The 72,089-nt window shown below is 31.6% G+C and overlaps 2 protein-coding genes and 1 pseudogene across 2 annotated transcripts; 2 read left to right on the top strand and 1 right to left on the bottom strand.

The window, feature by feature from the left end:
• Window positions 1-19,354: 19,354 nt before the first annotated feature.
• LOC134692035 (uncharacterized) lies at window positions 19,355-24,518 on the top strand (annotated as a pseudogene).
• Window positions 21,507-28,813, bottom strand: LOC134692034 (uncharacterized). Its single transcript, XM_063552388.1, has 3 exons — window positions 28,719-28,813; window positions 26,968-27,799; window positions 21,507-25,789 (listed from the first exon to the last, which is right to left on the bottom strand). The coding sequence occupies exons 1-3, from the start codon at window positions 28,791-28,793 to the stop codon at window positions 25,053-25,055; spliced, it is 1,644 nt and encodes a 547-aa protein (XP_063408458.1). The 5' UTR covers window positions 28,794-28,813; the 3' UTR covers window positions 21,507-25,052.
• Window positions 28,814-32,011: 3,198 nt separating this feature from the next.
• LOC134693484 (uncharacterized) lies at window positions 32,012-36,760 on the top strand. The gene is made up of 2 exons (XM_063554319.1): window positions 32,012-32,054; window positions 32,390-36,760. The coding sequence occupies exon 2, from the start codon at window positions 32,405-32,407 to the stop codon at window positions 36,758-36,760; it is 4,356 nt and encodes a 1,451-aa protein (XP_063410389.1). The 5' UTR covers window positions 32,012-32,054; window positions 32,390-32,404.
• The last annotated feature ends 35,329 nt before the right edge of the window (window positions 36,761-72,089 follow it).

Here is a 72,089-nt window from a genome sequence, read left to right as displayed (position 1 = left end):
ACAATAAATGAAAGTCTTTAAAACACTTTCATTTTTTGTCAGTTATTACTGAAAGTCAAGCAAGTTGTCGTAAAACTTGCATCACAATTTTATACATTTGACATAATAATTTAAATGCGCTTCTTGTATGACAACATTTTATTCCGATTCAAATCTTGGGTCACTTGGAGTGTATGCAGCAAAACACACACAAGTGTAAATACGTCAGTAACATAATGCTATATTAAATATATCGGTGCTTTGCTTTTGCTCCAATTAGAATTTCATTTGCGCCAACATAATCTTTGATTTGTTTCAACTTTAACCAATTCATTACAGATAACTACGCGTAAATAGCATTAACAATGTAAAAGTAAGATGTTTATCTATAAATCATACCTTGTATAAACATGGCTCCAATGAAGGTTTTCATTTTTTGTCATCGGCACTGAATATACAAGTACCTGGCATCGTTATTTAACAAATTACTCTTATAAAATAGTCATCAATATTAAGTAAAACGTTTGCATCCCTTCTCATATCAACCTCGGATTTGTTTCTTCAATTCCAGTTACTTTAAATGAATGCACAAAATAATACATTGCAAATGTTTCCTTTGGGAAGTGATATAACATTATATTCTAATTGAATGGTGATACAAATATATGCGTTCTATAGATGTCGATGATGAATCTAAATGAAAAGTGTTTATTTCCTGATGATTTTTTAGGGACAGGATAAAGGAAATATTTTTAATAATTCTCTATTCAATAATTATAAAGTTCATTATCGACGTACATATATCAGTTCTAATCGAAATCACAAATCGGGCCAGTTGAGCTTTTATCAGAACTTGAGTCTGTTGTCGTCGTTGTCGTTAATGTTTTGCTATAAATCCTCTCTTCTTTGACCACTGAACGAAGTCAAATAGGATTTGACATAATTATAAATTTTGTATTTTGTCTCATCCAACTGTCCATGACAAATGTGACTAAAGTTTTGTAAAACTTTAAATACAACTAGTATATATACACCCAGAGAAAATCTTGCAGCAGCAGAAGTCCTCATAATATCAAGGTCTTCCCATTTTGTGTCTCCTAAAGATGAGTACTTGCCATCAAATTAAGATCACTGTCAAGTTTTAAGCAATTGTTCTTTTAAACTTCAAAACTTTAATAGAAGAAAAAAAACAGATCGTGTAGGCACAAGTGTACAGAAAATCTTTACCTACAAGTAAAAATAATAAATCCACATATAGTTTTTTTTAAGTTATAGCCGTATAAGTACCGATGTATCCCAATTTGGTACATATTTCGTTAATCATCTACGAAATAACAGGCACTGGGGTGCGTTGAGCTCTTAATAAAAACAACATGTGTACTTGATGATTGTTTAGTTTTCTGAATATCAGTTTGAAACATATTGTCCAGTTATACCGATATTCTTAACATTTTAAAAGGTCCAAGCGACAGGAGCCTACATAACAAACACAATATTGCTATAATCTTTTTTCGGTAAAAGGGTGTTTTTGTGACTGGTGGATTTTGTTACAGATACATCTGATAAAAACAAAAAATTCACAATTGATTTTCTAAACCTATTGGTATTACAAGTTCACTCATATCTGAAAAAAACATTATTCACTAAACAAGTTCCACGAGTACAACAACCAAACAATCGACTTAGACTACATCTGGAGCATAAATAACAAATCAGTGAAAAGTTCTAATTTACGTGGTATGTCATTTTTATGAATTTCCTGTTTACAAAACTTAGAATTATTCGAAAAACTAAGGATTTTCTTATCCCAGGCATCGATTACCTTAGCCGTATTTGGCACATTTACACTACTGGGTCGATGCCACTGCTGGTGGATGTTTCGTCCCCGATGCTCTTCAAATTTTTACTTGTTTGGCTTTATAAATATTTTGATATGAGCGTCACGGATGAGTCTTATGTAGACGAAACGCGCGTTTGGCGTCCTAAATTATTATCCTGGTACTTTTGATAACTATTATGTGCATACTATATACATTTGTTGTACATAGTTCTACGATCATATGCAACTAAGCATACATTTCTAATGTAAAGGACTAAATGATTGAAAGTGTCGGATATATAGCTTAGTACAATTCGACATTTACAGCTTAACATAAAATGTAACATCAAATAGAAATTTATCACATCTGTACATGTTTTAAAGTAATCCAAATTATTCTGGCCACGAGATTCACTGAAGAGACATGTATTGTCGAAATGCGCACCTGGTGCAGGAAAATTGGTACCGTTTATGTTATTAGTATACTAGTAGTCATAATCAATTCCATATAAAATGAGAAATTTATTGTGATTCATGTAAATGTGCGTACATCTTTGTTGAATTTAGGAAACATATATATATATATGTATTAATGATGTCACTGAAGAGACATGTATTGTCGAAATGCGCACCTGGTGCAGGAAAATTGGTACCGTTAATGTTATTAGTATACTAGTAGTCATAATCAATTCCATATAAATGAGAAATTTATTGTGATTCATGTAAATGTGCGTACATCCTTGTTGAATTTAGGAAACATATATATATGTATTAATGATGTCACTGTCGTCATTCGTATGGTATTTTCTACACAATGTTTGAAAAAATAACCAGAAATGTTTTGATAAGACAGCTGTTTACACAATAAGCAATAAATTATACTGTAATCTCCTATGCATGAAACGCCACAGCTTTCTTATATGAAACTTAAGTATAACTGTATGTTGTTTTATTATGACTAAACGATATTTTGTGTTCACATAGTATGGTTTTGACATTACGTAATGATGTTTTTACATAACTCAATAGGTGAATAATGACTATTCCATATTAATAAAGAAATAATTTATGGCAGCTGTAGATATGTTTTTATCCATGGGATGGGCTTTTATATTCGATTATTTTACCCTGATCGTTAGCGAGGGGTAAACTATGAACATAAATGCCCAACACAGCGTTAAATGTAAACAATTCTACAACTGCCCCGAATTATTTCGATTCTAATTCGGCAAATTTGTTTATCGTAAAAGCCCTATACATATGATACTGTTTTAGCTGTTCCGTTTTACCCAATTTTTATAATATTAGTTTTATGATTTGATTCATTTTTTTTTTTAAATCGCATAATTCACTTATATATTTTCTTCAATTGTAACTTGATGTACATGTACCATAAACACAACCAATGATAGATAATTTTAAACAAGCATTTAGAAGAAACATCACTTTAAATATCAAATTATTTGTGTCAGTCTGTTTCCTATGATGAATTAAAGTAAAGCATATATCATCAATAGCATTTAGCACATTACATTCCCTTTTTTTTTTTTTTTTTAAATCTAACCAGTGATAACTGTGCAATCATTGTACAATCTAACAACATACCGAAAAATGGTTGAGATATTTTAGTTTACATAATAAATAGATTTTATGTGCGTACACATTTGCATTCGTATTAAAAAAATATCCGATTCCTTTATTAAAAAACAATATTGAAACTCACTGACCTAATGATAAACTACAATGTGGGAGATTTGATCTGGAACAAAATGTAAAAAATATATATGTTTTGTTGTAAACTTACTTTATAAAACGATCATGACGATAACGAAAAATAATATTCTCACACCAATCATCGACATACATGCTTTTATTTTGTATGACAGAATATATTCTTATTAAATAAGTAATCGTATAAGTAATCGTATGTAAACATGTACTATTTTCTCACGTTTTCTTGCAGAACTTGTGACACAGGCTAGGGCTAGTTCTCATGCCAATTCACACTTTTAAAAGTCAAGTCTTACTAAGAGCAAAACATATGTAGATGATGTACACTTCTTTTTTGATAATCTGATTATAAAAATTTATTTAGTCTAAATAAAAATGTTTGTATATAGCTCTATAGAAAACCGTGAATACTTTGCGCGACTCTTAATTGTTTTATTTTTAGAAGACACACTTTGTTCACCTTACATTTTGAACTTTACGTATACCATATTTAATTCGCAAAGACAAGAAGTGGGCGTGATATCGTTGATCGGTTTTGAAGACCTCAGAAACATTTTGAAGGTAAATTAGATGCTTAGGTATTTATTATGTGTTGCTTGTTTTTGAATAATATTTTAGTTAAATTACATTCCGTACGTTTCACGTCGACTTAAATTCATTATATGACACATTTGACACATTTGACAAGGTAAATATAGATTGAAGTTGAACTAATTGTTTTTACTTCCTGGATGAAAAACATACAAATTTTGGGCCAAAGATAGAAAATTGTTTATACTACAGGTCATGAAATCACTATATGGCATTAATTTTAAAAAAGTATTTGTGAATAAACGACTGTTTGAAGATTTTATTTCAGTAAGAGTCAAAATTGGTTAAATTTAGTAATGACTCCCTCAAACACAATTTACCGGTATGATATATCAAATAAAGTATTGAAATCGATTTAACAAGACCCATTCAATTACCCCTCTGTATTGAGGCGGATGGGTCTCATTCATATCTTCATAGGATCTATCATGACCCATAGAATCACAATCACACTTCGACTGTCACACAGGCGAGTCTCGTGTCATTTATTTTTAGTTTTATTACGTCATATCACATTCTTCACTACCGGAATTAACTGGGACTGTTAAGCCAAAGACCGAAAACCTGAGTCTGCGTTTAATACTTCTTAAACTTCAGAATTTGCAACTGCGGACACAAATACAGAATCTGTAAACACCCCCTTGTCCAAATAAAATAAAGAATGTCTATTATTTGTCATTTCTGCTTTGTCATGAATATCCTAAATATGAATGTCCGTGTCGTTGCTGAGCATATACCGGGAACACCATATATCTTGGTTTTTATGTCAATACAATTCCTTATTACCTAGTTACTACTACTATTAGATATCAACTTTTGGTCCTCGGCGATCTTCAACTTTGTAGTTGTTATGGCTTTCAAACTTTTTACATCTGAGCATAGTTGTGAGTGGGCGTAGCGCGCGTTTGGCGTATAAAAGTATTTTTTTACCTGTTACTTTTGACAGCTATTATTTGTTTGTGTCTCTGTCCTATATTTTCTCCCATTTATCTGTAACCCTAGGCCTGTCGTGTTATCTTGTCATTTTAATGTCATGATTAACACTACCATTTAAACGGGATGTTTGGCATACCAAAAAACCAGGTTGAACCCACCATTTATTCATAAAATGCCATGTACCATGTCAGGAATTTGGCCATTGTATAGTATAGTTCGTTTCTGTGTGTGTTACATTTCGCTATTATGTTTCAGTTGTGTCGTAGTACTCTTATATTTGATACGTTTCCCTCAGTTTTAGTTTGTAACCCAGCGGTATACTACTGTTGCCCTTATTCAGAGCTATGCAAAACTGTTTTAACCCATCTTGCATCTTTAAAAACATCATTACGTGGCTGCACAAAACTGATTAATAAACTCGAATTGTTCTGACTAAAACGTTTTGTTCTCTACATATATCATGTATATATAATTTTATTTTAACACAAGAAATATTTGTACATTTTATTTTTACCTATAATTATATTGAATATTATAATAAATGTAAAGACACTTTAAACAATCAACATGATCATCAAGACAAAGTCTACACATAGCTGTCATGGCTACCTATTCACCAACATTCCAACTGACTCCATTTTCAGAAAACGACATCTGTAAGAAACATAATTTTATACTTTTAGCTTCCGCTTTACAAGCAAATCCAAATACAACGAAAGTCCCAACTATGTATTGGCTTCTGAAGCTCCACAAAACACCTTACAAATAAAGATTTATTTCGTCTTCAAGCCATTGTTCCACAACTAAATTGTCTATTCTTCTTATCTGTACACTTGGTACAATAAAAAAACTGTTAATAAATTGATCAAATAAGGCTTTCGAAAATAGTGGAATTAATTACTTTTGTAGTGTCAAGAACTCGTTGGAAGTACTTGATAAATTACATTTGTACATGCTTATATTGGTGATTTTGAATCTGTTTTTTGATTTTTCTACCCTGTATACCACATTGCCTCACATTCTCATTGAGAAAAAATGCACCCACCTAATTAAATCATTCATGTCCAGTGCAGGGTGTTAATTCAATATTGTCGCGGTGTTTATATATCTCAACTTGAACGAGTCGCTTGTGTATTTGAAAAGGTTTTAGATTTTAACGAGAGAAATTTATGTATTACTGAAAAATTAGAACACCAGGGTTTTCGATATCACAAACTAGTCAAACATTTACTAAATTTTATCATCGGTATAAGGACATCCTTCGTAAATATAGCTCAACATGCAGACTTCTTATACGTTTAGGTATTTCAGATCCTATTTTTTAATATTTAATATTCTTTATAAAGCACAACAATGTCAGTATACACCGCAGAAACTAACAAAACCTTTAAATAGACTTATTAAGGAGGGATATAGTTACGATACTGTTGTCATGTCATTTAAAAATGCATATTCTGGCGTTAATATTGATTATTTCACATCCAATTGTTTATGGAAATACTCTTTATAAAGCACAAAAATGTCAGTATTCACCACAGAAACTAACAAAACCTTTAAATAGACTGATTAAGAAGGGGTATAGTTACGATACTGTTGTCATGTCATTAAAAAATGCATATTCTGGCGTTAATATTGATTCACTTATAGGTTCTTTGCATTGGAACTAAACACATTTATTCAAAAACCAGTTGTTGGCATGACACGGGTTATGTTCTTCTGATATATGCTATGATGGTATGATACTTAACCCCTAACGGTAAGGATTGTGCCTGATCACAATCATGTTTTGGTATCAAAAATATAAGTGACAAAACTGTTCTTTTTGACGCGAATCTCCCAAAAATACTTAATCAGCAAATATGTTTCGTATTTCTTTCCGTATAATTAACATTTCGTGTGTATTAAATTAGCACTGACTCAATGTTCAAACAATAATTCTTCGTTTTCGAGTTCCACATGTCAATTTTCTACAATGTTTAACAAACAAACACCAGACAATTTTTTTTCAATCTGCCTCCTTTTTAAACTCACTATTGGTGTTGATTGATCAGTTATTAGGAATACTCAAGTTTTATCCATATTGTACTGTACTAATCAAAGTTTTGCCAGCTTTACCCTACATTTATTTGCAATTTGTAATTCATATAGTTATAAAAGGACCTTTTTCAAATCTTATTAAGTACCTGATATTTCATCATAGTGTTTCAAAGGGCATTATCTGTTAAACTCATGTTCATAGAAATTTTCTCGGATTCACATTTTAGATCTTTAACATACTAAAATGTGTTTCCAAATAATGATAAAAAAGTATAAAATAAAAAAAAAAGATGTGATGCATGTATTCAATAATGTATATGGCCATTTCTAATGAAACTTAGTCTAGGTGCGATATAATTAACCATCGAGTTGATCTCATATAGCCCGATAGAACAAACACATTGTAACAGATATCAAGCAAACACGTTAAACTGGATTTTCTAGGTCTGTTCGATTTCAAGTTAAAGATTATAGAAATAAGTTGATCATCGCTAAACCTGTATGAAAATAAGTTTTAAAGATCAGTAAACAAAATTGAATACCCTTGTTTAGATTCAATGTTGACACTTGCATCCTGTTAATAACTGAACACGCCTAGTTAACTGCAGTTCATACGAAAACAGGATCTATGAATTTCTTTTCTAAATTAAAGTTGGTTTGTTGTCCTTTTTTCAGCTTTCGCAACTTCATTCACTGTATTATAAAGCATTGATAAGCAATACTGCATCTTTCACTACTGATCTTTTTATCCTTTGCATTTTTTATCATATGTCTGATCAAAATAAAAGATCGAATAAAATAACGAACATATTTATTTTATAGGATAAATGCTTTAGGTAGTTAAAAAGACTAAGCTTTTACATAGAAATATAGCAACATTTTTCAATCGAGTGACCGTCTTAAATAATTTTTTCGACAGTGTCTTAGATCAGACCATACAAATGTTCGTGTATTTGATTTTGTTAAGTTTGAAAGAATATCTTATTTTATGATGGGAAATAGTTGATCCTCCATATCATGTACTTATCATTTTAAAAGTTGTTCTGAACCAGTGGCATAATATTTACCTTGGTTAAGAAAATTCGACGAAGAGAGTAAATATCTATAGAATATAAAACGATAAGGAGATATGGTATGATTGTCAATGGAATTAGCATCCACCACCAGAGACCCGAGAACGTGGCATGCTATATATTCGTGCAGATAAGATAAATATCTTTTTACAATAGTCAGTATTATCTTTTCCTACAATAATATTATCATAGAAAGATGAACTACTAAAAATCATTATTTTGTTTTTTAAACAGTCACTGTAGCAGTTTTACTGATGTCGACATTCCTACTTGTATCGATTGTCACAATGACATTGACGATAAGTCCACGTTCCAGCACAGGTATGCCCTTTAAAAAAAATAGTTTGTCAAAGTATCAGCACTGGCATTTGCCTGATTTAATGAAGGACCAAACATATCGACTGTGTTTAAAACAAAAAGAAGGTTATGATGGTTATGTGCAGTATTTTTGTTTTGAAACAGGCATAGGATACGTCCGGAGCAACAAAATCGTACAATCAGTTTTGTTTCAATGCTATTAGCTGTCAAATTCATGATCAACAATTTGACCTCAATTACCATATTTGATCGATAACATACTAAGACGTACATCATTGTAAGAAAGAGAGAAAACAACAACAGTGCATTACATAAACTCGTTATAAAATAGTGAGCATCGCACGATACTGGTGTTATTTTGGTGAACTCCTGGACAAGACACATTTATGTCATTAATTTATAAACAATACAATTAATGTTCCCAAATATTATATATCATTTTAAAGCTTTTAAATTGTACTTTCAGAATTTTTCAATTTTGTATATGTTACAGAACTTTTTCATAAAGTAAAAATAAATAATACCTTCCTTTTTTAATATTATTTCGTTGTCCCGCGTTACACTTTAAGTTTAGTGAAATTCTTAATATCGTAAAAAAACATATAAAAAAATTCACCAAAAGATATAAAATTTTGTCTAGAACAAACACATCATAACTGGTGGATGATGTAATGTCGGTTGCTTTCATCGAAAAGTATGAGTTTTAAGAAAAGGGATGAAGATGAAACAAATTAAGTGTCCCACGCACGAAAAATTGCCGTCATTTTTCTAAATTGTCCCCAAAAAGCGGAATCACAGAGCAACCACCATGTCGTAAGTTGATAATTTTTATACTAGTAGTTTGTACAAAGCTCACACTTTCGTCTCATGCAACTATCGTGTTTTTTTAATATTTTCTTTTATTTCAGTTGAATAACAATGTCCGACATTTTGTCCTCTTCAAACCCAATTGACATAGGGTTACGTTTTTCTGTTTTTTTCATATTTATTTGATACAGTCTTATTCCCTACCAAAAAAATGTATAAGAGATGAAAGGTCAATTTAGACAAATAATTCTCTCTATTTTTATATTAAAATCTCACTAATTTAATCTAAAATACAAGATATAAGATAAACCTATAATGTCCAATGTATTTTTTTGTAATTAAAATTTATATTATTCAAATGATTTCAATTTAATTCTAAAACTTAATTTTTAATTGGCTAATGAAAAGCTTAGTATATATTATCTAAGAAAAACACGAATCTAAAGTTCTTTAGAAATTTCAGTAAAAAAATCCGTTAAAAATTATTTTAGAACTTGAGCCTCCTTAAAAACGTGCATCCAATAACGTTTTTGTTTTGATTGTGTAACGTTAGGTGACACCAGTATCGTGCGACGTTTCATAGCATATATTTCGGACATACTTCGGACTAGACATCATCTTTTTAATTGTCGAGATGACACCCAAAGACAATCGATGATCATACTACCATATACAAATTATTGAAAACGGACATACAAGCACGTTCACTTTTTTAGTGCCTTATAAATTATCAAAGGAACTAGACCGTTGGTTTTCCCGTTTGAATGGTTTTACACTAGTAATTTTGGGGCCCTTTATAGCTTGTTGTTCGGTGTGAGCCAAGGCTCCGTGTTGAAGGCCGTACTTTAACCTATAATGGTTTAATTTTTAAATTGTTATTTGGATGGAGAGTTGTCTCATTGGCACTCACACCACATCTTCCTATATCTATAGATCATAATTTAGTTGTTTTTTTTTTTTGTTTTTTTTTTTGTTTTTTTTTTTTGTAATTATTTTATTTTTCAAGATGAAACATGTGAAATTACATAATACAGTATTAGACACAAGGTATAAAAAGTTAATTACTACTTATCAGATCGATTAAATCATAATGGTATAACAAGATATAAATATTACAATTGATTTTGTTAATTAAATGCTGCTTCTAACAATTGCCACTTCTGAATTATTTTTATTTCTTGTGTAGGGGTAACGAAACCTACAGAGTATTTTTCTATTGTAATCCAATACTTTAAATATTCTATTCCACCATATTTTGTGGGCAATACACTCTTTCATCTACATTTGTATATATAGTATTTAAATAACAACAAGATATTATTAACTGTTTTACTGTTGACAGAATCCTCAGACACACCTAAAATGACCTCTTTTGCACTAAAAGGCAAGAAGATTTCATAATTTCTAATCCAATCTATAATGGATAACCAGAAGTTTTGTGTTACATTACATTCCCAAAAAATGTGAAAAATATTTTCTTTAACTTCTGAACAAAATGTACATAGTTCAGTTTCTTTTAATTTACATTTATATAAAAAGGAATTACATGGTAAAATCCTATGAACAATCTTAAATTGAAAATTTTGTAAAAACGAATTTTTTGGTTATAATGAAGGGCATGTAATAAATAGCATTCCAATCTTCAATCTGTAAATTTAAGTCTATTTCCCATTTGTTACGGGAAGAAAGAGATAATATTTTATTATCCTCCAGAAATAAATTATAGAAAAATTTACAAGACTTAGGTTCTTTTTTAACTTTATCTACTAATTTATTTTCAATATTATCAAGTTTAGAACTACCTACTATCCTACTTTTCCATATATTTGGAATAGCACTTAAAATACCATAAAACTCTACAAAATTAGTATTGAAATTATACTTTTCCGCAAATTCTTCATATGAGAATAATGTATTATTATCTGACACCAGATCATTGATGAAAAATCTGCAATTTTCAATATATTTACCCTTCAAAATCATCTTGCCATCCATTTTGATGTTTGGATTTAGCCATATGGACTGGGACAGAATATCGGTGTTGTTTTCAACTTTCAGTTTATTTTTCAATTTTGAAAAATTAACCAGGATATCATGCCAAAAGGGATTGACTTTTTTTGCTAAATAAAGCAATCCTTCCTTACTTAAATGTAAAATTTTGTCCCCCCCCAAATTTCTGTATATAACTAAGCAGCAACACTTTCCAAGAAGAGTAATTTTGGGGGTCTAGTAATTTATACAGCCAAGACATTTTAACGCTATAACAAAAATAGTAAATATTAGGCATCTTAAGACCGCCATCACAGTGTTCGGACATAACCACTGTTCCTTTCACTTTATCTGGTTTTCCTTTCCATAAAAAATTGAAAAAATATATTTTGAATCTCCTTCAAAATCCCATCTGGGGGGTTAGGGAGGACAGTCAGAATTTGAACCAGAATGGGAAGTGCTAAAGTTTTAATCACCACCACCCTCCCAATATATGTTAGTTCTCTATAAGCCCAAGTATTAAGAAGTGACTTGATACTGTTTATCTTGGCTGTAAAATTACATAGAGTCTTATCCCTTTTAGCAATGCAAGCTCAAACCATATTCCTAATAGTTTGAACCTCACAGAAAGGTTCCAAACAAGATTTTTTTCTGGTAAAAGTTTTTCCATACTACCCTTTTTTGACCCAATCCATATGGCCTCAGTTTTGTCAACATTACACCTGAGTCCAGCACATTCTGAAAATTTATCAAACAAATTTAGACATTGATTTAGAGACTTTTGGTCACCATCCAGGACAAGGGAAGAATCATCAGCATATTGACTCAATAAAAATTCTGAGTCATTAATAGTTACTCCAGCAACATCAGGGTCATTTTTAATAGCTGCACTGAGTAGTTCCAAAACTAAAATAAATAGATAAGGAGACAGAGATCCCCTTGACGAACCCCTCTTTTCAATGAAAAAAAATCTAAAATATATCCGTTGTTTAACACTGCACTAGAGGCATCACAGTAGCATGCCTTAATCCAACTTATAAATGTTTGGTCAAAGCCATAAAACTGCAACGCCTCTAGTATAAAAGACCATTCGACCGTGTCGAAAGCTTTTTCAAAATCGACTAAAAGTAAAAGTCCAGGAATGTCGTCTTCCTCCATCTTTTCCATTAGATCATAAATAAATCTAGTACATTCACCTATGTACCTACCTTTAAGAAATCCTTTTTGTGTTTGACTTATTATATTTACCAGCACCTTTTTTAGTCTATTTGCTAAACTAGCTATCTTATAGTCTACACACAAAAGTGTGATAGGTCGCCAGTTCTTTAAATAAAATTTTGACTTACCCTCCTTTGGTATACAAGTAATGAGTCCCTGTCTTTGTGTGATTGAGAACTTTCCATATTCTAAAGCCTCATTTAAACATCTTACCAGTGGTATCTTAATATCATTCCAAAAGAATTTATAGAATTCAACAGTAAATCCATCTATACCAGGTGATTTGGAATTCTTCATAAGTTTAAGAGAGGACAGACATTCCTGCATTGTTAAAAGTCCCTCACAGGAACCCACCTCTTTCTCATTCGGTTTTGTAATAAAAGGATTATCATGTTGAAGAAATGTGTCCCTGTGAGTTTCAAGTAACAATGGTTTACAACTAGTATATAATTTTTTATAAAACTGTTTTTGCTCATTTCTAATAGAACTATGATCTGTTATCTCAGTCTCGTCCTCCAAAATAAGTTTGGGAATAATTTTTTCTGTGTAATGTTTTTTTTCCAAATTACAAAAATAGTTATTTCCCTTTTCCCCCTCTACTTGCCATCTTGCCTTAGCTCTTGTAATTATCCCTTTTACATTTTTTTCCCTCAATATTTTTAATTCTAGTTCCATCCCTTCCCTTTCTTGGTATACTGATGGCAAGTTATTCTCCAAAAGTTTTTCATCTAATAATGATATCTTATATAGTAAATCTTTTTCTTTTTTATTTTCTTCTTTTTTCTGGAAAGACGAAAAAGAGATAGCAGACCCACGGACTTTCATCTTAATCATATCCCATAAAAGCTGATAGCTTATATTAAACTGTTTATCCTCTATCTCAATATCAATAGATGGATCAGACTCATATTCTTCAATGACAGTTTTGATGTCCCCTTTTACTTTCTCAATAAATTCAGTTTCCCTTAAAAGACTGTTATTAAATTTCCATGTACCCTTCCCTCTTATCTGACTAGAAAACTTTAAATTAATCGATACAGGAGAATGATCCGATCTATAACTTATTCCTATATCTGATGAAACTACAAATGCTTCTATATCTGATGTAATCATGAAGTAGTCCAAACGACTCATCACGAGATCATAATTTAGTTAGCCAGACGCGCGTTTTGGTCTACATAAAACTCACCAGTGACGCTCATATCAAAATATTTATAAAGCCAAACTAGTACAAAGTTGAAGAGCATCGACGATTCAAAATTCCCCAAAATTGTGCCAAAACAAGATAAGAAAATCCTAAGTTTTTCGATAACTTCAAAGTTTTGTAAACATGATAAAAATGACCAGATATGCCTTCCATATTTCACTTTTTAATGTTTACATTTTCTTTTTACATGTAACTGATCATATCTTCTGGAGAGGGTTAAATCCAAACTTATTAAGAATATGGATTTAAACAAGGATACATTTGTTACTTGCATTCCAATTATACATCAGTTATGTATTTAAGCTGAATAGTTTATTGAATCATTTGAGACAAAAGAAGACATATTTATTTTTTCTTGATTTAATCGTGGACAATGTCCCTTTACCGTGTCCGACTAGACTTGGCTGTGTATTATATATATCCTGCATAGTCAACAACATTGTTACTGTCGGTATTCATCGTACGGATGTGTATTGCTAGTAAAAGGCACTTACTCCGTATGCGAACTCGGTTTCGATTCTATTGATGTAATTCCTCGTTGTTCTTTTAACTTGATTTTTCGCATTCTAATGTTTTGAAGAGATTCGAACATTGGCTAAATAATGTCGACTTTATAGCTGTTATTGGATCAGCATTTTTAGGGGGATAAGTAGAAAAAGGGACGGAAATATTTTTGTATACTGGGATTGCACGACTTCCATTGTTCTTTATATGTACAGTCTTCTTTTAAATGTTTTAGGCATACAATGGAAAGTTGATCAAAAAGTGTATTCTTACGGGCAGAATCTAACATTATTTTGTAACATTGATAATTGTTGCCAGTATCAAGCTGGTTGGGAAAAAGGGAACTATGATGACTTTACAACAATATATATTGATGTTAGGAATCTAACATATGACGTTGACGGTAATATTAAATATGGAGCAAGTACTAACAAAAGCGGGATTTTCTTAACAATAAACGATTTAAAGGAAGATGATCTGAAGATTAAATATAGCTGTTCGTACGATTTTACATTAAGCGAGAGAAAATTCATGCAGAAAACCGAGGCATTTAAAGGTAATTATAATATTAAAATTGTGTTATCAAAAATAATTTGATTGCATTGCACATCTTAAGATAACGAATTCCTGCGTCCTACATGCATAACATACCATGTTATGTTGCCTGTCTATATTTTTTTTAAATCATTTTAATTATTTGATTACACTATAAAAAAAATGATAACAATAACATGTAAACGGCAACTAAATTAATATTAAAACTCTAATATCATGAATATTAATGACCAAAAACAAATTTTGCTTATGAAAAAAACCAGACACAGTAATATTTGTATTTGTATAAAATTAAATTAACGGTACCAATGTTCTTGTACCAGATGCGCTTTTAGACAATACATGTCTCTTCAGTGATGATCGTGGCCAAAATATATTAACATAACCAATGACCGTAAAGTACTGGATGTGATACAAATGACTGTTGAAAATATCGAATTTAGTTGTGCACACTACGAGAAACGCTTGGCAAGCCTTGCTTTTCGTTCTGTTGTCAAAGCACGTACAAATACATTTTATATTTTCTACAATGCACATTTATTGTATATATAGAAATCACAAGTCTGCTATATCAATGTGTAAATGGACGATGCAACACAGCCTTTGTTTTTTTTTAAATTCTAGTTCATATATAGGTTTTGAGTTTAGTGTTAGGTCCATAGTATATGAATTAGTACACAATTTTGATAAGGGGCCGGCTGAGGATCACCACATTTGTGTAAGACTCAGATTGACGTCCGATCTCTGATCGACGTCAGTTCCTCAAATTTACGTCCAAATCTGACGTCACAATAAAATATCAAATCGACGGCCAATGTTATGCCTATTTAATCGATCTCCAAGTTTTGACTTCTCTATTCGAGGTCCAACTTTTAGCTTCATTAATCGTCGTTCGTTTTAGACACACAAACAAATTGTGAATGCGTAAAAAAAAGATATAGTTCCTTACATGTTTTTCATTAATTTCTTTTAAGGTGGTACCTAACACTACAGGGAGATAACTCTGTAAAGTCAGCTAAACGTTTTAATTAAGTTGTGTTGTAAAAGGAATATTGAGCTTCTCAATGATCAAAATTAGTGTTTGTCAAATTGCTATATAACCAGTGTAATTTTTCTGACAAAACGGTTGGTTCAAATTTTTGTATATATTAATTTTTTTGTTAAAGGGTCATAGTAAATACTTTGGCAAAATTTTATGAAAATTAAACGAGCCAAATTAATTTTAGTGAAAGTGTTGGGTACCACCTTAAAAAAGCAAATTGCCAATGTAATTAAAAGAATAACTAAATAAAGAATTCAAATATCGAAAGTATTTAACTCGTGACCAAACATTACTTAATATTAACTCACGAGCATTCGTACATTTATGTGCTGTTCAATCACTTGTTGAATATTTTTATCTATTTGAATTCTTCCAGTAGTTAATCTACAAATATGTATCCAAACGGTTTCCTCAGAATGGTGGTGCTACGAGTAAATCGATCAAAACTGTCACACAACAGCGATAAAAAATGTCAAAAAACATTGAAACCCCATTCGTTGCTACCCTACCAGATATTTCATGGGTACCTTTTCTATATGCAGTAGTACCGTTCTGAAAGTTATATAGTCAAGTTTCCTTGTTAAAATCCAAATACTAGTACACTTATCTCAATGCATGTCGAATATTCAATTGATTGAAGAAGCGCTTGCAAGTTAACTGTACAATCCCCTGGACCTATCCTGTACAATCGCTTGGACGATTTCTACACTTTCAATGCCGACACAATTTGAAAGGGCGTACAATTTAGCTTAGTTGACTAGATTTGTTTGACTCTAAATTTTATGATTAGAAATAATCTAAAGAAAACTTCCTTATCACTGATATTTTGTATTGCGGGTTCATGTTTATGACAGCACATTCATTTAACATTATTTTTAATCTCCTTATTTTTGTGATAATAGCTCTCATGCCCAGTTTTAACATATTTTATTTGAAAGACTTGAAAAACAAAATACGGTTGCAGTTATTCAAAAAGGGATTCAGATATAATATTGCTCATATATTAACCCGTCTTCTTGTCAACAGAAAGAAAAGGGAAAACAACCCAGCTATTCAAATGGTAAAAAAAGGTCATTCGGATTTGTGTATCAGACTGTATTCCACAAATCCAAGATAAAGAAGTAGCCACTATCATGACTATATGCAAAACGTTATTTGATACTTTTTTAGTAACAACACAGTTTCTAGTGTTAACGTTATCGCAAACATGTATATACACGTAGACGTGTAGGGAAATGTTAACTGCTATCTATTCTGCCACATATACATGATTCAAAAAGATGTTCATTAAAACTATTGTAACATGCAATATATCTCGCATGAGGGTTTTTTTTTCGATTAGAAAATACGAAATTCAATAAAGGGTCCCTTTGGCCTTTTATAAAGTCACATTGTACGTCGATTATTATCAGATTATTACATGGCATTTTTCATATCGCATCGATTATCAGCCCTAGGTTCAATATCAGCCCAAGAGTCGCATGGCTCGAGGGCTGATATTGACCGAGGGCTGATAATACATGCGATATGAAAAATGACATGTTATGATCTTTTTATCATATGCTTCAACAATAGAGAAAAATAACAGATTCATGTATTGATTCTTTAACGTGGTTCTAAAATAGAACTTCAAAAAGTGAAAAGTTTACGGATGTCGGAACCCAAATTTAGTACATTCGATATGAAATCTTTCTATCGTATACATTGTACCCAAACAGAAGAGAAAAATATCTAAATATGAACAAAACGACAAAAAAAAGTTATTAAAAAATATTCATAAAGAACACTAGCTGTTTCCAAAAGTCAATTTTTTAAAGTAATTTTCTTAATTTGTGTTTGAAATTTTTAAAAAAGCATTCATTTATTAATTTGTTTGTTTGGTTTTTTTAATTATTTTACACAATATACTTTCCAGTATCTGAATAATTGTTTTGTACATTTCCACTGAAAACGTAGCATTAAGGTGTATTTTCCGGAATTTGCCGAGTATCACCGGAATGCCATGCGATAACGTTACGGAAAGGCATGTGATAACAATCGAAGCATGTGATAAACTTTCCATATCAGCCCGCTAAGCACCAATTCGAAAAATATGGAATTTACGTTTAATTTAATGCTATTATCATACAGTAAGAATCATATGTTATTTAGTCTAAGTATATGATAAAGTATTTTATTATAAATTTAGTAGTAAATACAGATAAATTGTATGTGTAATACAGGCAATAGAAAGCGTGCTGTATCAGCCACTCGTGATGATATCGATATCAGCACGGTTGCAAAAGCTTTATCACACCTTTAATCTGTATGACGTCACGTCATCGATTGCAGTCACTGTTGCAAGGCTTTATCAAATCCCTTATATGTATGACGTCATGTCAAACCTATAATCTGTATGACGTCATGTCAAACCTATAATCTGTATGACGTCCATTAAACCTCCTTATTTGTATGACGTCATATTACTAAAAAAACATCCACTTGAAGTATATGTATATAATAAAGTGTATATAATATGTTTTTTTTAAATACCATATCAACCCTCAACCAATATAATCCCTCGAGCAGAGCTCTTGGGATTGTAATGGTGTCTCGGGTTGATTCGGACGCGATATTAAATAAGCCATATGATATTCTCTATTTATCATATGTTTAGTAGTAAATACAGTAGTTTTGAATATGTGATAAATAGCCTGCTGTTTAATCCATATCGCGCAACTTTGATGCGCAAGTTTTCATATTTCTGGCACACCAAATAGAACTATAAAAAAGTACAAAACACACAAAAAATACAATAATAAACAAAATGTTTTTAAAACAACCGCACGCAAATAGTAAGGTAACCCAGGTGCTTCTGATAAGTAATTGAGCAGTTCTTTTAATGCCTTTGAAACAAGAGAGAAAGGTAGAACTGAAGGTAACCAAGTGCTATGGATCAGAAAACAGTTCATATAATATATTCTAATAGTCCAGGCAATCTATGAAAAACGTTAAACTAATTGCAACAGAATATATTATTGCTTTAATGTTGTCAGATGACTGCCATATAAAACATATAAAAAGTCTTTGAAAATCAAAAATGTATAAAGGGGTCAATTCGGGGGGTGCAATTTATGGATTTTGGCTTGCAGATATTGACACCAAAAGATCGCCATACACACAAAGGGAGACAACTACAACAACAAGAGTTTTAGTGTCAGTACAAACGATATAGTTGATTTATTCTGCAAAACTCATAATGCAATGTGAACAAAGACTTCAATTGATGGTAAGTATCTCTATATAAATTATTATACGAGTTACAACCTGTACAACAACGGTAGAAGCAAGAATCAGCAAAAGTAAACAATCCCGAGTGACGTCACAACGCAGGTTTTTTACATGTTATTTTCGGTCTTTTTCAATGAACTAATCATATTTTTTTTTTATATGAAATACACATATTTATAGAAATAAATGTATGTTTTATTATATTGAACCCATTTATACGTTATATTTCCAAAAAAAGTAACAATTCTACATATAAGCTGGTTCTCGACTGACTACTACACTTTGTTTATAGACAGCCGGTGATATCCGATGAACTGTTGGTTTTGATTAGTGAAAACAACATGTTTCCAATCAGCCAATCAAATTGCGCGTACTATATATTGCACTTCCCGCTGTAAACATGGAAAAATTCAATTTTATGCTACAATCCAAGAAAGTCTTATCGCAAATCAACATCTACAGATTGAAAGAGTATTCTTTTTTTAAACCATCTCAGGTTAAATGTCTGAAAAGTGCTTTAGTTGGAGATACTGTGTGTGTGTTGCCGACTGGATATGGTAAATCGTTGATTTTTTAAGCTTTGCCTTTCTTCAGTAACGGAGTTGTAATTGTAGTGTCGCCCCTGAATTCGATTCTGTATGAACAGTTAGACCGATATGGAGACCTTGCCATACATTTTAATGAACTTTTGTATAAGAACAGTGGAGCTAAGATTCCTTCAAACGTTAAATATGTGATTGGACACCCAGAACAATTTATTAACAAAGAAGCTTTTCAACTTCTTAAGTGTGAATTAAGAGATAGAATCACTCATATTGTGGTTGATGAGGCACATTGTGTTGTACAATGGGGAAATGGTTTCCGAGAACAGTTTTATGAACTAATCAAGCTCCGGTCATTGTTTCCTAGTGCCAAAATTTTGGCATTGACTGCTACAGCAACCACAGAAATGCAAGCAGAAATAGTGAAAAGATTAGGAATGAAAGGAGTCGGAACTATTGTTGGAAACATGGATAGACCTAATATTAAGTTGGTGGTTTCAACAAGACCAGCAGGGTGTGGTGGAAAAACACCTGTTGAAGACTCTTATGACTATATTTACAGTCCATTGTGTGCTGAACTTGGCAATATGAAGGAGTTATTTCCGAAGACAGTGGTGTACACAAAACTCAAGTGGTGTGGATATGGCCAGGAATTATTTATCCGATTGGATCCTGACCTGAAGGACTATGTAGCTCAGTACCATAGCCCGTGTACTCCACAGGTTTGTGCAATTGTTTATTATAGTACAAAATGTATATAGAATATTGCAAGTTTGAATTTACAACATGTGATATGCAAATATGAAACTCTCCACAAGACCAAATGATAAAGAATTTTAAATAACAAATATAGGTCTGAAACTGTATGACCTTTAACAATGAGCAAAGCTCATACTAAAATAGTATTGTGAAAAAAGTCCTTCTACATTAACACTTCTTATTTGAAGTCAATTATGCATGTGCCATTCTGTAACCATATTTTATGAAAAACATTGTTTATTACCATAACCATGTGTTGAAAGTTAGACAATCATATGAACAATGTAAGGACCAGTGGTGGATCCAGAAATTTTCATAAGACTGACTGACTGCCTATGAGGGAGCCGCTCCATTCAGGCTTCAGTGATTCCCTATATAAGCAACCAATTTTTTCCCAAAATCTAAATTTGAAAAATAATGTTTATTCTATTCGTTCACCAATGCATCATGTGCATGTATATTGTACTTACATAAACCTAAGTTTCTCTACACGATTTTGCACGGTCACTGTACTGCCTTCAACAATGAGCAAAGCACATACATTGTACCGCATAGTCAGCTATAAACAGCTGACTATAAAAGGCTCCAAAAAGACAATATAAAACAATTCAAAGGAGAAAACTGTATAATGTGTTATAATGTACATGTATAATGTAACTTTTTAAAAAGAATCTTATATTTTTTTTTATTGAAATGGAAATATATTTGTATCTTTAAGATGAAATCCAAGGTACTGAACAGTATGGCACAGATGGACAGCAGTATTCGTTTGTTGTTTGCAACAGAGGCCTACAGCATGGGTACAGATGCACCAGACATTAGACGTGTTATTCATGCTGGGGTACCATCAACAATGGAAAGTATGTTATTGTTAATTTAAATTGTACAATTGTGTGTAGATCAACAATGTATACTACATATAAAAAAGAAGGTATTATTGCCAATGAGACAACTATCCACAAAAGACCAAAATGACAAAAAACATTAACTAATTTAGTTAACCCTACAGCCTTCAACAATGAGCAAAAACCCATACCACATAGTCAGCTATAAAAGGCCCATTTTTAAGGCCAAACTAATCAGTTCTTGTGTTTCTTGTATTAAAATAAGGAATAGCACATACATGTGAAACAGTTGAAAATATAGTTTATTGTAATTTTTTAACAAAAAACATTAATAACATAGCCATGACAAATGCATGATAACAGTACATGTTTAACAACATGTAAAAATGTTATACAGGTATTTCCTACTATAAATCACTTTTACATAAAAATTTGAAATTCAATGAAATATCAAATAACAGCAATTCTCGTCTATGACGTACATGTATATATTATTTAACAATGAGGAATCAAAAACACCTGACTAACTATTTTTATATATCATGTATACTGGTACATGTACATGGATAAACCTATTTCTTCAGTTAAAGTTGTAGTAAATGGTGTATGTCACAGATTATTGTAAAATTTTGCATACAACTCTGGCTCTTAGAGCTTCAACTGAAAATCGAAAAAAATAATGCATAATTTATCTCATTTGCATTGTATCATTTGAAATGTAACTGGTTGAATTCTTGCAAAATCGTTGACAAACATAGCCCATTTACTACTATTTGAATTCCTTGACCTTAATCAGATAAACACCTTTGTGCATGTTCCTCAGTTTCTTGAAGAACAGTGTCAATATCTATATCAAACTGTTAACATAACAGATACTACATGACTTAATACTTTTATCATATCAATGAGATAATAATGCATCACATGCTTTTTTTAAATAAAAAAAAATTGTGGCTTTATAACAGTAAATTAAATCTCATATTTTGACTGACACAGGTACAATTATTCATGAATGCCAATATTATTACAGTAATTATGGTTGAATAATACATTGTAACAGTCAATACACATAATGCAATACATAAATACATTGACATGTACCCTGTATTGTACATATCAAAACCAATCTTCTTCAAAAGAATATTGCAGTGTTTGATTGAGTTAATACATGTATAAATATTCAAAGAACTTGTCACAGAAAACAAAAAGATACGGGTAAAATGTGTAAGCTGAGGTCTTTAATAATAATAGTCCTTACCTCCCTTGGACTGTTCATGAGTGGAAAGATAATTGTTTTTACATGGCCCTAATTAAGTTTAAAATAGATAACTTTTACTTATACTTCACTTGTTTTTAAGGTTTGTTTGAGTTTAAACATCTTGTTATATTCATTTAAGAATGATATTGATGCACTAATTTTTTAAATGTTCAAATCATATTTCTTATATAAATTTTAATATTTCTTGTCAGAAAGCCACGATACAGCTTAGAAAAGAATGGGACCAGAGATAATATAATTACACAAATCAAATATTCATTGCTGTGTAAACTTTCTAAATATTAAGTTTGTGACATTCTGTCAGTAAGGGATACTTCTTGTACAAATACTTTTAATTTTTTTTGAAAAAGTAAAAAATATACACATATATTAAGTAAAAAATAATATTTGAGTAATCTCCCCTTAATTTTCTTTAAAATTTAATCAAATAAGTAAATCTTTCTTACAATCCTACAAAAATTCTCAAGTTTATCTTACCCACTATCTTAACATGTGAATTTAAGACAAGAGACCTATCAAAATGAGCAAGTCCTCAATACTGTTAGCATCAGGTTAGCATTAACAAACTACTTCCATTGATCCTACAAAAACAGATACCAACAGTAACAACTTGCAATTATTAGGTTTAAATGTGTTATATGAATTTATTTACATCTTAATTATCAACTTTGTCAGTTGAAACCGGTAAGATTTTTTCTCAGTACTGTTTTTTTTATAAAGGGACACAACACCACTACTATCTGTGTATGAAATAAGCCCAGCCTCCCTTCTTATACTTCATATAATATCTAATATTTAAATAAGGAATATAAAGGGACTTAACACCACTACTAACTGTTTATGAAATAAGCCCTGTCTCCCTACTAACCTAATATGAAATACACAGTCTACAGACACTTTTACTCAATCATATTCCTAGAAATGTGTAGGAGGTAAGATAAAACTGATTATTGATTTTGTGTGGCATGAATAATTAATACTAAATGTATATGCATATAATATACACACAATTGGGAATTTTACAGCAAAAACACATCTCCATATTTTCATTGCAGCATACATACAGGAAATTGGAAGAGCAGGTCGTGATGGAAACCCAGCAATTGCCAAATTGTTCTTTAACAAAATGGACATTTCTTCAGCTGCTAAGGGTATGACTGATGGCATGAGAAACTATTGCCAAAGTAAAGAATGCCGAAGAGACTACATTTGCACTCACTTCGGATTCAACAATTGTTTTGATAAAGAGAAACATGATTGTTGTGACATATGTGAACTTAAATGTACATGTGATAGTTGTTTTGCTCAACTTACAGAGAACATAGAGGAACATTCAGTATGTGAAACCAAAAAAGTAACAGTTAAAAGGAAAACTGTCACAGAAATAAATCAGTTACTTTGTGAATATTTTGAAGCTGAAAACACTTCAGTGGAAATGCCGTCAGCAAGTTTATATACAGGACTTGATTCTTTGTTAGCTGCCAAAATAGCAAAGAATTACAATATTTATGACAACACTGATGTCATTAAATCAGATTTTCCTTTCATTGCTGAAGAAGTTTCACTTAACATTTCTCTTATTGTAAAAGCTATTGTGGAAAATGAAAAGAAATAGCTATATTTTGCAGCAGTGTATATTGAACTCTAAGAACTTCAGTATTCAGTGATATTGTTGGCTTTTTTCAAATCTACCTCTACCCTTTTTTATGATAGATAATAAAATTATGCCTTCCCAAATCACATACATACTAACTTAGGAATTCTGTTTTTAAATTTTCATTTTGGCTTTATCAAATATGTGTATTAAATTATAGCAGAACATGATATGCAGAACAGGATGCAACCCTCTGGCGCACCTTGAAAAGTCGTAAGGTTGTAAGTCCCTGGCGTAGATGGAATATGCTCGTAAACTTGACCTGCTGCAAATCAGAGTGTGGGGGAGAATGGGGGATTTTATTTTAAATTATGCTGGTTGATAAGTATGTATGTTGTTTGGGTGTTTGGTGATATATCATTAATATATTCAGTTGTGTTTTTTAAAATTTTCTCTTTAAACACAAACACTGTTTAAAGGATTAAATATATAGTGTGCTTCTCATTTTTTCCTGTTTCAGTTATTAAGAAAAGTCCATGAAAAAATTTATTGATATCATATCTTATATTATACTTTGCAGTTTAATCAGAAATCCCCAAAACTAAATATACTGGGTCGCAACTACTAAAAGGCATTTTTAGACACTGTGTATGCTGTTATTGCACCCTGCTTGAACAGTGCTTTCAAGTTTAACCCTGTATGGACAAAACCATAGCTTCTTAAAAAATAAAGACTGTCAAAGTGGACCATGGTTTGCACCTGTGTACTATCATCACATTCTTGTTACTTGATGAATTTGTGTTTTAATGGTATAAATTATCATGTCGAGGGCAACTACTTAACCTTAAGCAATAACATATTACAATATACATGTAGTCTTATGAAAGTCAAAACCACAGGAATTGAACATGTATTCTATCTTTAAGACAGAAATTATAGTGATAAAATAAAGTTTACTTATTTTCCAAGTTCAGTAGCAAACTTTATTTTCTGCTGCAAGATCCAGTTTCTAAATAGGTTCATGTCAAGCTGATTTTCCATTTTTCTTGAAATACCTGGGAAAGTGTCATGTTGGCGTCCTGGGTCAGTTTCAAAAGGTCGTAACTGTCGAAGATCGCTGATCATGTCTAATTCATCATGAATTGAGCTCAAGTCAGAATGCCTTTTACTCCTGATAACAACATTGGAAACCCTATCAAACTGTTCGGAAATATCAGATATTGCTGAAATTGCACTTGTCCTTTTGGATATGAAATCATCTGTTTTGTTGGAAAACATGTGTTTTAAATGTTTTTTTACACATTTGACAATATATTCCATTTGAAGGTCACAAGGTATGTGACTGTCTGTTTTCCCTTTTGTATTTACAAAGAGTGCATAAAATTCCTCTGATGCTTCTTGTTCTGACAAAATACAATACTGGTGTACGAGCAACCTCATTATTTCATATGCATATTTTGACATCCAATTGTTGGCTTTAAAATGCAGCATGGTCACTTTTAATAGACGCAAACCACGTTCTCTGTCTGGTGTTTTACAAAGGCTTAACAGCGCTTTAAAATGAACTCCTAGTTCAAGAACTAGATGTCCATAGGATTGGACTTTGTCCTCCTTTGGTGGTGTTTTCTTCTTCTTTATAACAAAGGATTTGAAGTTACCATTGGCCAATTTCAGACGTAAAACTTCTCCATCTTCTGTAAAACAAGAATTTTTATACATGTATGAAAAAAAATGCGAGTCACATATTAAACCAAATCGGTTAAATAATTCATAAACTATCGGGGTTAAAGGGTAAAGAGCCTGTAGTTTAGTGGTTATTGATAGTTAATGTCTTTTATATTTGGTACTTATCTTATTATTCTATATTTGGTGCTTATCTGCCTATGTTATGAAATTTTCACATATCACATGAACATAGTCCTTGATCACATTCATACAGTTCAATGATTGCATGAAAAGAAGATAAAAGACATTTTGTAATATTAATTTCTCTATATTAAAAGTACACAAAATGTAATAGATATATAGAAAGACTATATTTTCATGGATCAGTGAACAAGTTAATTTATTAGGGTTAAGTCCACATCTCAGATGCTAAAAGAATTAGAGGGCTAAGTACTATATTTGGTGTACAGAATTATTTCAAGGTGTTAATGTTCAAAGTTGAGTTTTGGTATTTCCCCCCCTACCCCTGGTAATACAATGTATTATTAACATTTTCCTAGAATTGTTTTACAATGTACATGTGAATTTGATAGGTTTTATTTGACCCTGACCTCATCTCCATTGTTCTTTGCTAAATGTAATTTTGTTGTGTGTGGTTAGTATTTCATATACAATTATAAGCATAACATGTAAGTCAACTAAATTTGGTGTATAAAATGATTGTACAGTGTACATGTACAATGTATTTTGGGTTTGGTTTACCTTACCTTGACATTCTTTTCTTGGATCATGTTCAGATAAGTTGAAGCTTGCAATCAAGCTTTATATTTAGTACTATCAACATAAAATCAATTGTCAGTTAAATAGAGGACAGAGGTCGATTTAGGTAGGGGGCAGCCCCCCCCCCCCCCCTTTTGGGAAAAAAATTGGTTGCTTATATAGGGAATCACTGGAGCGGGCCCCCTCTTAGGGCAGTCAGTGGGCCCAATCTTATGAAAATCACGGGATGATATTTCACAGTATTGCTCTTTAAGTTTGTAAAATTTTTGACATAATAATATTTTAGTGTCAGGAACATATATTAAGGCAAAACTTTTATCACAATCCAAATTTGCCCAAATGTTCGAGGTTTATCCACTTCTGTGGCTATATATAGTATCAGGCTGCACTCAGTGAAGCATTTTATTATTTAGTATTGTAAACCTACCATGAACTTCTTCCTCAGAGTTAGACCTGGAAGTATCACCTTCATTGCACCATACCATTTTGTCAACTAGATCACCAAATATTGATAATATCCATTCCTTCTTCTCACTATCATTTGTAAACTGACTAGGTGGTTCATGTCTATTTATTGTTGGGGCAGAAGTAGGGTTTTCCATTTCAAAAAAAGTCATAACAGCTTCTGTTATGTATGCATCTGTGAAGGATATTATGAAGTCTTTGTCGGCATCATAGTGTTCATTTACATTGACATTTACAGTGGTTCTTAATAGACGATTTGCCTCACATTTCATAGTGCCCATTTCATTTACACTTTGATCTTTGAAAAGTTGTTTCATTATCAACTTGACATAGTTCATGCAGAGATGAAATAGTTCAAAGGTAATTGGAGACAAGTGATCAAAACGTTCATCTGCTGTTATGCCACCAGCTCTTAAGCACTTGCTCCCAGAAAATCTTTCTCTTGTTAACTGGTCACCTCCTATCAAAACTTTAACTGTGTCATTATAGTCTATGTTAGCTTTACCAAAGCTCTCTCTTAAAAATGACTCATAGAAATCTAAAATTTTTACAACCTCATCATATTTTTGTTCATTATAGTGAAGAACAGGTAATGGAATCACCTTGTTTTTTGTTTTCAATTCCTCAGTCAAGGTTCCGTGAAAAAAGTTTTCAAATGGCTTACAAAATTCCTTGAAGAATGGTATGTGTTTAGAAGCCACTTTTAAAATGTGGACACTATAGTCTTCTCTTAGTAGATGCCAATCATTTCTGGAAGGTAAGAAAGTTTCCACTGATGCATATCTGTAGTCCAACTGAAATAAATTAATAATCCAAAATGAAGGTAAAAATAGGGTAAAACTTTTATTTTATTGTCACTATTATATTTATACTAGTACTGACCATGCCTGTGGTATATACCAGAACATAATGGTCAATTGAAATTTTTGATTGGTCATTAGAGCAAATTTCCTAATGCATGTAGAGCAAGACTTTGGTTAACTTACTTGCTTTGTTTGTTTGTTTATTGTACAGTTGTAGTTAGATACAATTTAAATATAATTTATATAGGTTCAGCTATGCCTTTATATATATATAGTTTTGGTATGTCAATGTTAAACACAAAGCATATGTAAACGTTTATACAGAAACAAACAAGTCAACCAAAGTTTTATACTACAAACATTAGGAAATGAGCTGTACAATGAAAACTGCTACCTGTTCAATAACTGTCAGTAATGAAATAATGAAAGTGTTCTAGTCTTATTTTATGCATAAATTTCTATTTTTATTTTATTAAAAATCATATTAGACTATATATTTACAAAAAAAGAAGATTGCAAATTTATCAGAAGGAGATATCAGGAATTTATGTTAAAAGCAGAAGTTGACTTTTACTCAGTCAATACGTTATAGGACCTGTTATATGATACTGATTCTCGTCAAAAGTCTATAATTGATAAAATAATATTCAAGTGAAAGATAAAAACTGTTTCGTCCCTGCCAAGGGAACTCATCAGGTGGCTTTTAAATGGCTACCACGACAGTTATTTAATTTTAATTTACTTTCTTTTTTTTCTTTTTATATACAAATATCTAAATATTTGTATATCCATATTTCATACATGTAGTGTTACTAAAGATGAAGAGCAACATTTACCAGAAATTTTTCTTACAGCTAAACACTTTAAAATATGTATAAAAAAACTCAATCAAAGGTAATTTGTAACATACCTGAGGCTTAATGCTGGAAAGCAAATCAAATGATGTGTTCTGAATGATGCATGCAGATCCAAATGCATGATGCATATGTGCATGGTTGTCTTTTCTTTCATTGTGCACATTTGTCATCCAGTTAATATTATCCCCTACAAGTCTAATTCTTTTTCCTGATTTTAAGGCATCTATTACTGCAGAATTAAAGTGACCTCCATACTTGTCTAATATGGTAAGACTATGTCCATAACTCATGCATGCCCCAATTGAGTGTAGACGATCAAATACCTGTAAAAATTGAAATTTCAATAATTTTAGTCTCTTCAAGAAAATGAATAAATTGCTTAAAAGTTACTTTTCAATTCACAAGATGTCTGCTTATACATGTATAACCACGTCCATTGTCATTTTTCGAATAGTCACATAGGGAAATGTACCTTTTCTTGATATTTTAACATCAAGAATTGGTATAGTTAGACAATAAGGTCAATAGTAAACCTGAAGTTGCTTCACTGTAATTACATGTGTGTGTTTGATTACATTTAAAGATGCTTAGAATCATTTGTGGCTTTATTATGGAAGTTAGTTGTTGTTTATCATTTTTTTTAACATAAATCATGATATGATGGTATTCTTATTTAGATTTTTCTGCAATTGTTATTTGGTTTTTATGTCTATGAATGCCTTATGGTATGAATTTTCTCATAGTTGTAAATAAATAAGCTTTATTTAGAGTCGGCATGGTATATAAAACATAGACAAACATAAGCTCTAATGAGCTTTTAACCAACATTGTAGAATGAATTGAAGTGCGTTTTTATGGATGCTTATATCAACATAGTATGTTTGATTGGTCATTATACCACTGTTATTTTAGTTATCAATGATTCATTAAATTTGGAGGAAAAATAAGCTAGGTAGTGATTTTGCATCTTTAATTTTTTTATATTGAATGGGAGATAACTCTTATACAAATTTGAGTAAAATATTTAAAGAAAACAAATTAGTTGGTTTAAAAAGAGACTCAAAGCAGGTACATTTAATTTTATATACAGTGTTCTCCCCAGATATTTCATTTAGCATCCTGGTAAACAGGAAAAATTAAAATACCATCTTTCTTCTAGAAATTAAAGCATCACATCTATAACACAATCTATAAGAAATTCACTTCAGATAGCATCACATTTAGAAATATAGCATCACCATGATGCTAACAGGCCCTAGGGAGAACACTGATATATATGTTAACTTCAATTTACCTTTTGATCACACAAGTTGTCAAACAAAATTGTATTGATCATGTGCTGAACCTTGCTCAATTCTTGGTTGCGACTCTGTGCTAGCAAAGAATAAATAAACCCTATCCTCGGGACCATTGATGTAATGCGATCAGACTTTGTTTTTTCTGTCAAGTTATCTGGTAGCATAAAACTCAATATTGTGCGACATAAAACTGGGAATTCATCACATAGTTCTTCTACATTTGGACTCCAATTAAAATTTATCATATCCTCAAATGATTTCCCATTCAATACACTAAGCTTGCCTTTTTTTCTGTTTTTTAAAATATCATGCTGATTGGATAATATTTTCATCAGTTCATCAGTTATAAGATGTTTGAAGGAATCATACTTTAAAAGAGTTTGAATAAGTGCAGATCTGGATCCCAGCGGCAGAACTGACACGATTTCAGCTAATTCTACTGGTGATAAATTATCATATTGTTGTTGTTTGACTATTATTTTTTTCAAACTTTTCACTGCTAATGTCTCTTCTTCTTTGGGTAAAGTTTCTTTTGTAGTCTTAATTTTTGATCTCTTCCTGGGTGTACTAACAGCACTATAGATGTGATCATGACATTCAACATTTATAGGTGTATCCTTAAATAATTCTTTACTACATGTAACTGTACTATTTGATTTGTTTTTCCTATTAAGAGCAAGACTATTTGTTTCAATTTCAGGTGTAGACAGTGATATCCCAGAATCGTTAAGTGTATCATGATGCTTAGGTCTGATTGGCGTGCATGTAATATTTGATATGTCCCCGAGCTGTTTTCTCACAGTGTTAAAATTTTGTGGTGTTGAAATATTACTGGAAGTTGACATGTGTGTTGATTTGGGTGATGAAGGTGTAGGATTTTCAACATTTTCTCCATTGTTACTAAGTTTTTTGGCAGGGTTTGTATTTTCATCTGTAAAACAACGTTTGGGTGATATCAAATGAAAATTTTGATTACATTTAAATTTGAATTCTCTGACACTATTGTCAAGACTTGACAACTTTCGCTCACATGGTCTGCATATGGCACCGTCAACCACATCAATTTCTCCATATTTTAATAAAAGTTGAGCAATTCTTTTCTTTTGTCCATGACTTGAGTCTATCAATCTCCATTCAATTTTTTTCTCTTTTTGTATTTTACAAACCACGCATATGTTCAGGTTTGTTTTTCGTGGTGACGGCATTTACATTGTATTGAAGACAAAGTACGTTTATGATATTTCATGACATAATTAGAGTTAAACATAGTATGCATCAGTAATTTCTACTGTTTCAGTGTCAGTTCATTATTTTTCTGTGGTCTGAATTTCTTTATTTGCAATATTAGCAGTATTTATCGAAAAAATCGTGTCGTCTGTTTACATTTTCTCCATTGCCCGGCATTACTAAATGTTGCGTGTATATATATTAAAGTTGATTTATAAGGTTTACATGTAATAATGTCTTCTGCTTCTATCTTTACAATGTATATTACTGATTTTCTCTTCTTGTCTGATTCTTAATTTCTTACAATTCTTGTTATTTCTTAAAAAATACTATCGTCTGTTTTGTTTACATTTTCGCTAATATTCCGGATGTTGTACAGTGACGTTGCTATGTAACATAGTAACGTGAAATCTCGTTAAAATCTCCAGGGCAAAATTTTGCCCTAAAATCGGGCCATACCGGTTGTTTAAGTGAAGCGTAATACAAGCGGATTCCAGTTTATTCTACATATTACGTCCTTGTCAAAATTTAAAAACTATGGAACGCCATTCGGGACAAAAAACTAACAGTTATAAAATATATACGGATTGGTGAAGTTGCATGAATTTGATCAAATTTGAGTTACTGCAACAAATAATAAGAAATTTTAGAAAAATACAAATGCATTTGTGTAATCCTGATGCCAAAAAAATAATAAAAAACAAATAAAAATAAAAATATTTCAAAATAAAAAAGCAAATTGACCGTTACAAAATTATTTTTCTTTTGCAGATTATATTGATGAATTGACATATAAGCAAAATTAATGCAGTATTATGTATGCCACGATGAGAGATAATCCAACAGTGATTTAATAGTTTTAAGGTAATTTATAACGAATCGTAGAGTTACATGTACACTGCACAAATAGTTGATTTACAGTAAATATACGTATATGAGTATTGAAAATCAATAACCAGTCTCATTTTTGAAAAGATAATCTGATAGCCACGAGAGCCGGTCGTTTTAAATAACTGCCAGGTAAAACAAAGACTCATAGAGTATACAAGTTATTTTTCTAGTTTCATAAATCACAAATCGTAAAGATTAATTCTAATACACAGTAATCTAGTGATGGCCGTATACATACTAAACATTATTATTAAGAAATATGATTTGTACTTTCTACTGTTTAAGGGTTTATATTTTTATACTTGCAGGTATCAGTGGCTGTTATGGAAAAATGCATCATATGCCTTAAAGATGACGATACATCATCATTAGTCAAGTTACGTGAAAAAGGAAGCCAAGGAATAAATAAAGCGAGTAGAGAAAGAGAGGGTCAGATACTAGCTTCTGCAGGACAGTTTGTCCACCAGGAATGTAGAAAATCATATACAAACCCAACAGAAATCACAAAAACCAAAAGGCAGCAAAATATACTACAGGAATCTAATATACCGACTCTACGATCAAAATCAAATTTCAGTCATAAAGATCATTGCTTATTCTGTGGGAAAGAGGCACAGCTAAAAAGCAAATTAAAGGGAAACGATGTTTTTCCTGTCCGAACGGATGATTTCCAAAAGAGGATTGAACAAGTATGCAATGACAGAGACGATGAGTGGGCAGTTGAAGTACGGGGAAGATTAGAATGTGTTGGCGATCTTCATGCTGCAGATGCATTATACCATCAAACCTGCAGTGTTAACTTCAGAACCAGTAAGAAGATTCCAAAAGCATTTTCACCAGACAGCAAAGGAAAGGAAAATAACTACCAGGGAAGACCAGCAGCTTATGGTGAACAATTCCTAAAAATTGTAGATTATCTCAAACAGCACGAGGATGAACAGATAACTATTGCAGAGCTGGTTAATAAAATGAACGAGTTATGTGGAGAACAGGCATACAGCTCAGTTTATATGAAGAAAAAACTGAGAAACCATTTTGGAGAAAATATTATCATAACAGATATTTGTGGGAAAATAAGCGTTGTTACGTTGAGAGATACAGCATCCTGTGTTTTGCAAGAGTTTTACCACAGACCAACATATCAAAATCCAGACGATGAAAAAAAAGCCATAATAGATGCTGCTGCAAAACTAATCAAAAGTGACATCAGATCTTTGAAAGGGGACAAGGAAAATTATCCATTGGCATCAGATGTATCATCACTAAAATCAAATTTGCAATATGTACCCGAGAGCTTAAGCTATCTACTAGAAACAATGTTTGCTGAAAAGGACTCCAAAATGAAAATTGCTTCTATTGGACAGGCAATAGTTCAGGCATCAAGACCCCGTGTGCTTATTGCTCCTTTGCAAATTGGTCTTGGCATTCAACTTCATCACAACTTTGCATCCCGTTTTCTGGTTTCTACTTTAAACAGTTTAGGATTTTGCTCATCTTATCAAGAAATTCAAAAATTTGAATCAAGTGCCGCTTTAACACAAGGAGTTGACATCCCTGGCGAAATATGTAATAGTTTTATTCAATTTGTAGCTGACAACGTAGACCATAATGTGAGAACACTCGATGGCAATAACACATTTCATGGAATGGGAATCATAGCCGGCATTACACCAGGCACTAAGCGAACAGCCCCTATACCTAGAATATCTGTTTCATCTGATGATATTAACTCAATAGCAAAGGTTAATATTCAGTATTACAAACCTCAAAACGACTTTATGACAAAGCTAAATTTTTCAGAGCTTCGGGAATTAAGGGGAATGGACAAGACTGCATGTCTGGATTTACTGTCACTGGTGGTATGGCCCTTAAAGAATCCAACACCAGGTTGGTCAGGTATAATGCAGATGATACATAAGGGAGAATACCCAGGCAAGTCAACAGTTGTATTTCTACCTATGATAGATATGAATTCAAGCGATATGTCGTGCATATACTCAACTCTACTCTTTGTTTCAAATCAAGCACATCGTTACAACAGAACACCAGTATTGACATTCGATCAGCCCTTGTATTGGAAAGCCTTGACAATAATTCAAAATGAACATCCAAATAGTCAGTTGAAGTCTGTAGTATTGCGTTTAGGAGCATTTCATACAGAAATGAGTTTCTTAGGTTGCATTGGTCACATAATGAGGAGTTCCGGGCTTCAGGAAATTCTGGAACTTATATATGCACCAAATGCAGTTACACACATGCTAAGTGGTAAAGCTGTAGCTCGTGCCATTAGAGGACATATGCTAGTTGACACTGCCATACACAGCCTTCTTGTATCTAAAATTTTCAACTTTGATTTCCCAGCAGACGAAAATGAAGAAGGAAACATAAATGTTAGTGTTGACGACATCTTATCTAAGGCAGCCGACGTATATACAGAATTGTTGGAAGGAACACTGTCCATATCTTCTGCGTGTGATAGTGCTGTACTTCAGAGCATCAAAGAAACAATTCACAGACCACTTGAAGAAATGAAGAAAAATCGAACCTCTAAATTATGGCTTCAGTATACAGAAATGATGCAGATCCTTAGACAGTTTATCAAAGCAGAACGGACTGGCGATTGGGAATTGCATTTAAAAAGTGTTAAAGATATGCTGCCTTATTTGGCTGCCTCTGGCCACAACTTGTATACTAAATCTGCGTATGTGTATCTAATGATGATGCAACAACTTGAAATAGATCATCCGGAAGTTTTTGCTGCTTTCAAAGATGGCCATCATGTTATGAGACGTAGCGACAGATATTGGGCAGGATTGTCATCAGATCTAATGATTGAGCAAGTGCTCATGAGGAGTGTTAAAACAGCAGGAGGACTGACACGTGGCCGTGGAATGGGTGAAAGTCAGAGATCACAGTGGCTTTTGTCCATGCCCGCTTGTGCAGACATGAATCAAGCTATTCAAGAGCTCACAGGAGTAGGTTACTACACAAGTGATCAGCACAAGGAAGAATCAATTGCACGTCAAAAACGAGACAGAGAAGACATTATGTCAATTCTAACATTTATGAAAGAACGCAGTCCATTCACTGGAGACAGTCCACTGCGAAATATTGAAACTGGAGTAACAGCTGATAGCACTGTTAATGTAGACAACTCAAAAGATGTGGGGACAGCGATAATAGAATCTCTCGTTGGGCAAAATGTCATTGACTATACTTTCAAGAAAAAAAATCAAGTAATAACTTTAAATAGCAAAACTAGTATCAAAGTAGACGGGGAATTAATACAAGTCGACCCACAGCTTCTGTTTCAAAGATGCACCACCATAGCTAATGGACTATTTGAAGACATATCAGAAATATTCAAATATGAACTATGTAGTGTTCCATCTTCGTTATTTGACAATAATGGCTTACCAAGACAGGCAAATAAATCGATTCTAGCAGACTCAATTTGGGACTTTGATGGATGCGGATGTTTGGAAACTGGCATAAATGTTCACCATGTATTAGATGGTGGGTCTCTCATACATCGCATACCTTGGACAAAGGGAAACTCATTCAATAGTATTTGTCAAGCATATATTGATTACGTTAAAAGCCACTACTCTGAAGCAACTATTGTATTTGATGGTTATCCAGATGTTCCTACTGTCAAAGATATTACTCACATACGACGATCAAAAGGATGTATTTCTCCCAAAATAAATTTCTCGGCTGAAATGCCCTGTAAAACAAAAAAGGATGCATTCTTGTCAAATGAAGAGAACAAACAACGATTTATCAACCTGCTAAGTGCAAAATTTGAGGCAAGTAATTATGCAGTAGTCCATGCCTTTGACGATGCCGACTTGAATATCGTTCAGACAGCAGTCTCAATTTCGGAAGAACAACATGTTGTAGTTATAGGTGAAGACACAGATTTGCTTGTTTTACTTTGCTATCATGCCATGATGCACAACAAAAACATTTATTTCAAGTCAGAACCGAAGCAAAGTATTCAAAAGATCCGAATATGGGATATCAAAAAGACAAAGAAACATTTGGGTGAACCTATATGTCGGTTGTTGCCGTTTATACATGCATTTAGTGGGTGCGACACGACATCACGAGTGTTTGGGTTAGGAAAAGGAGCACTATTGAAAAAAGTTAAATCATCTGCATACTTACAAGATCAATCACAGCTTTTCCTTCAGAAATCAAGTAAAGATCAGGTTGTCAAAGCTGGAGAAGAGGTTTTAGTTGATTTGTACGGCGGTGTTCAGTCAGTAGAAGGCTTAGATTTACTTCGATACAGGAAATTTGCGTCAAAGGTCGTTGTAGGGAACGTTTTTGTTCAAGTTCACACTCTGCCGCCAACATCGGATGCAGCTAAACTACATAGCATGAGAACTTTCTATCAGACACAAATTTGGATTGGAGAAGGACATGATTTAGATCCTAACCAATGGGGTTGGTATACATCAGAGAATAAACTTATGCCTGTTAGATGTTTATTACCACCGGCACCCCAAAAACTGCTGAAAGTAATACGATGTAACTGCAAACAGAACTGTGATTCAAGAAGATGTTCGTGTCGAAAACATGGAATCGACTGTTCTGCTAGTTGCGGCGAGTGTCGTGGCATTAACTGTTCAAATTCCAGCATAGTAACACAAAGTGATTTGGATGATGTTTAGAATTTCTTTTGTTGCGTATGGGAAATGGCTATGACTAAGATTTTAAACAACAAAAAAAGTGTTATATAAATAGGTTAAAGAACTAGACATGTCACTTTTAATATGAACTATAGTATGGACATTGTCTCATGAATGTGTGGCTGATATGTTTTTTTTTCTCTCCAACTTCTTTTCAATATATCTATAAAGTTAGAATAACTGGCTGTTTAAAAAATATAATTGCAAATGTTTTGGGTTTTTTTGCAACTAGAATTAAAAGTAATAATTTAACATTTTTTCATGATTTTTTTTTTATGAACTTCTAATTTTGACATGTGTTATATTTTTATGTCATCTATTCACTATTTAAAATTTTTGTTATAGGCAGGCAATTCAATTAACAGATAACAAATAGCAGCATTATTTTTATTGACTAGTAATTAATTTAAGCATTCCAGTGAATTATAGTTTTCATTGAAAAAAATTGTTATTTTCGATGAAAAATTTGTAATGTTCAATGAAATTTGCATTTTGAACTCAAATTATGGACCATAATTTTATAGTTTATCATATAATGCCTTTTATATTTATAACTCAATTAAAAAGGAACAATACAAATCCAAAACAAAAAAAGTTTCATTGATGTACTGCCAAAATAATTATTTAAAGCATATTTCCAGTTTTCCTGGATTTTTCCGTAAAAACTCCTATTTTTACCCCAAAATAACGTTTTTGACATATATATGTCCTTTCTTGCTATAACTTATTTCTTTTTGTATCATTGTCAATTGAATCACACATGTTTTGAATGATTTTACTGCAAAATAAACTTGTTCTTGTCTATTTCCAGTTTTCGGCGATTTTTCTCTAAAAACCTGTATTTTACCCCAAAAATATCGTTTTTCCGCACTTCAGATTTTGCAAGACTTTTGATATGTGATAGAGGCCATATTAACCTTTAAAATGAGACCAAATTTCTTTCTGTTGCAATTTGTTTAAGGTTGAGCTATTTTTGGGGTAGAATGACTGGACTATAATGCAACTTGGATGTGAAAAAAAAATTCATTGGCTTAAAGTTGCCGTCAAATCCACAGTTGACCAGGCGTAACTGAGGAGGAACCCGCCATTTTGAATTGATGAATCGACAAATGTTCGAATACTACTATATAATCGAAAATAAAACAACACGTACCTCGCATTCGCCGTTTTAATGTTACTTTATCCGAATCGTACAGGTAACGTGAATGATATCCTCCAGTTTGTAAGTTTTCATTTGTATGACGTCACGTTTAGCCATGACGTCTTTGTGCCAAAATCATTCATGAAGTTTTGCGGATTTTTTTATTAGACAAATTTAGACATTTTTCAAGTTTTATCGAATTTTTCTTGTTGTAATGCATTAGCATCGGAATAACAGCACTGTAGTTGAAGAGTTACCACCGTCAATTTTGATTTCACGGTCGAAAATCTCCGTTTTACTGTCTCCGCTACGCGTCGCCAGTAAAACTGCATTTGCGACCGTCAAATCTACAATTGACGGTGGCAACTCTTCAACTACAGTACTGTTATTCCTTAAATACTCTTCTGTTGAAATGTATGATAAAGCGTATAATTACATGGCAAAATCCGTATCACATGCCGTATCACCCTCGGCTCATATCATCCCTCGGGCCTAAATGCCCTTGGGCTGATATTGGTGTCTCGGGATGATTCGACATATAATACGGATTTTGCCATGTATTATTCTCTTTCAAATATTTGACGTCGATTTGAGAATGTGACGTCAGATTAGGACATCAATAAGACTCCGGACGCCGATCTGAGTCTAACCTTGATACGTAAATTCACACGTTTTATAATTTTTCATATTGTATTTTTAAGAGATAGAATGGGTAATAGATCAGAAAGTATCGAGTTATGGGCAGGATTTAACTCTCTTTTGCAATGTTGGAAAATGTTGTAAATATAAGCATAAGTGGGCTAAAAGGAATTCTGGTGCACAGTTCAAGGAACAGTATTTAAACGAAAATAATGATGTATATAGCAGATATAATAAAAAAATAAATAACAGTGGATTTTTCCTAACTATTCGTCAACTTTCTGAAGCTGATTTGGATATTGAATACTCTTGTTTCTACAATAATCGTCGAGGAAAAATAAAACATTTGCGGAAATCGGATGCATTCTACGGTAAGAATTTAATTTTATGAAAAATATATAACATATAACATAGTTAAGGTTCATGTGGACCCTATGGCTAAAATGGCCGTATTTTCACCTCAAAATTTTCTCTGAGTACAGGCAAACCTGTGCATCTGGAAAAGTTTTAAGGCATAGCATGCCCTAGATAAATATAATTCAAATGTATTGTATGATTTAGAAAATTTATAACTTAACTGGATTTTGCCGTACACTTTTTTTCGTCTCTGCAGAAGATGATAAAATTAACAAACAGTTGAGTTGATCTTGATATGGTCCACTCAGGTACACAGTTTAAATAACCAATTATTGTCAACTATCTATTGTCCATCTAATGTCCATGTCAATTAAAAAATAACTTTAATTTTTACCTGTGGGGAAGTTCTCAAACCTGTTTCCCAACTTAGTTTATTTTGGCACCTTCTGGAGGAATGAAAAAAAGTAAACCACAAAATCCTGATAAGTTTTTATTTTTCTAAAACGTAAAACATACTTAAAATTCATTTATCTAGGACATGCTATGCCTGAAATGTTTTACAGATGCGTAGGTTTGTCTGTACTCACAGTAAATTTTTAGGTGAAAATACAGTCATTTTAGCCATAGGGTCCACGTACATGAACCTTAAGATGGTTAATGACAATAATTGTATCCGAATTAAAGTTAATGTATGTATTCTTTTAAGTTCATGAAAATTGTACGTTTTATGGTGATAAAACAGTACCCGTTATATTATTCATGCCATTTTATAAGTAATATGCCTATGTCTAATATATTCAATATATATGAAATGTTACACGTCAAAAACGTGCATCACCTTTTTCAAAACATTTGACATTTATATCTTCGCTATCATTTGTAACACACTATTTATAGTTTAATAGGGATAAAAGTAATTTGAGAAACTACGTCGTTTTTTTGTGTGACTTAACACTTTAAATGCCAACTTGACTTCGACAAGCACTTGACAAGAGAAATACCACAAAAGACTTATGCGTTTGTGGTTATTGGACATATGCATCTGGAGTTATTAATTAACGTGAAATCAATGGTGAAAAATTTGGATTATCCTGTTTTTTTCCAAATCCTTTTTGAAATACATCGATATCATGTGTAGATAAATTTTATCGAACAGTCACTATCTTGGTTCTGTAACAGTCAGGATTCTACTTCGTCAAAATTTTCTCCCTATTACGCCAGTTCATTTTCACGATCGTAGAAATGGAAGCCATTGTAGGGATGACGCGCTACCAATTTTGCTCTTTGAAACCGATATATTTATCCACATTGCACCATTACGATCCTTATATTTCAGTTGTATTTTAAAAGACAAATGTATCAACTAGCTAATGAGCATCATTTAATGATCTTCTCTGCATTGATTCAACTTAAAACTATTGTCTGATCGGTTGTCAGGTGGAATTTTCGAAAAATTTATAAACATTTAAAACACTTCTAATTAAATATTTTGTGGAAGGGCAGACTAGATTTTTTTAGTGCATGGAGACTATAAACACTAGAATTAAATATAATTTTCCGAAGATATACATTTTCATCTTCCAACTGAAAGACTGTCGTCAAGTACTTTCAATAAAAAAATAACTATTCGAACACACCTTCTCTGATTTTGTGACTCATAAAGTAGGTATTTCACTCGACCCATATATTTCATCTTTTAGTTCTGTGATTGTTTTTGTGTTATAAAGGCAACATGTAGCCTTGATATATAAAAATGATAGAATCTGAAGCGGGACTATGTATGAAATATTCTTACTTTGTACGATATCAAGACAAAATGTTCAACTCAAGCACGCTCTTACATAAAAACGTGCACTTTATTTTCCCTTTTCGATGCAATTGTTACCCATTTTTTGGAATTTTTCTTGAGTCACATAATGGAAGGGCAGACACGAAAATTACTGAACTAGTAGATTGTTTTTTTCCGTCCGTGGAAAATCAGAGGTTATGCATTTTCTTCATCCAACTTGAAAGATACCCATGTCGTCGACTTGATATCGAATTGTTCTGCTGAACTATGTACTAGATAAATTGAGAACTTAATATGCAAATGGTGTTTTTAAAATAAAACATCTCGTTATTGAGAAGAATATTGTAATTTTGTTTAAATCTATTAACTTTTAAAACTTTTGTCACTATAGTAAACAATACAGTAAAAACTTATCGCCTTCTCTAACAAAGAGCTTCAATACTTTTGTTCTATTTCAAATTCGTTTCTGACTGATAAGTCTTACTCTTTTTACACATTTTCAAAATGTAATGTTTAATGATGCATATGTGTTTTTTCGAACAGTCATTACCTTTTAATAATTTCAGAAGAAACACTGTTGATGAAGCACGAACAGAACCATGTCATGTCGTTAGAATTCACGCTGTTAATTGCAATATTGTAAGTTGTCACAACATCGATTAGGTTTCATTTTTGTATTCTATAGCAATGCAATCTGCAATGATATTTTATGTTACACCGACGTTAGTTCTAAAAACAAAAAGACAATAATATTTCTTTATTATTTCATATGTTACAGTAAAAATGCACGCACTTGTGCTGAAGAACATCATACATACACGTAATAGATATAAGAAAATGTGGTATGAGTTCCAATGAGACAACTCTCTATCCAAGTCACCATTTGTAAAAGTAAACCATAATATATCAACGTACGGTCTTCAACACGGAGCCTTGGCTAACACCGAACATATTTTATAATCAAAACAAAAAACATGTGAATGGTTGGGTTGTAATATAAGACAAAACCAAACAGCTCCTTTATACGTTGTTTGGATTTCAGCAATCGCTGGTAGTTAAATATGTTTTTTATTTACTTGTACGACTTTATTAAAGTTCCAACTTTCTATTATTACGTTTTGCCATACGAAACGTTGTCTGGTCTCTTCTTTATATATATTACCATTTAAAATAGAATGAAAAAACTCATCCAAATAGAGAAAAAAATATTTACCGAATAATACATAACCGTCGGGTATTTTTTTATTGATTTATCAATTTTATAGCTACATGTACTCATAGTAATAAGTAAAAATGCTTTGAGCAGTTGTTATAAAAATTGTGTTTGATGGTCATGCTCATATGCTATTTTTTTTAAATGTTTGACATAACTTGCCTTAAGTAATATTGTTTGATAATATTTCTGATATCGCATTGAGGGATTATGTATGAACTTAAAAAAAGTGGCGGGAGTGGCATGCGCTCAGGCATATCTGTTTATTTTTTTTTTTATTTTTTTTAAATATTTCAATATAATCATAAACATAAGAGTAAAAAGATGCATTTGACCTTAAAAAAAATAATCACAAAACTACTGAACAACGAGGACAATTAGAAATGGAAGTCTCTAATCAAATGTTAAATTCAAAAGCTCAAACACATCAAGCGAAAGGATAATAACTGTCACGTTTCTGACTTGGTACAGGCATTTTCTTATATAGAAATGTTAGATTAAATCTGGTTTTATAGCTTCATTAGCTTAACATTTCAGTCGCATCAATTTCCATTATATTGACAACGTTGTGTGAACAAAACAACAGACATAATAGGTAGGAATATAAAAAACGGGGTACATAATTTTAATCTCAATCACTATAAAAACACATTCTATGAAGTTGTGTTTGTCCCAAGTGAGTGGTTGTCGTTTGTTGATGTGTTACTTATCTTTTTTTTCTTTATTTTTTTGTGGAAACACCTGGTCGTTAGTTTTCTGGTTTGAGTGGTTTTACATTTGTCAGTTCGGGGCCATATTATAGATGACTATGCGGTATGGTCTTTGTTCATTGTTGAAGGCCATACGGTGACCTCTAGTTGTTAATTTCTGTGTCATTTGGTTTCCTGTGGAGATTTGCTTTTTAGAAATCATACCACATCTTCGTTTTTATAATTATGTAAAAAAGAAGCACAAAAGGCATATAGACAAAGCACATTAGCTTAAAATAAAGAATACAGAAATATACCATATCCACAATAACACAATAAAGGATTGTTAAAGTACAGAGCCCCGTCATATGTATAAAGAAACACAAAAAGACATAAAGACAAAGCCCGTTAGAAACTAGAGGCTCTAAAGATCTTGTGTCGCTCACCTTGGTCTTTGTATGAGCAACAAAGTACACAGATGGATTCATGACAAACTTGTGTTTTGGTGATGGTGATGTGTTTGTAGATCTTACTTTACTAAACATTTTTGCTACTTACAGTTATCTCTATCTATATTGAACTTTGTCCAGTAGTTACTGTGTAAAGTATTTTGTACAAATTAACAAAATTTATGAAAATTGTTAAAAATTGATTATAAAAGTCAACTACTCTTTCGGGCCAGGTGAGCTAAATATGAAAAACAGGAATACAAAAATATCATAGTTCAATAAAACATTGAAGGGATGGATAAGTACAGATTGACGTCAAATGGATAGCACCAAAAACAGATTAAACAGTCAAAGCAATATACAGCGAGACAATATAAGAATAATATAACACGTTTTTTAAGATGATACCAAATATCTATACTTCAAGACCATCGTGTATTTGTGAAGTTGATACGGAATATTTATCAACAATGTATTGGCCGGTACCTTTCGATTAAATTGTTTGGGAAAAAAGACAAGACAGACATACCCCTGCTTCATTAACTTTCTGCTCAAACACTGGGGACATATTACAAAGACTGAGTAGGAGCTGCAAGCTCAATATACTTAATGTGTTAAGAAATCTTTATCCCATATGCTGGTGAAATAGGTTTATGGCTACTCAGGTGGTAAACATTGATAATTTCCAAATAAAAATCGTCTCATTTTTTCAAATATTCTAGTACTGAGCTGACTGTGTGTCGAATACGAGGTAAAAGTTTGAAAATTAGGTTGAGGTAGAAGTTTATTTCTAGTTCAGGAGGATATATTAGTGGAACCCATATAGAAACGTTTGGATTGTTAATGGACAGATATATAATTAAATGACATGGCCTATTTGTTTGTATATAAAACAATGTAACGACAAGTTAATAAATTAAAAGCACAAGTAATGACCAAATATATATATAGCATTCTAAAGCGCGATGATCAGAGAAAGTATAGACGTACGAAACGTAGCATATATACAAAAAAACAAAAATGTACATGCTAAAAGAAAAATAAAACATTTGAATAACTACTTTTTAATCAAATGTCCATGAATTTATTTCAAACTTAACTATGCTTTGTCGACTGAAGCAAATGTTGTTTATGTTGCAGTTTACTTTGCGCTCCCGGATAACATTATTGTATTTCATAAGTAATATTGGGAAAAAATTAAAAGACTTAGTACATTTTTTTAGCTCAAATTATTGATTATTTAAAAGACCGTACTTTGACCTCTCGTTTTTTACTTTGATAAATTGAATGAATTAGAGAGTTGTCTCCTTTGCACTCATTCCACATCTCAAATACAATAATCAAGCAGAATGCACTGTTGACAGATTGGACATTATTTAAGAGGAAACTGTGCTACATATTCCGCATGTTGATCATGTTTTAATTATCGTGTAAAGGGAGACTCCAAAAACATAATGACCATAATTATATTTTAGGGACTTCCCATTTGATTTTCCACGGAGGTCGGTATATTTGTGATTTTCTTTTTTATATTTGCGTACAACATATTCATAAAGTTTTGAATGATTTATTGAGAGATGACAAGCACATTACTTATTTAGTGGAAACAAATGTTAAAGAATACTGCTAATTTTCGCTTTTCCTCAGAAAAAAAAACCAAGTCGACATTATTTTCATTTTGGTGTACCCTTATTATTATATTTTACCTAATTTGTAATTAACTGGAGATGTGTTTATGTCATTATAATTTACTCAACTGTACCTGAAAAATAAAATCACAAAAATACTAAACTCCGAGGAAAGTTCAAACAGGAATTGTGTGATTTTACTTTTTATCTACACTAACCCGTAATGTTAAGGTTAAATACTTAAACTAGTTACCTTACTTTAGTTTTCATATTTTAAAGTTCTTAGCTCTTCTTCATTCGTTATGCGATTGTCAGCAGATATTACATGTTTGCAATAAAATGCGCTGTTTAATGTATTTTTCGGCGATATTGACATGCTTAACTATGCTTAAATACTTTAATTTATTGAATGCTATTTTTTTAATTCGTAGAACTGGGTAGATTTCTAAGGATTCCAATCAATTGCTTCAAAACAATTGGCCCATAAATGAAGTATGATTCAACATAATATTGACGTTATTGTTTACCATTATTATGTCTTGATTAGTTTTTATGGTACAACATTTATGGTACAAATTGTACCAGTTTCCATTTTGACAATCAATATATATCTTCTGTGATCCCCGAGGTCAACACTATTTGAATCTTAGTTGCTAGATTTTAATGCACCATTAAAACAGAAATACATGGTCGACGGAATTATCTTTAATACATTTTTCCAACTTGTAGAACTGGTGTTGCTATCGCTGTAATTATAACCATTGCTGCGTATAAATGTATTCTAGCTAGAATTCATCGACCGTCTTGTAAGTATGCTATGTATGGCCTTTGGTAGTTTTGTATGATTTTTAATTTAAGTTCATTTACACGTTAAAAAGTTTAATGTGACGTCCCTTTTTATTGAACATACATGTAATGTTATACACGGGTCAGCCGAGGACCACCTCCGAGTGCGGGATTTTCTTGCTGCGTTGAAGACCCATAGGTGGAATTCGGCAGTTTCCTGGTCTTTTATCGGGTTCGTTCTTGTCTCTTTTCTAAAAAACAACTTAAATATTAAGGTAGGCAAATCAAAGGATACTTTCTTAATTCCTTTCTTATATTTGTAACATAATTTATAAACACAAACTGAAGTGTATAGTCTGTAGCAATACAACCACTGTAAACGGTGCTGCATCAATTTCACTGTAACGTAAGTTATAATACGAGAGACTGTTATTTGTATGTGATACTGTCCTATGAGTGCTATGTATTGTAACTAATATATAGGCATACGGATTTGGTATTGACAGATGAAAGATTTGTTTTAGTATAGGTAGGTAAAATGAATACTTTTGGAGCCTTTAAATCTGTTTCATTGTACGAAAGAAGGTCGAAATATACAAGAGAGTTTAAACCGACAACCCCATGGATAAAAAATTACAATCTTACAAATGATAGTACACATTATAGAAAACTAAAGACTAAGCAACAAGAACCTCACCCAAAACTGTGATGGCTGCACATGTCAAAATAAGGATAGTTATATATGTAGACACTCTACATCACCGAATGATTTATATGATCTGTTCATCCAATTTCGACTTTTTAAAAATTTAAGAGTGTATCTTAAATTGAGGTTTATTATATGGCCTTTGCGAATATCGTTTCGACTCCTAACATTGTTGGGCTGATTTATAGACGAAGTCTTTGATTCGTACATCACGTTTTCGACTCTTTCACAATTCAAAAGTCTAGCCTAAATTGACGTAAATTATATGGACCTCCAAGTACCGTTTTGATTACAAACAACAATAAAGAGACATAAATTATCCAAATCGGGATATGGTATACATTTTTTGCACTTCACGTTTGCGGTAGACAATCTTTTCCGCAAGTTTGTTGATTTCTGTTTGGCTATTGATTAATATCAAGATCCATTTTGTTACATCAGATGATCCATTTATTTGGATATGTGACCTACCGAATAAGGCCATTTACCGGTTTTGTAATAACATGAGCACATGTGGAGCAGGATCTGCTTACCCTTCCGGAGCAACTGCGATCACCCCCAATTTTTGGTGGGGTTCGTATTGCTCAGTCTTTTGTTTTCTATGTTGTTTCTCATGTACAATAATTTGTCTGTTTCTCTATTTTTCAATTTTATCCATGATGTTTTCAGTTTATTCTCGATTTATGATTGTGACTGTTCCTCTGGTATCTTCCGCCCTTCTTTCATTTGGCAATTCCCAATGGCAGTAAGCAGAATTTAAGAACATCAGCTGTTCGATCTGCTAGTCAAATGCTTTTTGTTACAATATACTTTCTGATTTTTTTGTTCTTTTGGAAAATGTTGTATGTTCTGTGATAAAACCCATCTCTCAAGATTGATTGATTTGCATGAAAACGTATACACAATTCAGTTTGAAAAATGAACATTTTATGAAAATCTTTTCACCAAAAGTTCATTTTATACATATTCTACCTAAATGTCAACAATTGAGCCATGAAAATAATAACCCTAAAGAAAAAACAGTACTTTTGTATGTAGCTGTCTCTTCAACTTTGCTCTTATTTTGAATAAAACTGTGCTACTAAAAATTGCATCATAAGAAGAAGATTTCATTGAGAAAAAAAATCTTTCTATGTTCTTTTTAATTGAAAATCATGTATGTAATACCATCAAAATCTCAATTTGCCTCAAACTGTTGTGCTTTATATCTATTAAAACTTTTGAATGGTGTCTAGTATGAAAATGCATAATTATTACATAATTTCAGTTTTTTCAGTGTAACTTGATACCCCATAATTTTTTTCTCTTAAAAAGTTCTTAAATCATGATGTTTTATCATTCTGGGCACACATAAGTCCACATGAACTACTTCCTTGCAGTGAACATATGAAAAAATTACCCTATGCAGGTTGCAGTCTTGTAATTGACTGCTCCATAGGCTTACATGTTAAACAGCTGATCTTTGAAAATAAAAAAATAAAAAATGCTACATAGAAAAAAAATTTCATGTTCATATCATGCATGTGCTAATGTGAAATTGTGATTTAATCGGAAAAAAAGAGGGTGTTGCCACGAAGAATAAAAAGTTACGCAATCCTGAAGTCAAAACATTTTTTTTCTACTTTCTGTTTGCTATTTTTACTAGGCCGCACCACTTCCAGTAAACATGATATCCTTCCACTTTCCTGGATTGTTATCCCCAAAAGGTGCAAGATTTTTTTTAAAGTCTATATATATGTTTCAATTCAGCATAAACCTATAATCAAACAGAAAAAATTGAGTTCCGAAAAAAATTCAGAAAAAAATGCACTATTTTGTTTCCCTCCATGTTTTGACATGCACCGGAAATTGGAGTTGTAATACAAGACTGGTACCTAAAGTTTTTAGCTGTTGTTCAGAACAGGCAACATAATTTATATAAGATATAAACTGCAGTTTAAATAAAATTGTGCATATTAAGAGACCCATATTATTTAATTTGAGCTCATTTTATCCTCATACTGGAAAAGTAAGTTTCCTTCTAAAGACCTGCTATTAATACAATTTTTAGGAATGATACTTTTATTTTATGAATGTTCATTTCCCCCCACCTTACCTTAATATGAAATAATTCAAATTAATCTTCTTATCTTTCCATGAGTGATATCAATCACTTTGATTATGACATGTCATTATTTTAAAAGGTACCAGTCTTGTATTACAACTCCAGTTTCCGGTGTATGTCAAAACATAGAGGGAAACAAAATAGTGCATTGTTTCTGAACTTTTTTCTGAATTATTTTTTTTCTGTTTGATTATAGGTTTATGCTGAATTGAAACATATATATATATAGACTTTAAAAATTCTTGCATCTTTTGTGGATATCAATACAGGAAAGTGGAAGGATATCATGTTTACTGGAAGTGGTGCGGCCTAGTAAAAATAGCAAACAGAATGTAGAAAAAAATGTTTTGACTTCAGGATTGCGTAACTTTTTATTCTTCGTGGCATGACCTCCTTTTTTTTTGGTTAAATCACAATTTTACATTAGTACATACATGATATGAACAGGAATTTTTTTTTCTATGTAGCATTTTTTATTTTTTTATTATCAAAGATCAGCTGTTTTGCGTGTAAGCCTATGGAGCAGTCAATTACCAGGCTACAACATTTAACCAATTGATTGAACTGGGAGATTATCAGAGTTATCCTATCGAGATATGCCGGCGCTGTTTGAAAATTAATATGGGAATCTGTAATCATCTCTTTTGTGGTAGATTTATTCAGCCGAATCTCAAGTCTCTGGAAATGCAAGTCAAATAACAAAATGCATCATTAGACATTCCACAATTTTACCAATTTAGGAACTATCACAATTCTTTATATTTAATTAAATTAGATGATCAGCAACTTTTACCGTATCCTTTTATAACCGTCTCAGAAACTATATGTCAAAAGGTTATAAATTAACTCCTTTTATCAAAAAAAATATTATATCATTTTATTTTTTTCATGACTGCATTAGTCATTTAAAACATTTCTAAATATTTTAGGGAATATTCAACGCGAACTTGTATATGATGAAGATAGTCACCAAGGCACTATTCAACATACTGAACACATGGATGTAAATGATGTCTCTACGCCAAGAAATGAACATCAAACAGAATTACCTAATCAAGAGGACGAAGCGTTACTTTTGGATAATAAAACATTACAGGGTGCAACAGGTTCCAATTATTCACCACACGAAAATCGACCTTTGGCACAATCTGGCTATCAGTTTGAAAAATCTACCTCTGATCAACACATTTCTCAAGCCTTAACACGTTTTCGGCCACGAACATTATCATCATCTGTTTATTTCAACAAAAGAGACGAAGCTGTTATCCCTCATGACGTGTTTACATCTAGTAGTTCTTCAGGTGTCATGAATACGGAGCTCCCAAATCTACACGTGTATAAAAAGACAACATTTTCAGGTATGAATGTTTAGTTTTTATGATCGTACACGAATATGTTGAAACTATTTTTTTTTAAATAAAGTGGTAATTCTAAAATATTTAATAGTATATATATGTCCTATTATCAGTTTTGCATATCGACTCATTTCTATGTGTAACATGTTCACATAGTGTGATCAAATTTATTTTTAAGTTTTTTAAATAAACTATTTTCAATAACTTTATACATTGCTTCTAGACATAAAAAAACATTACAAAATACAATTTCAGTTCTTCATTTGTGACAATTCTTATAATTTTGAAATAAAGACAAGTTCAACTTCTACATATGTTCTATTTCAACATTTATTCATGTTGTTCTGTATTCCACCGTTTCTGTAACTGTTTACTTAATTCCCTGCCTAAACTTTAATTTCCCTTGGGTTCATTTACAAGAAATATATATTCAAATGAATTATGTAAGTTTTTATAAAAAAATATTTCGTATTGTAAAGTCTGCCGATAAATAAATATCAATATATAAACTAATCACTTTAATTTTAATTTCTGAAATTGATAAGCTATCTAATACGATTTGAATAAGAATACACTGCAATCTCTATAATCGTTCGAAATTTGATATATACTACCTATTTCTTCTGAATAGGGTGTCCAACATCTAATTCATGTTGGTAAGTTCTTATTATAGAATATGCAACACATAAGTATATTAGTGTGTATGCGTTTGTATTTGTATATGTAATAATGTTCCAATCAGCTTTTGGATATTTGAATCTTCTGTAGCATGTACATTAATATTTCTAGTTGAACACAACACTCATGTAATCGTATTAAAATTTTACAATTCATATTGTTGATATAAGTAACAACTTGTTTGCAATTAAAAATAAAAGTTTAAGACCGATAGCTAGATATAATAAACATACTATGTATACCCAGACCAGAGCCAGAGCTTGATTTGCTATATGATATAAAAAACTGACGAAAGAAGGTTATTTATTCAAAATTTAATACGAAATTTCATAAACAAATATCATATCAATTAAATAAATGACAAAGAAAAGCATAGGTTGGGAGGGACATCTGCCCTTAAAAAAAGTATAAACATAGATATAGGAAGATGTGGTGTGAGTGCCAATGAGACAACTCTCCATCCAAATAACAATTTAAAAATTAAACCATTATAGGTTAAAGTACGGCCTTCAACACGGAGCCTTGGCTCACACCGAACAACAAGCTATAAAGGGCCCCAAAATTACTAGTGTAAAACCATTCAAACGGGAAAACCAACGGTCTAATCTATATAAACAAAACGAGAAACGAGAAACACGAATATATTACATAAACAAACGACAACTACTGTACATCAGATTCCTGACTTAGGACAGGTGCAAACATTTGCAGCGGAATTAAACGTTTTAATGGGCCCAAACCTTCTCCCTTTTTCTGAAACAGTAGCATAACATCACAACATATAAAAACATACGATAAAATATCAATTGGCAGACTTAACTCAATCAAAAAACGTATGATTACACAATGAACGAATAAATTTGATCTGCGATATCTGAATACAAATGCACAGTTAATTAAATATTAGAGACAAACATTCATGACCAAAAGGCTAACAAAAAAATTCAAACACACTGAGAAATATTTAACCAATCAATGTTCACTTTAGAAAAAAACCGGTTTTTTATAATCTTGAAGTTTATACAAATGTTGTAAGAATAAGTGAAAAATTGAAGATATTACAAATAATCAAAGCTGGTATACAGCCAAGATCCATATAAATAAAAAATGACAAAAAAGCGTTATAAACAGTATCAACAGGTCGAATTAACAAGAACATACGATTTGAGAGTACTCGCAGTTACTGACAGCTAGTTAAAAGCCAAAACCAATTAATAGTAAAAAATCATGCATCAGAGACTAAAATCGACTAAAACACATCACAGAGATTTAGTATTTTAACGTCATTAATAGTCAAAGAAGACATGACTTGTGCAATGCCAAAAATAAATGTATCGACAGGTAGTAGTATAGTGAAGAGCGACTTCTATAGAAATAAAAGTTAACGTGGCTGTGTCCCCTATATCCACTTTAAAAGAAAACATTAAGGTAGGTATTGGGTTGGAAGTTTGAACATATTGTTTGATAAGAATCAAAAGTTAACACATAAAATGTTGATGGTAAAAGGAAATAACCACAACACACCTACACGTGAAATCGTGTGACCCTGAAGATCATTGGCCAATACGAAAGATGAAATCCAAACATGCATTGGTCATAAGTGAAATTTTTCAACACGTGAAAACATGTTAACTTACTTAGACAATTTATCGTTTAATTAACAAATGATTAAGTAGGACACTAGAGACTAGAGACATCAGAAATTTACAGTATGAATAGGTTCCTCTTTATTAAATATTCGAAAGAAACCGACAGATATAAATTTAGGAATTCGATATATCAGATAAAAGATAACCCAAATCCGTTGAAATCACTCGTAATATTTCCAATGACTCCAGATTACCTTCGTTATACAAATGAAGATAAATTGTAAGACAAACTAAATAACAATTATAATAAAAAAAAAACAAATAGTAAGTTTGAATTTTGGCAATTTTTTATCATGGATTTATTAGGACAGTTCAACTATATATCAACCGGCCTATGCATTTGCATTGATCGACAATGTCTCATAAATGACCAAGATAAAAACATAGAAGGGCAACCATCATATGTTTTCTCGAAATGGCAACTGGGCTACCAGACGTCAACTGTAATAAATTTAGCCATTTAGTAAATCAATATATTCAGTTCATATTCTGTCCAATCCATGACGCTTCGAATTCTTTAACGATATCTGAAAATATACAACAGAGAGCAGAAAATATTCTCAATGGTTGGATAGGGTGTGTTTTGTGTTCCTTCAGTTCAAATCACGCAATGAACAAATCACGAAATTTTATACCATATAAAAGCGGAAAAACCGCTTACGAAATTATGTAGGTAAATGAAAGACGCTCAAGTCCTTCAAAATTAAAGAAAAGATAACTTAAGTTTAACAGACGATAATCTTAATTTGTTAAATTGATTTATTGCTTAATGATTAAATCTTATTATTTAAGTCTTAGTAATAACCAATTAAAACAATTATCTTATCTGCTGTCTTAAATTATTTTATTCAGCTTAATTTTCAATTAGCAAATACAATTGGTTATCTATATTATTATATCTACATATCTGTCTTCAACTATATTCACCTATCTATATTATACAAATTGATACATGCGAAGAACGAAAGAAGAATGTATTATTTATTGAACAGTTCTGGTTAAAAAGCAGTTAGACAGAAAAAAATAGTAATATATGATTCTTAAATGCAATTTTCGAAAATGAAAAAATGGCATTTTTATAGATGATAAATTGCTGCCGTATTTGCCGAACATCTTTTTGTTTTATTTTTAACCAATCTTTAATGAGCTGATTTAACAATTTTGGTAATTAGTATAGCTTGCTTATTTGTTTTTCTCTAAAATGGTGTTAAATACAAGCATATTGTTGTGCTGGTCTATTTATATAAAATATGGGAATTTTAGTAAGGTGATTATATTCTATTTTTATGTTTTAAGAAGTAAACTGACATGTATTTCAGGTAAGCATCAGTGTCTGTCATTTAAGGTCCCCTCCAGTGACCACTTTATATCATGCTAGTTGCCTTTCCAAATATTCCGCACATCAATTTAACATTAATAATATTTTACATTATTGATCAAAAACAAATGTCAAGGCTTCTAATTGAAGTTATACACTTAGTTGTGCCATCATATTTCCCGTGACTTTTATGATAATAAAGTTCCAAATAGAAATCCGCTTTGTCTATGAAGAGGTGTTGCATGATTAGGATTGCTCTATACTTTTTTATGATGGCATTCCCCTTTGAACTACGGATGGACACTGGACTTTGTTCGACTTATTTGACATTTTCCATTGCTTCTATTACTACAGCTAGAAAATGCCCAAACTCCTAGAAGGATTATCATTATTTTTTATTTGTTTTATTGTTTTCCAAGTAGAACTAATCAACATGTAGTTTGTGTACGAGCTTGAGAAAGTAGACATTGCATACAGTTGTCAATACCTACTCATGAGATTAAAATTTACTGTTTGAGTGCAATGATTCAATAACGTGTGTTTAAATTATAGTTTTAAAACTGCTAGAGAAGAGAAGAATGCATATGTCTGAGTTATTTCGTACATATACATCTAGTATATCTATGTAGGTGGATGATATAAACTTGCGAAGAATCCCCAAATTAATGTTTTATTTATTTCTCTATGAAATAATATAGACGATCAGCCATTTATTTCTTAAAAAAGGTCACTTATCGTTCACTTAATCAAAATATTTATGCTACTACGTCTTTCCTGTAGAAATAAGGGAGATAACTAATATCGTTCGATGTACAAAATACCACTTCTAAGTATATAGATTCGATTACACTAATCAATATATGTTTTCATTTATTTTACAATTTAATTGATTCATAAAGAAATCAACATTAATTAGTTCTATAATGGTAAAGAAGGAAAAAAACATACGTAACTAAAATGATTTTAAAGGTTCATTGTAACTGCAATTATATATTGTTTTTCAAAGTTTTATTGTTTATTTCATCATCTTTTTCTAATTATGATGCGCTGTTTTTGTATTATCCATACATACTCTATTCTTTTGTAACACTTAAGCTAGAAATAAGCTCCATGACTTCATATATTTTTTTTGTATTTTATAACCTTCTACATTCCTTTTACAATTTTACTTGATATGAAAGATGCCACTCATTTGCTCTTTGTACTTCTATACCGGTTTAAGTTGTACTGCACAAAATACACTAGTTGTTTTAATGAAACTTTATAAACTGATTTGCACGTATCTCCTAATTCAATTTTTATACCCGAAAGATACACAAAATTAAAGAATTGAACAACCTAGACGCATTTGAATTAGGTAGGTATCTAAGAAAGGAAATTAAAAGAGAAACATGTCTTTTGATTTTCTTGATTTTTATTATTACATGGTATTATCAGTGTGTTTTATCAGGCTGTTAATTATCGTTTCTTTTCGGTAAGGTTTTACCATTGACTAGTGTATGTGCCTTACTTTTGATTGCCTTTTTGCTTTGTTTGGGTGAAAACAACCATATTTGATGGATAGAACAAGTTAACATTATTGTTTTTTAATGTATGGGTCAACAATTAGATAGTTAACAAGAACTAACACACAATAATTTTGCTTTACATGATAATCATAATGAGACTATAGAACAAGTTATGTTTGTTAAAAGGAACAGAGCATATTAATGTACTTATAATTGAAGATTTGGTGGAACAATGTGTAAATGTGTGCTAGAATTCTAATGCATGGATTTAAAAGTATTGTATTATGAGCATGTTTTCTAAATATAATAGTAACAATAGTATTTAGATAGATATCTTCTTTGGACAAATGTTCAAAACTGTAACATGCTTACAATGTTCACGCTATGGTATAATTTCGTTTCTGCTTGATATAAATTATGAAAATTCTAAAGAAAGTTTGACAAATGTAAAATAATTTCAAACGAGAAAACTAACGGCCTAACTTATGTACAAAACATAATGAGAAACAAATATGCAACACATAAACAAACGACAACCACTGAATTACAGGCTCCTGACTTGGGACAGGCACATACATACATAATCTGGTGGGGTTAAACATGTTAGCGGGATCTGAACTCTCCCATTACCCGAGGCAATGGTGTACATCATAAAAATCAATTGATAAAGACTGATTTCATCAGATGGATAAAAGTACAAATACTACAAATGCAAGTGAATGTCGTCGGGTACTTGTATATCCTAACAAAAAAAGCACAGATCTGCGAGTACTCGCAGTAACTGAAAGCTAGTTCAAAGCCACTAACGACTAATTAAAAATATCATGCATTTAAGAGTAAGTTATCTATCAGTACACACCCAAAAACTAATGGATTAAGTGTAAAGACGCCATCAACATTCCGGAAAAAAAACAAGACCTTGTGCAAAGCCAAGATACAGGTATCGACAGATTGTAGGTCTATGAATGTTTATATGTATATTACAATAATATTGAGTTTGCTTTTAATTTACTGATACATATGTAAAATCAATATTTATGCCACTAAAATCACTATGCAGTGAAAATGGTAACCTTTTAGAATACTTTATTTTAATAATGATCGTTTCTAAATGTCCGGGCACGGTAAACAATATTTCCGTAAAAATGAGGATGTGCTATACCGTTTTGAAGTTTGTTTATTTATTTTCCCTTATGGACAATAAACATGCTCGCTTGTAGTGTATAATGTGGGATATTGCAATAGCAAACAATGAACAACTTAGAGAGTTGTGAATCAGATACATCAAAGAAATACCGAGGGAAGTTTATGAATTTCATTACAAGTTAGAACATGTGCTTCGACAGTATAAAAGTCACCTGTTAAATGCATTCATCATGCGCCACCTAAAATATTTATACTCAGGCACCATTTCACATTCAGAATAGGGATGTAATAAGTAAAATAAGAAATCAGACTACTTTTATTATTGATTTTATTTTGAAGTCGCCAATAACTGTCAATACAGAAGAAAAGATCAAGATATTGCGCAAATCTTCACCTTTTGATAGTTTTCCTAATTTAAAAGTTACAAGAAACTTGATGTAACCACTACTGAAATGTGAATTATTCAGTGGCGCATCAGTATATTTGAAAGTGAAATTAAAAATACAAACATTGTAGAATCCTACAAAACTATATCAAAGTTGCAAAGTTGAACCTTTGATGAATACCCTTTAAATGCATTTCAAATGATAGTTTAAAACGATGATTACTAAAACAAGATGTCCGTCACACAATTTCAATGTCACTCAATTTGGTGTGTAAATGATGAAGAGTTGTCTTAGTGGCAATCATACAACATCTTCATATTTTCATACTGAATAGTAATTCGTTTTTATTGACTATGTTTACATTAGAACCTTGTCTAATACAAAGAAATCTATTAATAGTGAGACTTGCCTACTTTAAAAAATGTATATGGTTTATTGTTTATCTCAATCTATAATCGACTCCTTATTACTAAACAGTGATTGTTCGAATCTGACTAAATTGTCTTGAAAAAATGAGTTGTTGTTTTATAAATAAATACAAATTGCTTTAAGTACCAGAAGAGCTCATTATTTTAAATATTACTAAAATGATTTTGATTTTCGTGTACCATTATTATTCATATCATATTTACATCATACTATCATGGATATTCTTTCAGATTCGTCCGCCAACTCATCATTGAAGCTTTCCTCCATGTCCCAGATCTCTACATCTTCATGGGAAATATGACCAATGCAAGTACGCTCAAGATGTTGTTTTTATAGTTTACTTATTAAATCTATATAGCTTGGATTATTTAATTGCGACTGCTACTATGTGTTTTAAGTTAAGACATACATGCAAAATAATATTCAAAAATTTCTAGATTAACAAGTTTTTTCTAAACATATTTGAGTATTATAAGTGTACAATGTAGTTGTATTGTATACCTTATTAACATAGTATAAGCAGTCCATGTTTTCTGGTATCGAAAATCCAAAACTAAAAAAAACTAAAAATTGTAAATACATGTTTATTAATGCGAAATACTAACAACTACATATATAAACTAATTGAAAAAAAGATCTCTATGATCTAGTAATGAGTCCGAACAAGTTCAGTTCAGTTCTTCATTACAGGCTATTACGAAGGATTTATTCATTAACAAGGTAACCAAATTTTGAAAACCACGTTCTCCTATGGGATACACATTTACATTTACTAAATTTAAAACATAAAAGGCTGCTGCATAACATCATTTCTGTGGTTGAAACTTTGTAAGGCACTTGTGGTAGTTGCAGATTGAGAAAAATATGATTAAAATAAAGAAAATATATTAGTCCGTGTTAATTTATGAGAACACCTGAAACTTCTGTTGAAAAGATTGATTGCAATTATTTTATTCCGTTTGTTTAAGGTTTTGAAGAAATGTAAAACTCGACAAAGTTGTTGGCGTAAAATATGATTAAGATTCTTACAAAATCCTTTACAAAATGCAACGGCATCAATGCCAGTTTTTTCTCTTAATTTCGTTTTAGATTTATATTCTAAGTGATGTCATGGATAAAATATTCAACAAAAAACGAGACATTCATAATGATGTTCCAATAAGAAATATATTCTCAAGATCTAGACATAAAAGACAAAAACAACATACATGGCAAACTCCGGCTAATTCTTGACACTTTTTCAAATGATATCCTTTTGTTAGCTTAAACATTGTTGCCCATATAATGGAATTCTATGCGACTGTCATACAAATGCTGCGAAACGTAGCTTGCTATAAAAACAGGTTTAAATCACCATTTTCTACATATGAAAATATGTTATCAAGTGAAGAATATGGTAGTTGTTTTACATGTGTTTAACCATATAAAAGTAAGATGTAGTATGATTGCCAATGAGACAACTATCCACCAGGGTTCACATGGAATAGTTTTAATCAACGGAAGCAACCGTTCAACCTTCAACAACGAGAAAAACCCAAACCGTATGGTATGCTATATAAGGCCGAGTCAAGAAAACATGTAAAACAATTCAAAAGAGAAAACTTATTGCGATATTTATGTTAAAAACATTTTAAGAAAAACAAATATGACATACATGGCAATTTGTTGAGAGGTTTACCGCTTTGAGTTTTCCTTGGAGTTAGATATTATCATTTTGAATTCTCACGTGTTAGAGGAAATGTATGATATCACTTCCTGTAGGCAAAATATCTCATTTGATTCTTTACTAATTTTTATCGTGTTCATTAACACTGAACGTGTGGGGTTAATTTTTTAACGCTGCGTAGAAAACACGATTAACGGTCAAATTTGGTACAGGGATTTTGAAAATTAACATTATCAAAATAATTTTTTTTAGGAAATCAGAAACTATGTTTTTTTACTTTTTTATTCCTCTATGATGCCTTTTTACAGCATTATTGTTTTTACTACTAGAGGGGGAAACGTATAGAGAAATCAGTGTCCATATAGCATTTGAAAGTCAAAATTAAATCGAATCATATAAGAAGCGAGGTGATTCAAATGTTTTGAATGTCAATGTGTGACATTTCATTATGATTCGGATGATAAATTGCTGCTTAACGTCTAGCGGTAAATCGAATGTTTCTTCGAGCTAAAAGTATGTAAATGTAATATATAATTTTACCTTTATTAGAGTAATATGATGAGCCGTATTGAGACGTGCTGTTTCACAAGGTAACAGTGGCAACAGTCCATCCGAAATCCTGTCAGCCTACGCAAGCACTTTATTTTGATTCCGATCCGCCTAGTATTTGCTCTGACCTTGTATTATCATTTGCTAAGCGTAGCATAAAGGCAGCAGCTAATATTTTTAAAGTCTGTGGTTTTGCACGGCCGATGTTCAAGCCCATAACCTCCTATGTGCATGGCGCAAACAAGATTCCACTAGAACAACGAGTCAGTCAGGAAGATTTGATGTCAATTTTATATGAATAAGTTACATTCAAACATTACATTAAAAACAAGCGGCAATCCGCAGCTTGCAAGTTGTTACAAAGCTTTTCCGTCTTCATCATATTAAAATATTCCGTGCATATGTTTGACAAATATCTTTTCATATAGATTACATTCTTCTATTTTGAATCAATAACATATGGGTTATTACCATATTTTAGTATGCCATGTATTCATTTTAGTTGAACCGTACTTGTGTAATTATGGCATGGTCAACATAAACGTCATAAAGTTATTTGAGAAAAAAAGAAAAAAAAAATAGACAGCAAAACAATTGTCAGTGTTTATTTCTGAAATACAAGCATTAGGAAAAACATTATTTCATAATAAAATGCAAAATTGAGATCTCCTTCTATTTGCTTGGAATATCGTTTTTTTTTTATTCAATTTTTATGCACAAATCTAACAATGTTTGCATGAAGAATGTATTTACCTTAAACATTTCCCTTTTCATTCTCTTCATCTTCGTGTGTCATGAAAAACGTATATGTTTAAATGAGGTACACATGTCATCTTATATTCATTCGTAAATTGTGTTTGTACTGGAGAATACATTAATAGGCCGTTAAACTTGTGCCTCATTCGTGTGTTAAGTTTATGCACAATAAACTATGTTCAAATTAAATGAAGAGTGGAACTGTGATTCCATAATAATATATTCATAACATTTGGCTGTTTCAGATTCAACAGAATATACGGTTTGCTTTATCAAACAGGGCAATGCAATGAACACATATAGTGGAACACAAATTTGATTTCATACCATGATCAAGTTATGCAACAGTCGGCAGATGTTTGGGAACAAGAATTGACATAACATTAATAATTGTTTCAGAGTTAAGTACATGAAATATGTAATACCAAGACTTTCAGTGTATATTATGCAAATATACCTAATGCTCACTTTTACAAATCTTAGAAGAAAACTGGCATGACACGCAAATATAGTACTGTAATGTCGTTAATGTATGTCATTGTTCGTTTTTATATAAGTCGGGATTGCCTTTCTTTATACATCATTCATTGCCTCATATCAGTTAATAGTAAAAATGCAACACAAGAATTCCTTACTTTACACTTCCTTATTGTGTTGGCAAATGTTCAAACTTCAACACAAAGGAGTAGGTCCGGTAAGGACCGATTTCGGCCTCAAATTTCAGTTTCATCTGACGAAAGATTTTGACCACTTTTTAAACACTTAAGTGTCTATTTCATTTGATTCAATTATTTTTTGTGAAAGATTTTAACTCATTTAGTCATAAAATATTATCCGATTAAAGCTAAAGTATGAAAAATCTACCAAACATGCGAAAAAATGTCACTTTTTAGATGGTTTTTGTCAAAAATGAAAGTGGCCGCATCCGTGTTCATCCTCAATCTTTATATGTGTTATGTATTATCATCAAATACAACTTCCATTTTAATATTTTGGATGAACACGAATGCGGCCACTTTCGTTTTACACGGAAACCGTCTAAAATTTAACCAAAATGCCTGAATTTTGATGATTTCAGTAATTTAGCATGACTTAATGGTGCTAGTACTCAATATATGTGCATTGTATTGCCAAAAACAGCCAATATTTATGTAGCAGAACCATTCTACTATCCAATAATTAACTAAAAGTTTACATTTTATCAATTTTGTAAAACTGCTATATTTTGGGGCCAAAAAAGGCTCTTACCGGACCTACTCCTTTAGAAAACGTAAAATATCGTCCAAAAGATAACTAAAGCAATTACAAATGTAATTATATAAATTTAATTAGATTAGTTGAAATATTAAAAAAAATATATTAGAAAGTCTTAGAGAAAACCACCAAGGCATTGAGCACATAACAGCATGATATTGAATACGCTTTGTAGAGAGTATGTTTGTTTCATTCAGTTCAAGCATACAAGTATATTTAATAAAAAGGTCATACATAGAAAAAGAAATATCTGGCATGTTACAGTAACTGATAAACAGCATCAAAATAGTTAAACAATATTTGGCTTACGTATGATTTTTTTTTCACAACTTGAACAACTTGGAAAAGTTGTAAGAACAAAATAATAACATTTCGAATTTATCAAATGAATGGTATGATTAAGTTACAACGTTAAAATCAAAATTTAGATCCAACTAAAAAATATTTTCATTTTAGGCATATTTAAAACTGCATTATACCACGATCTAGCAATATATCACTATCAAAATAAACACATGAACATGTACAATTTTAGTCGTATTTAATTCGTCATCCCAATGAGTTAAAACGATGCAACCTGACCTGAGATCATTTCTACGATCAAATCTTATTTTTAATTTATGCAAACGTTTATCCAAATATAACCTTGTACTAAGTAATCAGAAAACTACTGTGAACCAATATTGGATTATATTTTTAGTATGTGTCATGTGATATATCTAAATGATATCTAAATGTTGTGCTGATATGTAATGTCAATATGAACCATGCCTCTGTTGTAATGTAATAAAAAGTGTTGATATTACGAATGCAGATTTTACTATACGTAGACTTGCCACAACGCTATTACATGAGTGTTATTATCTTATTGTATTGTACCATTATTATTCTAAAATATTTGTTAATTTATTAGCGAGGAAGTACAATGATCCATTTTTTTGACATCGACCCAGTTGTGTAAATAGTTATCGAAGGTACCAAGAATTATAATTTAGGACGCCAGACGCTCGTTTTATCTATATAAGACTTATCAGTGACGCTCAGATCAAAATAGTTATAAAGCCAAACAAGTACAAAGTTGAAGAGCATTTAGGACCCAATATTCCGAAACAGTTGTGCCAAATACGGCTAATGTAATCTACTACTGGGATTAGAAAAGCCTTATTTTTTTTTCGAAAAACTCAAAGTTTCGTAACATTTCTCTGTCATAAATATATATCTTGGGTATTTCAAAGTACCATAACTTACATTTTATGTTTCTACAGAATACTTTGGAAACTTAAGGTTGCATGGTTATTTAAGCTTGTACACTGATAGAAAAGAAGAGAAAATTTAGACTAGTTTCACTTTTCTTCGAGTCAGAACGGACTTATCAGATGGTATGTTATTTGAAATGATTAGGTAATCAGTTTTAACGTGGCAAGATTGACTCTATGATATGTGGAGCAGTATCTGCCATCCGTGTTAAAACACCTGAGATCACCCCTATTTCTTCGGTGGGGATCGTGTTGCTTAATCGTAAGTTTTTTATATCTTTTGTTTTGTGTACAGTTGCTTAAATTGAGGTCTTTTTCATTTTTTCCAATGGCATCGTCAGTTTTATTTCAATTTATAAGTTTAATATTCCCACTAGTATCTTTCTCCTCATCTTTATATACAAACAGATACATAGCACAGGCGCAATTCGGAGGATTTTATCTGAAGTTGTCAATAATGAGATCCTGCAACACGCGTATCACCTTTTTCTGTATTTGGCAAAACTATCAGGAATTTTTGGTTCTCAAAGCTGTTCAACATGTTCAACTTCGTACATTTTTTTGCCTTTTTAATTTTTTTTTGGATTGAAGCATCACTGCTACGTCGTTTGTAGACGAAACGCACGTTTTGCGTAGATATAAAATTGCAATCCTGGTATCTATGATAAATTTATTGATGTATGCTGGATGGAATATGATTCTAATATGACGTCCTTATTTCGCTTTGAAAACAAAGCCGTGTTCTATTTAGGACAACATATGTTTCACTCCTGCGCAAACACATTTTCGTTATTTTTTTGTGTGCTAAATTATAACTATTCAAACATTGCATACATAAATGTTTATATAATATTATTATTAAAACATCTTATATTTTCTCTGATATTACTATAAACCTATTAAATATGAAAATGAAAAGTAAATGATTCATGATAAAGAATCTGGAACATACAAATGTTCTTACAATATTTTTGTCCGCTTCCACCTATAAAAATATAGTATGTGTCCAATTAGAATCGAAATAGTTCCTTCATGTAACGCTCTTTGCTTATTTTAACATGGGTAGGTATTTAATTTGACCATATTTGACACCTCGCGAACGCTTAGTGTCAAATATTGACAAATGTATTGTCTATGGGAATCCATGTTAAAGTGAAAATAGAGCATGACATGAAGGATTTTTTTCCCAATAAAAACAACGGGTTATGAATAAAATGTAAACGCATCTTAATAAATTTCTCTAATTCTTCGTCAATTTATCCATTTCTGCACCCATTGTTTAAAAAGAAATATTCATCGTGTGGTTCGTTTGATCTCAGTTCTTCATTAGTTAAAATCCGATAATGATTCTTGTTTTCCTCAGAATTTCCTCTAATAGTGACGGCTTGAAAAAAAGGCAATCATGCCTGATGACGTCACATTGAAAGAACACATCTTTTTGAAGACCAGTCGCAAAGAAGGAAATGTGCCTGCGTATTGTTTGAAAATTGTTAGAGAAACAGATTGCACCACCAAATCTCGTGTAATACCACAAATATCCACTCTCGACAGTTAAATCTCGACGCGAGCCTCGCGTTTTAAATTTGAAAATTTGACTGTTTCGAGTGTATAAATATCGTATTACACTCGATGCACTGGTAACATCTATATTTATATATTTGTTCGTCTTTTATTACATGTACCAACTGTTGTAATAATATTTGTTGTTTTTCCATTCGTATCATATGCGTTTTATTCATTTTAAACATAATCATTTGAATTGCATATTATGTTTAAATAAAATTTGACCAAAATGCTGCAGTAATGATTTTTCAAAAACGACTTCATTACAAATATCATTTTATTTGAGATAGAAAATAAATTTAACAAATCAATACCAAACTTATTTTGATTGAATACGTCATATTTAAACAAGGTTCAACAAAACATTCAACTATTGACTTATACACTAGATCTTATTTGTGTTATCTATGATATAATATTAAATAAAAAGTTTATGTCTTGCATGTTGTTATTGTTGTTATTGTATTTGCAAACTTACTTCCCAATTCTTATGGTAAATTAGGACCTGATTGCTATATATCTTTGTTTAATTCGTACATTTATATTATCTAAGGTGTTTATAGATACATTGTACTCATTATTCAGTGGTGAAAGACGATAAAATATTTTCAAAAGGTCCAATTTTTTGGATGGAATTACAAAATATTGATTCAAATAGTATTGCTGACACAAACATAAATAGGTCAGATTCCACTTTCCAAGTATGTCACGTTGGAAACAACAGGATTACAGTCATATTAGGTTGTTGTGTAAACAGCTGACTTCTCAAAATATCTATTTGATTTTTTTTTCACCTTTATGCAGAAAAAACAAACGAATAACGATAGTGACATACTTTAAAAGGTTTACATGTATGCACGTATATAGGTCTCAGACCACCAGTTAGAATTCCCTGTATGTTCAACCAAATTTTGTAATTTTCATAGCTTTCTTTAACTTCAAAGAAACCAGGTATATCATAAATAGTTCAAATATCACCTTTCTACATGCCAAGTTTCAACCCCTGTTTAAAGTCCTATAAGAAAACTCTGATCTTGAAAACACAGGTACTACCAAAATAATTCCAGTTTTCGGGAAATCTTTAATTAGTATACTATGTAATAAAATTAACGGTACTAATTTTCTTGCACCAGATGCGCATTTCGTAAAGCATTAATCCTGATTTTATATTTTAAAATCATAGACAAGTGAATTTTGGCTAAAATTGTCTAAATATATTTGCCTTTCGCCAAAAGTTTCATTTCTGCAAATTTGTTGGTTAGTTTATGTAAACAATGACATAAACAGCACAATTTTGTGTCAGAGTAGGGTTACTTTTACATACGTTCTTAATTGGAGGGTGAAATTCTATTTGGTGGTCTGACACCTATATGTATCCGTTTTTTCAACAAGGTGGTAAACAGATAAACAAATATTGTTTACTGTGCCCTGAAATTAGAAACGATTGGCAAACTTATCGATCCTTCAAATGAAGTTATTCTAAAAGGTTACGTATTCATCACTGTAATGGTAGTTATATCATTTAATATTGTTATTATTGAAGTTACTATTGATTTTGTTATCAGTTAATTAAAAGCAAAGTAATATTATTGTTGTATACATCGTATTCTTGGATCTACAATCTGTCGATACCTGTATCTTGGCATTGCACACGGTCATGTTTTTTTCTGACTGTTTTTACACTAAACCCGTCGGATGTTGGATGTGTACACATTTATACTTTAGTCTTAGATGCATGATTTATTTAGTTGTAAGTGGCTTTGAAATAGCTGTCATAGTGTTTTGTTGTTGTTGGGATGCACAAGTACCCTGCAACGTCCATTATGAGTAGTATTTCTATTTGTATCTATTTGATGAGTAAAGAATTTTTCAATTGATTTTTATAGTTCATTCTAATGATGAACTGTTATACCACTGTCCCAGGTGAAAGGGATGGTATGTGTGTGTTTTTTGTTCTGTTCTGTACATTAATGAAGCCGTTAGTTTTTTCGTTTGAATTGTTTTAAATTGTTTTTTGGGGACTTTAATAGCTGACTATGCAGTTCGGTAACCTATAGTTGTTAATTTCTGAGTATGTATTCTCTTGTAGAGAGTTGTATCATAGATAATCATACCGTATTTTCTATTATATTAAATCATTGAAATTCATGAAACTTTTGTAGATAAATATCTTTATCACAGCTTATATTTACAGCATTGCAATTTTGATGAATTTCCACGATGTAAACAATCTTTTGACGAGTCTAGTTACATAAATACATTTGTAGATAAACATTAGTTTTTCCAATACATCATATCACTACACGAATGGCAATATTTTCAAACCGAAGTCAATTGTAATCTGGAAATATTTTTTCCAGTTTTTTCACTTCTGGATATTTCTAGACATTATATGTCATGTAAAAACTTGCATTAATCAAAGTTATTTAACATACCATAATGAAATTATATCGAATGAGTCGACAATTCGCTGATACTTTTGCTATCAGTTTACTCATGCATCAGAGTTAATATATACACATACAAATGATGTATCGTTAGTTAGTTTCATGTTTCAACATCAATTTTTAAAAAAGCAAGACGCAATGCGAAAGTTTTAAATTATTAAATAATCATTTAATCAAAATAGAATGTGTGTGCCGATTAACGATGACATTGCTATATTGTAAATCTTTTGTTTAAAATCTTATTAAAAACTTTATTATTTTTATATTCGTACATTCAGCATAAGATTTCTATGTGATAGTCTACTATATCATCTGTTGATGTTGCTCTGCAATCTTGCTTGGCATAACTCTTTTTCTTTTGATCAACGCCATACAGATAATGCTCCCAAAAGATAGGCATGATATTCCGATAAAAATCAAAGTTAATAAGCCACTGTTGACGATTTCATCAGATGATCCTGTAAGTGCAAGATTTATAATTATTATAATCACACTCTTATTAAACTCATCCGTTGTTCGATCTGCTAGTCAAATGCTTATTGTTAAAATTAACCTTTTCCTTTTGTTGGTCTTTCAAAAAAAAAAATGTGCTGTATTTAAAACCCTCTACAGAGAATTTTGCTTTGCTTTGCACGCGGTTATGATCCATCGCAATCATTGGTTTAATCGTTGTTTTCATTTCAGATTCGTTAATATTTAAATATTATATTCGATGGATAAATCCGTTGTAGAGTCGTCACTTGTTCAGACGTACTTATGATATGATTATTTCTTCGACTGCATCTATCATTAATTTGTAAGATCTTTTATAATAGATAACTCAACTGATCGGTAACAATTCCATCTTCATGCCTTATATATCATGTACTTTATTAAAACTGAAGAGAAAAACTAACACCAGGCAATCGAAAGCTTTTTTTTTGTGAAGCCTAGGTTGTCGAGCGCGTCGGATACAGTGCAATGCCATTTGGTGCCACGATATATCAGTAGCACGAACATGATATATAAACATGAAGATGTAATTGTTACAGATAAGCTGAGTTTTAAATAAAACAAAAAGAACATCAGTTGTTCGACCTGTTAGTCAAATGCGTTTTGTTCAAATATACTTTTTCATTTATTTTTTTTTAGAAAATGTTGTTTGTGCTGTATTTAGACCCTTCTATAACACAATTTGTTTGACATGCACACGTATAACAATACGTTTTTTTATCCAACGCAATTATAGGCTTGAACGTAGTTTTCAATTTAGACTTGATTATATTTTTTCGTTTGTGCTTGTATCATATTTTCCCTCCGGTTTATATGATCTGTTCATCCTATATTGACTCTTAAAATTCAAGAGTCTATCTTAAGTTTAGGGTACATTGTATGGCCTTCTTAATACCGTTCCGATCCCTAACATCACTGAAGAGACATGTATTGTCGAAATCAGGATCTGGTGAACACATATTTTTTGACACCTCATGTTTGTACTGTAACATCTTGGCCACAAGTTTATTGTTTTCTGTTTAGTATTCAATTAATATTTAGATCCATTTTGTAACATCTTGTGGTAATTTTTTTTGCAATTGTCAAGGCATTCAGCAAGGTTTAAGATCATCAGTTGTTCGACCTGCTAGTCAAATGCGTTTTGTTAAAATAGACAGTTTGAATTTCCTACAAAATTGAATGATTATGTGGCCATGTTCATGTTGTCCGTACTTGTTACGTAAACAAAAATTATTAGCCTTTTAGATTTTTATGTTATACGTTTCCAAGATTAGTTTATAGAGCATAGCTTTTAACCATACATGTATATATTTGATTGTCTGGGAACTAACAATCAGCAGCACTTATTAATACAGTTTTAATGCTACCTGAACAAAACTTTTACCAATAGTCATTTAAATTGTAGTACAGTATTTTGTTACCTACATGTTGATAAATATAATACTGTAGGCTATGACAACTAAAAGACAGAGTTAGGCTAGCTTAGTACTATAATCGATTTGCCTCTTTGAATCAAATAAGACAATTTAATGTCAAAATACGAATCAGATGCAGCAAAATGCCAAAGTCTGTTTGGTTACTTTATCGTATGAGTTTGATAGCATGTATCCCAAAAATCCTTTCCTTACTCGTCACAATTTATTTTCAATGTTGAATTAAAGTCCTATGTTTCTAATCGGACAATTGCTATTTAGACTTATACTCAGATTAGTACTGACACGAGCAAAATAAAAAATACCATATGTGAAGCAGGATCTGCTTACCTTGCAGTAGAACCTAAGATCACACCTTGTTTAAGTTGTTTGTGTTCGTTTTGCCTAGTTTTTAGTACTCTTTGTTGAGTTCTGGTATCTCTTGCCTCTTTTTTTATGAATATACTAGGATTATAATTTAGTGCGCCAGATGTGCGTCTACATGAGACCCATCAGTGACGCTTATATCAAAATATTCATAAAGCCAAACAAATACAAAATTGAAGAGCATTTAGGAGTCAAAATTCCAAACATTTTTGCCAAATACGGCTAAGGTAATCTATGCCTGGAATTATCAAACAATACAAAATGATAAGAGACTATTTAAATGCATATACAATGTATATATTCGTTCCATACAGAGTCAATGGAAAACGAAACTTCAACTGATAAAAGCCATCAAAATAAGAAACTTTGTTAAGGATGTACGTAGATGAAATGGTCGGACTCCTTGGTGTTTTCCCTACGACATATTGTAAAATATTTTGCCCCAAAATATCCATTTATCTTTTTGATTTTACCAAAACTGAAGTAAATTCTGAATTTTCTTTCTTTTAATTTGAGACCCAAAAAATACCAATGCAAATAATACTTATCATAAGTTCAAAGTCCTTGAGCTATTAGTATTTTTCGAATATTTGTATCCTTCACTTATGATCTTCTGCCTTAATGTATCAATTTTAAATTCTTGATTTTTTTATTTGCATCTATTAAGTACATCCTTAAGTACATCCTTGTGGAGGGACGAAAGAAAACAAAGGGACCTTTAAAATTACAGTTGCTAATTTCTTTGTCATGTTTTGTGTAGAGTTGTTACAATGGCCATCAAACCACATGTTCATATTTGTATATTTTAATTTGAAAAACAAACTTTCTTCATTGACAAAAAAATACTTCCAAAAATTATACACTCCATTCTGCTGAGGTCTGACCATGTTTTACCAAGTAGGAGGATTCTTATAGTTTCAAAACTCCCCAAATAATTTCACTTTATTATTGATTTATTGTAAACCAGTAAACTTACATGCAATTCATTCATAATTATTCACCCTAAAGACATTACTAAGAGAACAACCAATATCTAATAGAAATTGATGGAGACAACAAGGGAAATTAAGAAGTTGCAGTTGAACTCTCTAAACAAAACACAAATATCAACACATATTTTCGCATACTTTATCATATATAGCTCTGAAATCTCAAAGGCTGCCTCTTTCAACAGACGTTTCCTCCTGAGAAACCGTTTAACTAAAGGCCCATGTTACTGCACATTCAGAAAACATTTCAGAGTCGACTTTTTCGTTCAAGCGGAATGAAATACAGGTTAAAATAATTGATTGACCAATATTCAATTTATGACCAGCTAATGCATAGCCAAAACTATAGAAATGCATCTGTAATTTGATGTTATCGCTTTCAAGTAGCACATTCTTTTTTATCCTCTATAACACATGAGCCAGCAATGTACAGTTGTTTGTTCGGAATTTTGTGGAGCTTAGGTATCCAATACTAACAAGGTAATTCCTCCGATTTGTTGTTTAAAGTAATATTCATCGAAGCCATGAAGGACTTATGATTTACCAAAATATCATTCCTGTCAAATGTTATATCTTCTTTTCCTGCAATTGGTTGTCCTAATATACAGATACAGCCCTACATATATCGCTATACTGTATCTGCATACTATGCATATATCGCTTTAAAGCTCCGCTCATTGTCGGACTTAGTATTGTATGAACCTGCTTGACCTCAGAATGTGTATTGCAGTCGCATTCCAACGACGCATAATTGTCGATTCCAAAACAGGAATTGGTATGATTGTGTAACAAAAGCAACCATGTCAATTTCAGCATGCATAAGTAGTGTATGTCAAGTCTGAGGCGTAGGACAACTCGTACACTTCTATTTCATATAAGACAATGTTTTGTTATTTGTTTTTAGTGTTGAAATTAGTTGTTATGTTAAAATAGACAATTATTCACCTTGAACGATGTTTTATTGTTGACCATTCGAGATTTTTTTTTTGCGAACCCATCTTCAGATGAATGTGTGATGATATCTGATTACTGTATCGTATTACTACACGGGCCGAAGGGGATTGCAGATCGAAAATATTTCAAAACACGTGTTTTTGAGTTTTTCAAAACACAAATAATATACAAAATAAAAAGCAATAACTGTTTAGTGTCTTTAAATATCAGCTGTGTTTGTACTCGCATCAAAACAGGTGTAGTAGCTCGTTAAAAGCTCGCATACACCTTGTTTCCTAGCCTTGAACACATACAGCTGACATTTAAAGACACTAAACTGTTATTGTCTATGTATGTGGGATTATCTGAGTGCTCATTTGTTATTTATTCCTTTACAAGACATTCGTAGTAATACGATTTTCATGTAACGATAATATCATTTGAAGCTTTGTCCGAAGGAAGAATAGTAAACTTATCATAAAGAGATAATATATATTTCACAGCCTCTTTGTCTCTTAAAAACGGACTTAGGTCGATCATTCACACAATTGTTCAACTTTTTTCTCGTTTGATCAGATACCTGATTGTTTGACCCATTCTGACAAAATGTCTAGTTCGACTTTTTCTCGTTTAGCCCATGCTCTGGTGTAATCATCAATGGAATCCATAATTATTTTGAAGTGAATGTTACACTTTTTGAAAATAAATAGGTATTTTAGATATTGCCTTTTTGTGATTTAGGACGTTGCAGAAGAGGGACGAAAGATACCAAAGGAACATGTACAGTCAAACACATAAATCTGAAATAAACTGACAACGCCATGGCTGAAAATGAAAAAGACAAACAGAAAAACAATAATACACATGACACAACATAGATAACTAAAGAATAAACAACACGAACCCCACCAAAAACTAAGGGTGCTCTCAGGTGCCCCGGAAGGGGTTTTCAGATCCTCCTCCACATGTGACATCCGTCTTGTTGCTTAAGTAATAACAAATCCGGTAAGTACTATAATTCGGTAGGTCACATTCATGAAAGAGAAAGAGATTTTAGTTGCAGATGTTGATTGCATTTGTGTGCCCATGACTACGTTGTTGTCGTAAGCATGGTAAGGTAGTATTAAATAACCCATTACATTAACATCACAACATGCAGGATCTGACATCTTCTCTACTTCTTTGACATTATCATTGCGAATATTGCAGTCTCTTATTCCCTTAAACAGATAGTATTGCTATTTTAACGGAAAGGAGTACTTACTACATGTACAGGGCTTTTTTGTGTGGTTATAAATTTTTTCGATCAAGAACACAAAGCAAACGGCAGATTTTGATTCATATCTAAAAAAACAAAAGCATTAAGAGCAAATTAGAAAAGAAGTTGAAAATTTATTGAGTCCAAGCAATGAAATTATAAGCCAACTTTGGTATATCAATTTTAGGTAGTTGCCGCTGACTAGATGATTGTAAGAAAATTTTGCAGTTTTTGGTTAATATCTTGAAAATTATTATAGATAAAACTGTAAGCAGCAAAATATTTAGCAAAGTAAGATCTACAAACAAAATTAAATGACCAAACTTGTCAATTGTCTCCTTAAGGAGTAATTGCTTTTTAAGACAATTTTGCATAAATT

This window comes from Mytilus trossulus, chromosome 12 (assembly GCF_036588685.1).
Source record: "Mytilus trossulus isolate FHL-02 chromosome 12, PNRI_Mtr1.1.1.hap1, whole genome shotgun sequence".
NCBI lineage: Eukaryota > Metazoa > Mollusca > Bivalvia > Mytilida > Mytilidae > Mytilus > Mytilus trossulus.
Note: the sequence above shows the minus strand (reverse complement) of the source record. Positions and strands in the feature narration are given on the sequence as shown.

Coding starts and splice junctions, on each gene's coding strand:
- LOC134692034 (XM_063552388.1), bottom strand. CDS start 28,793: ATGCATCATGCATTTGGATCTGCATGCATCATTCAGAACACATCATTT. Junction 27,800..28,718: donor TTTCCAGCATTAAGCCTCAG/GTATGTTACAAA, acceptor AATTTATTTCAG/TTGGACTACAGATATGCATC. Junction 25,790..26,967: donor CTCTGAGGAAGAAGTTCATG/GTAGGTTTACAA, acceptor CTTGTTTTACAG/AAGATGGAGAAGTTTTACGT.
- LOC134693484 (XM_063554319.1), top strand. CDS start 32,405: ATGGAAAAATGCATCATATGCCTTAAAGATGACGATACATCATCATTA.